This window comes from Solea senegalensis, unplaced genomic scaffold, assembly GCF_019176455.1.
Source record: "Solea senegalensis isolate Sse05_10M unplaced genomic scaffold, IFAPA_SoseM_1 scf7180000014733, whole genome shotgun sequence".
Lineage (NCBI taxonomy): Eukaryota > Metazoa > Chordata > Actinopteri > Pleuronectiformes > Soleidae > Solea > Solea senegalensis.
In genome coordinates, this window is record NW_025321112.1 from 32,020 (window position 1) to 96,420 (window position 64,401).

At 40.5% G+C, this 64,401-nt stretch overlaps 4 protein-coding genes across 10 annotated transcripts; 3 read left to right on the forward strand and 1 right to left on the reverse strand.

The window, feature by feature from the left end:
• Window positions 1–2,869: 2,869 nt before the first annotated feature.
• LOC122761476 (rhombotin-1-like) lies at window positions 2,870–12,003 on the forward strand. Its single transcript, XM_044016723.1, has 5 exons — window positions 2,870–3,297; window positions 3,975–4,188; window positions 7,160–7,285; window positions 7,607–7,715; window positions 11,336–12,003. Exons 1-4 carry the CDS (start codon window positions 3,276–3,278, stop codon window positions 7,710–7,712), a joined length of 468 nt encoding a protein of 155 aa, XP_043872658.1. The 5' UTR covers window positions 2,870–3,275; the 3' UTR covers window positions 7,713–7,715; window positions 11,336–12,003.
• A 1,071-nt stretch (window positions 12,004–13,074) lies between these two features.
• Window positions 13,075–17,328, forward strand: ric3b (RIC3 acetylcholine receptor chaperone b). Of its 2 annotated transcripts, XM_044016725.1 has the most exons (6): window positions 13,075–13,328; window positions 14,699–14,925; window positions 15,076–15,154; window positions 15,392–15,485; window positions 15,804–15,934; window positions 16,205–17,328. In XM_044016725.1, the coding sequence occupies exons 1-6, from the start codon at window positions 13,208–13,210 to the stop codon at window positions 16,693–16,695; spliced, it is 1,143 nt and encodes a 380-aa protein (XP_043872660.1). In that variant the 5' UTR covers window positions 13,075–13,207; the 3' UTR covers window positions 16,696–17,328. The 2 variants fall into 2 exon arrangements, with proteins under 2 accessions (XP_043872660.1, XP_043872659.1); XM_044016724.1 differs by lacking the exon at window positions 13,075–13,328 and having other exon boundaries at window positions 14,420–14,925.
• Window positions 17,329–17,858: 530 nt separating this feature from the next.
• On the reverse strand, window positions 17,859–21,943 carry psma1 (proteasome 20S subunit alpha 1). The gene is made up of 10 exons (XM_044016726.1): window positions 21,862–21,943; window positions 20,913–20,957; window positions 20,609–20,710; window positions 20,083–20,186; window positions 19,896–19,984; window positions 19,584–19,654; window positions 19,315–19,444; window positions 19,015–19,094; window positions 18,648–18,752; window positions 17,859–18,148 (listed from the first exon to the last, which is right to left on the reverse strand). The coding sequence occupies exons 1-10, from the start codon at window positions 21,862–21,864 to the stop codon at window positions 18,089–18,091; spliced, it is 789 nt and encodes a 262-aa protein (XP_043872661.1). The 5' UTR covers window positions 21,865–21,943; the 3' UTR covers window positions 17,859–18,088.
• A 9,581-nt stretch (window positions 21,944–31,524) lies between these two features.
• LOC122761471 (calcitonin-1-like) lies at window positions 31,525–39,973 on the forward strand. Of its 6 annotated transcripts, none has more exons than XM_044016713.1 (5): window positions 31,539–31,638; window positions 36,740–36,831; window positions 37,624–37,758; window positions 39,484–39,671; window positions 39,941–39,973. In XM_044016713.1, the coding sequence occupies exons 1-4, from the start codon at window positions 31,624–31,626 to the stop codon at window positions 39,644–39,646; spliced, it is 405 nt and encodes a 134-aa protein (XP_043872648.1). In that variant the 5' UTR covers window positions 31,539–31,623; the 3' UTR covers window positions 39,647–39,671; window positions 39,941–39,973. The 6 variants fall into 6 exon arrangements, with proteins under 6 accessions (XP_043872647.1, XP_043872648.1, XP_043872649.1 ...); XM_044016714.1 differs by having other exon boundaries at window positions 31,546–31,638; window positions 39,487–39,671; XM_044016717.1 differs by lacking the exon at window positions 31,539–31,638 and adding an exon at window positions 35,603–35,722 and having other exon boundaries at window positions 39,487–39,671.
• Window positions 39,974–64,401: the final 24,428 nt, after the last annotated feature.

The window sequence follows — 64,401 nt, forward strand, 5'->3', positions numbered from 1 at the left end:
CACCATTTTTATTGTAGATGCACCGGAATTGTGTAAATGAAACTTGACTCATTCACACCTGAAAGCTGCCCAGCACGCGCATCGTTTCACACGTCAGTGTGCTCATTTATAACATCTCTTATGGATGTCCACACTCAACCCATGTGACATAAAGAGGAGAAAGAGGCAATTCAATATTTGAGTGTTTAATCCTTGAAAGTGTCAGTTTTAATATCGTGGCTGCACAGTGTATATAATAGGGCTACTATCAATGGCCATAAGTGAAATACATGATAAGACTTTGTTACTATATAGGAGCTATAATGGACTTATCCTACATGTATAGGAAAACTGCCATACTGTTTCTGTTTTTCCACAAATCTGTACAGATGATAACCTGGAATCAAAGTCTGGTGCTTGAATTATTATTTAATGAAGTTCTGTTGACATTTAGGGAGTGATGTCATATCATTTAAGGTCCTGTACGTAACAAACAGGAGAGTTTATTGGCGGAAATGAAATCTACGAGCCATAATCATGTATGATTGTAGCGTTTTACGTTAGGAGAGGCAACTGTTTCCAATACACCGGCCAGACAGACCACACACTACACAGTCTTATTAAAACTTTATAAGAATACCACAGATACAATAGATGAAATCTAAATACACTTGGAAATCATTTAAGAATTTCAGACTCAGACACCGTGCCGACCATTCGAGAATAGAAACACCACAGAGTTTGCTGAGGGCATTGTTTAAACGTAATACTGTGAACCACAGACATATTATTAGTCCTAACAGATAGATTATTGTAGTGAGATATTGATTTTCATTGCGGTTTTCAAGGCCAGCACTGACCACGGTCCATAAACAACACTGCAGCCTGCTTCCAAATAGATCACCCGGCCCCTAAATCCTCCTCATTAGAAGTTGTGGCATAAACAGCTGTTCTAACATAGCCTCTGGATCAGGTCACACTAATTAACCAGCACCATCGACCAACTATTCCCTCATTATCCGCCCTCTCAGCTCAACGCATGTAGGACGTCAAGACAGCAAGCGATCAACAGACTAATTAATCAGCTGATGAGGTACAAGTGAAGCTCCAGGTTCCCTCTTCATTTGTGAGACACATGGGAGCTAATTAGTTAAATTATTAATGTGTCTAATTAAATAGTATCTCTGGGTAATCATGGTTACAGTCTTGTGATGATAGATGGCTCTGTGGCGCTTTAGAGCGCTCCTGTCCTTTACTTTGACACTCATCAACTCCAATGCAGCGACTGAGCCGGACTCAACATTACACGCTATTCACAGAGCAGACCCCATTAGGCTAATTGTACTAAAAGCAGTCTGTGGCTGACATTAAAGGTGAACTGTTGTTAGGGCTCTAATTAGCAGCCTGTGAAAACAGGAGGCCTTTTTGGCCATCTGCTGCGGCTTGCCTTGCCATCATGTCCTCGGTGTGAAAAGGGCAGGGACAAATTTAGAAGATGTTTTGTGGAAGGGCTGTTTGTCAGACATAATGCCGTGGGAGGTCGGTTCACAGGGAGCACCTTTCATACAGTAACAGCCGAGTTTAGAGGAGGGAACACTCAACCGCGGCAGTTTGTGGCTGTTTTACAGCAACACAAAACCAGCGTTATTGTGGCAGAGAACCAATTTCTCACCATTTGAATACACTTAAAGGTCCAGGGTGTAACATAAAGGAGGGTTTCTTATCAGAATATGAAGATGTGAATATACTTTCCATACGTATGTTTGTGTACGTGTCATTTTAAAAATTGTTTTATGGTTAGGTTCATGTACAGCCTTGAAATCAAGGGTGCCTTGCCCTGCCTTGTTTCTGCAGCAGCCTCAGCCAGATTATATGTCTACACTGAAGTAGAATATTACTTCACAAACAAAGAAGAATGATATGGCATATGGAAGACACAGTAGTTACTTGACAGACTATAGGGAAAGGAAGGGGTGAACAGAACCGACCTCTGTTTGCTACAATCTACAGTCTCACCATTAGATGTCACTAATTCCTGCACTGGACCTTTTCTACATTAATGTTACTTTCTTATAGCAGAAGTAATGCTCTGGTAATGATGTGATGCACTTAGTTTAGATTTATTTGTATTTTTAGATTTTCCACCAGATTTTCTATTATTTTGTCTTTTACATAAAAAGTTGATAAATTGGAGATTAGATGTGGGTCAAATATCATACATTCATAAATTCATAAATCTTCTTTGAAGTTTTCACTTCAAAATGTGAAAATTGTCCAACCGTGCTGCTGTAGAAACATGGTGGCACAAGATGGCCGCCCCTATAAAGCATGACCCTGCAGGTTCACATAAAAGTCTTATTCTACAGTTCCAAAAAAACTAACAATTTTAATTTCAAAGCAGTTATACACTTATACAAACCATCCTAAGGGTAGTATATTCAATGTCTGTCAATAAACCCTCCTCCATGTTACACTGCATCTTTAATTATTAAGAGGCTACTTTTTGAAACTTAAGTCAACATATATAAGGGACAACATACCTGTGTGGTCACGCGCTCTGGATAGAGACACATGTTTGCTGACACACGCGCACGTGCGCGCATGAAAATAAAAAAAAAGAGACCTGCACATGCTGGGGCGCTGGAAAGCCACAGCTTTGACTACAAGGCGCCCTGGAGATAATTGGTGTCCTTGGAGTTGAATAAGCTCATTCTAAAACACCTCAGGCCCGAACTGTCCTGGTGTGTGGCTGTCTATTGAATAATTGATTCAGAGTGGGAGGGGGCGGTTACTATCAGATCTGAGCATAATGACTTTATATAATTAGCACGCAGTGTTGAAAGAACCATTTGACTGTGAGAGTTTTTTTTTTTTTTTTTTTGCGGAGAGGGGGGAGGGAGAGGGAGGCTCAGTCAGTCTGTGCAGAGGAGCTCATTTGAGGGGAACAGCCGCAGCCTGCGCAGATACAGAAATGCTTATGCACTGACATCAGCTCAGATAAAGCACAGCCGCTCTTGATTTGAGGACACACCGCTTCTGTCTGCAAGGTGACACCCGGGGACGCAGACCTCATCCATCCACGGGCTGCTTTTACGCGCAGAAAGCGACTCTTACGACCGTTACTTTTGGTTTTACTCGGGGACCATACGAAGAGTGGAGCTTTTAGTTTGAGCGCCTCCGGCTTGTAATTCACACACGGAGTCAAGGAACCTCTGTTTATTATCGCTCTGAAGAATTACAAGAGGAGGGGGGAGGCTGTTTCTGCTGTTGTTGGACTGTGCTCGTTTCAAACCAGGATGGTACTGGACAAGGAGGAGAGTGAGTACAGAGGCACATTTCAGTTTGCTGTGTGAACTGACACAGATAATGTAAACGCTTTGCAACGTAGCCTCCTGCCCGAGATTTGACTGACATAGTCAGTGGTATATTAATTGTCCTTAATGAATTGAGTTAGTGTGTCTGTCCTGCCCATTGTTGCTATAGGAATAGGGAGGGAGACACAACTATACTCACTTACTCAACACGAGCAAATCCAGTACAACACCACATGGAATGACATAATAAACAACAAACAACAATAACAGAGTCTAGTGAAATGCAATAAACTGTTGTCAGGTGTACCTAATAAAGTGACCAATGATAGTGATAAGATAACATCAAACTTAGTCTGTGAAATCTGTCTGTGTCATTAAGAAGGGACATGTTTAACTTTCAACCATGAGTGTGAATAATATTGAAGTTAGGGTTTGAGTTATTCATAATGTAATGTAATAATTGTAAGTCTCTTTGGATAAAAGTGTCTGCTAAATGACATGTAATGTAATGTAATAATGGATTTGTTTTTTGGAATTTTCATGATCACAGTAAGTACAATTAAATACCTCCTGTATCTTTGATATTTACATATCCTTATGAATGTATTCATTTATCATGATGGAATGAAGATATGTTCCTTAGCTTAACCTGTTCCTCTGTTGCTCTTTTTGTCATGTCAGGTGTGTCTCTTGTGTCCCTCCAGTCCAGGGAAAAGACAAGGGGCTGTGCAGGCTGCAACGGGAAGATCAGAGACCGCTTCATGCTGCAGGCGCTGGACAGGTACTGGCACGAAGATTGTCTAAAGTGCGCCTGCTGCGACTGCCACCTGGGCCGGATGGGCTCCACCCTCTACACTCGGGCAAACCTCATCCTCTGCCGCCGGGACTACCTGAGGTACTCCTAACCTTTCAAAACAAATCATCACAGAGGTCAAGTTGTGGCTGTATAGATCCACTGAGGATCCAAGTGAAAGAGAATGATCTGATAATGTAGGTTATTCAAGAAGCTGTTGGAGCAGAGTGAGTAAAAGGACGACTGAAACTAATGCTCAAATATAACTCTTCATGTAACAACACAAAACAACACGTTCTCTAGATAAGGCAACATAACGACTCTTTAATTAAGAAAAGCTGTAAGAGAGTAGACAGCCAACATGTACAAAAATGCAAACATTATCAACTGCTCACAGATGTTTTTACCCCAAAAGTGGCTTTGTATAGAGGAAGTATAATGTTTCTTAGAAATATGTACTAAACACTTCAATAATAAATCCAATATGAATCCAAGAGGGTTAACACATCTTTACTGGACTCTGTTTTAGTCATCATATTGTGACGCTGCACCGTTCATCACACAAATCTTTCTGTTGGACTTAGTTGATATGGAACATATGGTTCCCCACAGTGGCCCGTGTATTAACAATTACAGATACTACAATACACTTCAGATTGTGAGGTCATGGTTTGCAGCGTGGAAAGTTATGCTTAATGTTCTGATGGTTACGCTGTGAAGACACCGTTGCTATAGGCAATGGCAACATGAATGCTAATATTAACAATATTTTTGGCATCGAAATGCCACAAACCCTAACAATTAAGCAACAAACAGCAAACACTGAGTGTTTAATGGTCTTTCACTCCCAGGGCTCTGCAAGTAAAGGCCCATTTATACGTTTATGAAGACGGAAGAAACGGAGCAATACCACCAGAAATCATGGGGGCAGTATAGAGTCAATACTGAAACAACTGTAAGGGAGGCTATATGGCTAAGCAAGTTGTGAAAAGTCGCAGTGAACATACAGAAATATTGAAAATGCTGCTCGCAATCGATCTCTTTCATCGGCAAAACCAAAAAGTGATGTTCCCCATTAATGGGACGTCTTGCATTTAGTGGTCTTACATTCCACCGCCAAGAAATCCGCTTGTGTTTCAGTCTATTTCGTACCAATATCCCCCTTTTAATGGTCGCTATGTTCGTTGATGCCTGCAACTTGGTTGTCGGCACTGCCCTCTAGAGGAAATATTGTGTAAATGTCCAAGCTTAGTGATGGCGTTAGTAAAATGAAGAAAGATGGGTTACTCAAGTGTTTTCCAATCAGGAGCCAGAACTCCACAAAGAGGTACAAATAAATAAATAGTTGGCGGAAATAACATGGAGGAGTGGTACATTTGTTGTATCTCTTCTAAAATAAGCTAAACTAAGCTATAAGCTATGCTAAATTAAGCTAAGCTAACCACCTGCTGCTTTGCTTCTCAAATCGGCTAATCTCAAACACATGTCAAACTTGCTTTTAAAGTACACAATTAGAAGTTAACATGTATGCACCATGCAAACAGGCAGGAAGTTAATCACATTAAAGGGTTGGGGTTAGCCCTTAAACACATTTTTAGAGCAATCAAGATTAAAAATAAACATTTATAGATTGTCTCAACAGCACATTTAAGGTCATTCAGCCCCTGACCTTGCATGACTGTGATTCAATACACAATTAATATGTTATAAATATAATTATAGCTATTTAAACAGGTTTCTGCCTCAACAGACTTACAAGTGTAAATCTCAATGACACTGTCTGTATCCAAACCAAACTCTGGCTCAAACAGCTCCTCTGAGGCTTTTCTACCCTTCATTTTCTTGCCTGAAATAACGATGTCTGGTGTCAGGTCAGCAGGAGAACTCCTGATATCTCAGCCACATTGCTGAACTCATGTGTTAGTCTCATGTACAATCCAGCTGGATTTGGTTGGAACTAAGTCTCTCATTAGCTGCACTGCACTTAAGAGACCAAAACCTCTTTTGACAGTTAAATTGGCTAGATTGCCTCCTGTTTTCCTAATCATTTGCGAGGGTGCAGACCAAAAAGCCTTTGAAGAGCGGGATTAGAACCATGTGATTTCTTTTAATTGGACCATTAGTAGAGAATTAGCATTGAGCTTCGCAGCCTCGTTAAGGAGAAGGAAAAACCCACCAGGTGCCTGTTCAGGACTCAGGCTCGTTAGATCAGAACATTCTGCTAATTAGAAGTCGTTTTTGTTCCTGTGTTGTTTGTCACTCATTCGATGACATTTTCACGTCTGTGGGACACACATGCTTGAGGCTTTTCCTCATTTTTGTCTTTTTTTTCCCATCATGGTTCCACCCAAGCCTCCTTTTCTATTTGGCCTCAAATAGATTATGGAAATCGGCCGTGGTCACTTAGCTTCATGTGTGTCAGGCTCTGGGGGAGCCGTTTGTTCATTCTTTTAGAGGTGAATGAGAGGTGAAGCAATTTGCAGCTGGTCAGCACTGAGTCACTGAGTATTAAAAACAACATGGGGTTCGTTCCCAGGTAGTCTGAGGACAAAGTTCAAATGCTGTCACATAAATTGTTAGTTTCAGAAAAGCACCATAAATTGACTCACAGGTTTGAACCTCAAAAAGTCTTATAGGGCACAAAAAAGTCACAGGTTTAAAAGTGTCCTTATATCAGTGGATCTCCATATAGTTTGTCAGCAGATGAATAGTGAATAGTTATTTTGATTAACATGTAAAACCAACAGTAAAAGTGAAACTATGAAGACTCTACAACGTATATAACCAGCTATTTTTTTTTAACTTATCACTGGTTCTAGTTTACATGGTGACACTCTGAATTACAACTATGAGGCTCATGTGGGTTTTTTTTTGGTACTTGACTTCTTGTATTTATGGTCTGCACAATAACTGCATTAGTGTTAGAGCATCATAATCTGCAGGGAATTAAGTTGTGCTTGAGCAGACGCAGGGCTCCCTTTCATTTCACAGTTTCTTACCCTGTAGATATCTTGACTGGAACATATGTGTGTCCAGACTACAGGTCTGTTTGTTGCCCTCTGTGCCTCTGCAGGCTCTTTGGGGTGACAGGGAACTGTGCAGCCTGCAGTAAGATGATCCCTGCTTTTGAAATGGTGATGAGAGCCAGAGACAACGTCTACCACTTAGACTGCTTCGCCTGTCAGCTCTGCCGCCAGAGGTAAGATTAGGGCAGCAATTAGCCAGGGTGATCAAATTCACTTGACTTATTATGCAGTGGTCATCATGAGCATATTACCAATGCATTGTAATCAGGACCTAATTAAATTTACAGCAGAGTCTAAAACCCCAAAGGCTTAAAGACTTTGTATATAACTTGGATAGTTAATCAGACAGCAATCATGCAAGATTAATTTTCTGATTATCATAGCGGTGGATGTGTGCTGAAACTATGCCTGAAATGCTCCTCTGGGAACTCATGATTCACTTCAGCTCCAGTAAGAACCGAGACCCACTTCTATATCTTTGTTCCTCTCTGCAGATTTTGCGTGGGAGACAAGTTTTTCCTCAAGAACAACATGATCCTGTGCCAGCTGGACTATGAAGGAGGCCATCTTAATGGCAGCACTGAGAGGCAGCCTCACTGAGAGGTAATATTCTGATGATGATAAATTACAGCCCCAGACAGCTGCTCTGACAGTTTGAACTAAACCATGCAATGAGGTATCTGGACGGCAGACAAATGAACTCGCAAGCTCATCCCATATATGACCATATGCATGTTCAAGACTTAAGACCAGAGGCTGTTGAAATCCATGCCAAGACCTTTTGTTGCTTTGAAAACCTCTGCATTACATCACATTTAATATGTATGCATAAACGTATGTTTTTGTGCACTTTAAAAAAAAGATTGATGCCTGATAATTTCATCCATATTGTGTGACTGCCAACTCAAACTAATGTATCAGGTTTTATTGAAAAACTTTCAAGTGGTAAAAAAAAGTGTTTTTTTTAGCCTGTTTTAGCTCAGCAGCAGCAGCAGAAATACGAGCTAATGGCTCGCTTTTCCACTACCCAGTTCCAGCATGACTTGACTCAGCATTTTCCATTAGCGATAGTACCTGGTACCTGGCACTGTTTTTAATACCTGCTCTAATGAGGTTCCAAGCAAGCTGAGACGATGCTATGTGTGATGTCAAACTCAAACCAAACAATGCTGAACTGAAGATCAGTTAAAAAGACTTAATGCATTAATCTCCAACATTTACCAAGGAAATGTCTAAAATCTCAAGATTTAACAGAGGAGTCTGTTGTATTTAGTGACAGCACTGCCGCTATTGTGAGTGGCGAGCCGCATCACAACCCCTGCCACTGTCTTTCAGTTCAGTCAGGAGGAGTGTGTGCTCTGGTCATGCAGGAAGTGTTGAACGACTGTGTGAACAAGTCTTTTTAATGAACTGATTCTAATGATTCAGTACACCGAAAAACAACTGCTTTACTAGTCAATCGTCACTAGTTTGTGTGTGTCGCGTATAAAACAAAGTCAGTTTCATGCAGCCATGCTATGAAGACTCCGCCCATGTTGAGGAGGTACTTTAGTAATGGAAAATGAACCAAACTGTGTAGAGTAGAGCCGTGCTGTGCCGTTCCATGCCAGGACTGTATAGTGGAAGTTGATGGAAAACCTAACAGAGGTGAAAAAAGAGTGGATGTTTAGAAGGGACCTCTTATGAATGATAATGGTCTGTGTTGTTAAAAAAAAAGGACAACTGCATGTCTAACTTCATATGAAAAATGATGTGTGTCATTTTTTTTAATCCCCCTATTCCGTTATAAAATAAAATACCCATGTGTCTGATGATGGGTCCTATTGAGACTACTTATGAAATCTTAGAAGTCAATCACAATACATCCATCCATCCATTTTCTACTGCTGGGGGGGGGCTGCTGTGCCAATCTCAGCTGACATAGGGTGATAGGCGGGTCACACCCTGGACAGATTGCCAGTCCATCACAGAAATCTTTCAATATTTCACCACAGAAAAGCCATGACATGGTGAAGAGTCTGAAACACACCATTATTCAAAATGACAGGGTCAGAGAATGTCTCTGTTTATCATAATTGCTTGAGGGAAATTGTGAAATGGGAAATGATGAACCAGAGTTGAAGCTGAACTTTTAACAACATACAGTATTATTATTATTATTCATGCAGTGTGGTGACATAACGTTCTATTTTCTGGTACATAGAAAATGTCTGGATTTAGAGAGAGAGGCTTCATTACACCATTACACAGGCAATTAAACTAAACAGTCCAAAAGCAGTTACCCTTTTCTGTTGTCTGACTCAGCTGCATAATGTCATCACTTCAAAAAGAAAACACATATGTTCTTGTTACCTGGTTGTTAGATGACGTACATAATCCACTGAAGGCCAACTAGACTGCAGCACAGTGGACAACGTGGATTATTTGAACTGTGTGCAGAGAAAGATGAGCTGTGTCATGTCTACAGCAGAGTCATTTCACTGAGGTTAAATGTTTTAGACTCTAACAACGCGGGAAGCTGCCTGCAGGTTTACATGTGTATAAAAGGGCAGGTTTAAAGGGCAGACAAGTGAATCCAATTGGCGCACAGCATTTCCTCTTGAGGGAGGATTTTAAAGGTTGAAAGCAAGTGCAGCAAATACCACACAATCCACAGGTATGAAGTTTTCAGGGTTTGCTGCGGCTCAGAATAGCGCTAACCTGTCATTAACTGTACGACTACATTTACTTTTGATTGATGTCAGAGTTCATGTTGAAACATAATTTCTTTCTTTTTTTTTTTCACAATAAAAGTCTTGCTATAGGACATGAGGTACAGAGATATCCATCAAATGTTTGCATAAAGTACATTGTGTTTGGAGTTTCAATAAGAAATGTACCCAAATAATTCTGTTGATTTAGGAATCCATGGTAACAGATTGGTTTCAACTTGATTTAAACAAATTGTAAGAGCCGTTTTTGTTTTCGGAACCACTTAGCAGGAGGACGTGCTCTCCATTAGGCAAAGGTGATATACCTCAGTTTGATGGCTGTTGCTCTATCACGAGGAGAAGCATACAGTTTTTTGACCATGTATAATAGTTTATTATATTATATTTTGACTGAATGGAATTGTTTAAGTTTATGGAAAGGAAGGAATAAATACTTTTATTTTGGAACCTTGGCGAATATTTTTTACACTGTCAGCAACTGGTGTGGTCTTTTTTTTTGGTAAAAAATAATAATATTGTAGACAGCAGTTTAATATAAACAAAAGTGAAATACATGTACATGTCATCTGGGCTGTCTATGACTTTTACAGACACAAGTTCTCATAATCAATGATGATGAAGGTAATGCCATTTCCCTGAAATACCCTATCTCCAGACTTTTGCTGTTCATTGTGTGAACAGCATTAGAAACTAAATGAGCACAGAGCAAATATTTGCACCTCAAACATACTATGGTACAATGTATGCAGTGTGTGAAAGCCCAGGGATTTAAGGCTTTTTGAGGCAAATCAAGAGTTTAATTCCTCAAAGAGATTATCAAGGTTTGGAAAAAGAGATTAATTTTTGCACAAATGTCAGTCTTAGGTGATACGGCTGGTGTTATTCTGTATATTTTTTTATTCTTCAAAAATGTGCCTCAATTAAGGTTTTATTTTGTTTATTTATATTCAACGACAGCACAAGTTAATCAACACTTCTGTGTCACTGTTAGCTGGATGCTTTCCTTTGGTGGGATGTTGCGATACTAATGAACCCCCTATTTTATTTATTTCTATTCTATTAGATGACTAGAAATTATTATTAAATATAAAACTAATTCAATATTGTTGCATGCAAATCTCGTACTTTACGTATTCTGCTGCCCTGGTCGATGACATATATAATGAAATTTGTATTCAGTATATCAGAATGTCTTTTTTTTTTTCCAAAGGAGATAACATTATTATCTATTGAAGGTGTTCTTGTAGCAAATCACACAACAATTTATTCATAGAGTTCTCTGAGGGTGGCAGAGGGATGGAGCCAATTCTATCTGACACTGAGCGACCACAAGTTACCGGTCTATGACAAAGCCTATCCAAAATGTATTTGATGACAAATAAAATGATTATACTACAATTTGCAGATGTGCAAATCTGATAATAGGTTTTTGTTGAACCTCTGAAACCACTTGGAGTGACCTGGAGCTGATTTATGCAGTTCATATTCTTCTTTCTGTCTCTCTCTCTGCAGATCAGCGCAGAACGACTGTGCCAGCTGGACTGTACAATCTCACAGCAGCTTCCTGTTTCAGACTTCCCCAAGTGTGCAAATGACATTGATGGGACACTTTGCCAGCAGTCCATGTTTGAACTCTCTATGAAAGAGCTGCATGGTAACTATACTGAAAACTGCTGTTTCTGATAAGATGGACCAGAGATCAACTGAGATGGAATAATAAAACAATGAGGAGGATTTTCCAGAGCACTTAACGTGGACTGTGGTGGTTCTGCCCCCATTTCTTACATTCAACAAAAATATAGAGTGAACTTGTGTTTGCAGATCATTTGTAGAGTTAGTTTCAGCAAACTTGAAACACTAGACATATGTTTTAAGCCAGTCAGGCCACACATAGCATCAAACAAGTCATCCATCAGAGTAAAAAAATCCAAGTTCCCTGTCAAATCATTCTGGCAGTCACTGAGATGTCTTGTGTTTTGTGGTGAACTCCACCCATCTGGCATGATGGAAGCCCCAAATCAAACTGAAATACTGTATATTTACATATAGTGTTTGGTTCAGCTGAGGAGAATCAACTGAAAGTTGGAGTGGGACTTCTAACCCAGTGCAGCCGTATTTCCACTTTCATCTCAAGCTGTTATTTCTTTTTCTTGACTAATTAAAATTAACTTTCATTTCAATTTGTGTGGTCATTATTTACACCAAGATGACCATTTACTATTACATATGATCACATTTACTAACAACAAAAATAAAAAATATGTCAACTATTAATGCTTGAATTACATGAACACCCTTTCATAATTGTTGTTATATGTATTTCTAACATGATGGGAAACAAATGTGTTTTGGATTAGAATGAGTTCTTTTTGCACACACACCCACTCGTGATAGGGAATTTGACCTCTGCATTTAACTTATTACACACCAGTAGTTAACACACAAGTAGGAACAGTAGGCAACACTTATCTGTGTCTGGGGGGAGTGCTTTGCTCTGAGGCACCATCATCCCTTCCTGGGATAGAACTGCAAACCTTCCGGTTACAAGCCCAATTCCTCTTGGCCATGTGTTGCCCTGATTCTGGTTCAGTGTTACAAAACACAATACAATTGTTATAACCACAGGTGAAAAGACTACTGAAATATTCTACTAAAGTAGGACTATTTTGATACAATTTAAATAAATAAAATACACTCAAGTTAAAGTAAAAAAGTAGCTTGTTTAAAATGTACACAGATTAAAAGTTACTTAGTTACTTTTTTGTCAAGGTTGGGGTTCTTTCTTGTGTCGTGCAAAAAGGACATAAATATCACATTATTGTTAAATAATAAAAGGCGGACCTTTACAAATTAAAGTGCTGACAAAATGAAAAATGTAAACTCACAATGTTTCCAGTGCGTGAATTTAGTTATCAAATTTTTTGTGAATTCAGTGCAATTTTTTTTTTTTACTCAGTAACAGATGTGTTTTAAAACTTAAACTTAAAACTTAATAAAAATTACAGTACAAGTACAGAAAAAAACAACTCAGTTACAGTAATGTGAGTAAATGTAATTCATTACTTTCTACCTCTGGTTATTGCTGTCTATTGTTGGGTGTACTGTGTAAAATAATTAGATTAATTATGAACACCTGTGAATTTCTGACTGTGACTTGTCAAAAGAAAAAGTCTGTTGTCAAAACAAAAACAGTCGTTTGACGCCACCCAGCGGTGAAACACGATAATTACACAACCCCCAATCTACTTCCGTCCTCTCAGTCAACACAAGGGAGGAGGACGACATCATTGACCGGCCTGCGTCTCCACTTGCGCCTGCAAAAAACAAACAAACAAACCCGGGGCGCGTTGTCTTCGCAGACACGTGACCGTTTACCTGTTCGTGATGGGAATGTCCACATTCCAGAAGGTGACCCTCGCGACGTGTCTCGTGCTGTGCGTGGCGTTGCTGCTTCCCAAACTGCTGCTGTCTCGGGGGAGGAAGGATGCCGCTGAACGGCCGGAGGGTGCGTCACCTTAGCGCTTTCTTTTGGGCGTTTCTGTTAAGAAAGGGACGATGGCCTTTAATGTACTGGCTCTTTTTTAAATGGCGATAACGATGCTTATTATTTTCGAGTAGAATAGGTGGTGTCTCGTTCTCCTGCAGTTACTCTCTCCTCCCTGACAGGGGCGCCAAAACAGCACTGTCATCCAGCCACTGGGTACACATGACACCTGAAAAAATGTCTTCTGCCGTTGTAGTCAAGGTTGGACGTCACGTTTCCACAGATGGTTACCTGCATGAGTTACAGCAGTTGTCTTTCTGTCATCTTAAACCAGTCTGGTCATTCTTCTCTGACCGCTGTCATCAGCAAGGCATTGCTGCAAGTCACAGGATATTTTCCTCTCTTTTTTTCCTTGTACCATTCTCCGTAAACCTCTCGAGATGGTTGTGCATGAAAATCCGGGTGGATTAGCAGTTTCTGAATCAGCCAGATCAGCCCGTCTGGCACCAACAAAGCATGTTCAAAGCAACTGCATGATGCTATAATTTCAGTATGACACAAAATCTCTGAGGAATGTTTCCAGCACCAAGGCAAAAGAGGTCAAACCTGGTGCTAGCAAGGTGTACCTAATAATGTGGGCAGTAAGTGTTTGTGTAAAATCAAGTTATAACCTGTGCTATTTATAATTTTATATATGCATCAGTTTGATACACCAGTAATGAACTCCACACCCCCCAAACAATAATGTGTACCTGTAGTTAGTGGACATTTAGTGAATTTTCATTGTCTGTCCGCTGTTATTTACACTCACTTTTTATTAGGTACACCTTCATAGTGCTAATCTTAGGCAGTTATAGATTCAACAAAGTGCTCGAAACATTCATCAGAGCAGGGGTGTCAAACATACCGGCCCACCAGAGGGGGTTTTGTGCCTTTGTAGATTCCCTGTGATCTGTAAGTTGCATAATATTGTTGAATTTGCACTTATTTTTCAGTAAATTTCAGGTACGTTTTTGTAGAAACATACTTCATAAAATGTAAAACAAAGGGAAACATTGAAGGTTCTTGTTGTTTATAGGTTATTATGCTGTTATTATACTGGTCCGGCCCACCCCAGACAAACTGCACTTTATGTGGCCCCTGAACTAAAATGAGTTTGACCCCTCTGCCTCTGAGATTTTGTCAAGCTGAAATGCATCACCTGGTTGCTGCAGGTTGTTTTTATTATTATTTTTGCTTACATGTGTTGGGAGAGAGCCAGCAAAGCCACATAGTCACCTTTCTTCTCCACCAGGATGTCTTGACCTTGTCTACATGCCTGATGTTCTCAAAAGTGGTCAATAAGAGTATGTTGTTTGATATTCACGTGTCCAGTGGTCCTTTCTGTCCAGGTTCAGGTCGGTTCCCTCCGATGATGCACCGACAGTCGGCCTCTGAGGTCCGAGGCCAGAGGGCCGGGAATGCTGGCTACTCCAGAGCCAACAACCCAGATAGTGTAGCCAAGGCAAAGGGAGCGGGACTAGGGGTAGGAACTGGAGGTAAATCCAACCTGGCAGGACAGATCATCCCTGTGTACGGCTTCGGGATCTTACTCTACATCCTGTACATACTGTTCAAGGTGAAATATTATACACACAATACACAGTGCCTCATTTGTTGTGCTAGAGAAAACAGCGACACAAATAGTACAAATTTAAATGGTGGTCAGATTATAATCTAAACAGCCCATTCACATGCTTTTGAAACCCTGTTCGTATCTCCCTGTTAGATCACGTCTAAGGGGAACAACAAGCCAACAGAGGGCAGGTTTTCTTCAGTGCGGTCAGAGAATAAGAAGAGGAAGATCAGTGAGTAGCTTCAACACGTTTTGTTTGTTAGGTTACACTTTTAACTTTTGATTACTTTTGATTTTTGATATAATTTCAACATCTTTGTATGATGTGCAATCCTGTTTGATTGAAAACATCATAGAGTAGGATAAATTGTAGAGCACTCACACTGTGACCAAATAATTGCCCTGGTCAGTTTTTGTCTCTGCTGTACCTTGTTTAAAGATCCTGTTTCTTTTCTTCTTCTCCCTCCAGCCGACTTCGAACTGGCTCAGCTGCAGGAGAAACTGAGAGAGACAGAGTTGGTGATGGAGAATATTGTTTCCAATGCTCACCACAGTCCTGACAGGTGTGTGTGTGTCTGTTACTGATGAATCAAGCCATCAGCCTCAATCCTTAATGGAACAACATACTTGATTGAGTTTATTTGTTTGCTAGTTCAATTCCATGCATGCAGTAATCTCCTCCATAAAGTGTGAATCCAGGGTTTATTTCCTTTTTATATTTAGAACTATTAATTATACTGGCATAGAACAAAGTGAAAAATAGAAGTAATAAGTTGCTAATTGTGTCGTTTCAAACGTTAATAGACAGTTACATGCGTAACAAACAAAGAGAACAGTTGCACATGGTTCTGCTGCACAGATCAGGTGTGTCTGTGTTGCAGGGTGAAGGGAGTGATGGCAGACCAGGAGCAAAGCCTCCTGCAGCAGCTGACCGAGATAACCCGGGTGATGCAGGAGGGCCAGCTGGTGGAGGGCATGACTCCAGGAGTCAAAGCCCAGGACGCCTGGGAAGGTATGTCAACAGTGCACACTATCAGCAAATAATTAATAATGGAGCATGAAAAAACTGCATTACCACAGTGATTTAACCTTCTACTCAAAGAAAGAATGTTTTCAGACTCTGCTTTACATAGGTTTCCCAGCTCTTTCTAAAATCTCTGTAGGTCATATGTTTGTTTCTAATTTATTATTGTGTGACCTCAACTCCTGGTTAAATTAAGGTTAAATAATTAAGAAATAAAATACCTACAGAGGCTGTAATCTTCCTCCGTTGTACTTGCAGATTATCCTGAGCAGCCTCATCAGTACTGGGAACATTCCAGCTGCTGTTGTCAGCACAGTCCACAGACGCAGACGGAGGCGGAGGTTTCCGAAGCTGCCGAAGCAAAAAGTGATCGGCTGGAAAAGATTCCTGCCGAGGACGTTACAGGCGGAAGTGACACTAAGGAAGCAGAGGATCTGAGCACAGACGCTGTGAGACAATCTGATTTTACACCAAGAAGTGATGAAGATGTGGGGCTACAGAGTGAGTTAGGTATAAAGGAGAGGGTGGACCTGCATGAACACAAGGAGAGCAGTGGTGAAATAGATCTGGGCATCCCAGAGGAGGAGCTGGCCGGTGTCCTAAAGGAGCTGGAGCTCACACTGAATGTGACGTCCATGATAGAGCAGGAGAAGATGGAGGACCTCACCAGACCCGTAGAGATGGAAACTGCTCACAGCCAGGTCAGGCGGAGGAGTAAGAGAAGGAGAGCAAAGAAAGCCACACACTGACTCTACTATTCTAACGACTATCTGTTCTTATAATTGTTGGTGACAGCATGAAAATGAGTTGCCAGCTGTAAGAAAAACATGCCCACAGTTTATCTCACTTATATCAGCCTTATTGACTGAAACGCGATGGGGTGGTTTATGGACCTGAAACTTCCATATATTCTCAGTGTTCCCTTGGATAAAATAATGGCTTAATATTTAAATATCGAATATGACAATACTGAACTACACAAGATAGAAACATATTATTTCTTTTTGTTTAAACCCAACATATAGAGTATATAGAGTAGTTGCATCAAAGGTATTTATATAAAGAAATTAAAGCAGATGAGGACAGTTGCATATGTTATTTTGATAACAGTAATCCAGTCTGCAGTGGACATTTTGCTGACTCTGTATTCTGTAATAATTACACTACAGTAAACATGAGAAAACAGGACAGTGCATGTGGAACATTTAAATGTTCCTTATCTTCTAGATACTGACGTTATTACCAGAATAAAGTTTTCTTCTTGAAACATTTATCCTTTACTGCTTTAAATTAAGTTTTTACACTTTTATATACCTATGCACTGTTCAGAAGAGCACTTGTGCAGCTGCTGTGCATCAGTGATTAAACTATTGTGAATAAGATTTTCAGAGTTGTCCGTTACTTCACTTTCCTCAAGAGAAAATTGTATCTATTTCACTCCAGCCTCACAAGCCCCATCTTAGGATGCAAATAATGTATTGGTTTATTTAGAATGGACAATGCATATGAATAAATATTTCTGTACATGTGCCAGAGGTAACTAAAATAGTACTTTTCACCTGTAGTCAACAGCCTGATGTTGCAACAAGAATATTTTGACCGTTTTCTCAATCAATAAATTGATTGTTCCTGTCACAGTGAATAATGTTTAGTCCACAAACGAGGTATTCACTTTTTAGTCATATGACCAAAGAAAAACAAAGTAATCTTTGCTTCATATATAAAACATTGTTAGATTATCTTAAAGATGTTAATGATTACTTTGATAGATTACTGATCAGTTTATCAAATAATTATTGCAGCACTATTCTTGACCCCCCCCACTGATTGTTTACTGTTTCCTTGATGTTCAATGTTAAAATTGGGAAAATGTGCATTAGGGAGGCAACTAATGAAAGGGATGTGCAGAAGCTGAATTCAAAAAAAGGTTTATTACTTTGATAATGGTACACATTACTCATACAAAAGCAACATCACTGTTGATGTCAGCAGAGAATATTTTGGATTAACAGTTTAGCAAGTGGCACATCTCAACAACAACAATGACGCCCCTCCTCCTCTAACAATTACTCTGGTGTGTTGCATTAAGTGTCATGTTGGTTTGAGGTCTACAGGAGGTAGATCACCGGTCAGCTCGCTACCTCAGTGCTCCATTGGCTCATCGGGTACCTCTGCAGCAGGTTCATCTGCGGGCTGGGCAACCTGAGACAAAACACAGAAATATCCTTCAGCACACACACTTCACTGATATCCATATTTTTTAAAACAATTTGTGTAGCATATAGTTCAATACAAAAGTCTGAACCCACCATCTGATTTACTGTTTTAGCAGTGATATGATGAACATACAGTTTAATTATTTCTCAATCATTTTATCAGAACACATCCAGAAAAAAATGGGAAACATGCAGTTTTATAATTATTCTACAGGTTAAAGTAGCATGTATTTAGTGTGACCTATCCTTACACTTGAGCAATAGCATGACCCTAGCTCTCTTAAGCCTAATTAATGTTACTGGTCAAACCTGCATTTGACCCATTTCATTTTGAAAAATATCTGCTGTGAAGAGGGTTGTGAAAACAGCCCGATGAACGAATACACCCTCCTTCTACAGTAATCCCATCTTTGGAGCTCTCAACATGATTATTTTAAGAAACCAAGCAGGAGCTCAAAGTAGACTTGATAAATATATTGCAGTACCTTTCTCTGTGGCCTCTCCTCAAGTCCCTCCAGGAACGAGGCAACATTATCGTCATCATAAATGATGAACTCCATGTCCTTCCCCACAATGCCAATGGAAACATTCTGAAAAACACAGGGTTAAAATTACTGCTAAAATATGTTTAGTATAAAAGAAGGCAGTCTTTAAAAAGCATTTTATCAAGTCAGTATCATTTTACTTAGTTGGACTATTTCTGAATTCCTTAATATAAAAAAAATAGATCTTCTTATTAGTATCATTCAACACAATTATGTCACTTGCAATTTAGCTAAACAGCTGATAATGTGTGTATTATATTCCAATTGGAAAAAGGAAAAAGAAATTAAAAAATCAAAGCAGCTGTACCTTGGTAGTGAGGTCCTGCTCAGCTGGGAGAGTTTCTCTGAGAGCACGGAGGCCATGCTGGACGAGCTCATTCAGATTACCTGAAAACAAGACAAAACCAGGGACAAATTTAAAGAGTGACCCAATGATCGCTGGTTAATAATCAACACATTTACAAAGGCCTGATGCAATTAACTGTCCTTGGCTGAATAATGTGTGTGTGCAACAACAGCATTTAGTCACATTTTGCAACTGTGCAGCTTTTATTATAAACAGGTAAAATGCAAGTGATAGAAGCTTGAAAATGAAATCCAATCTCACAGTCGGAAAATTTATCCATGCATCTCTCCAGGTAGGTACGTGCAGACTGAGAGCGTGCTCCGATCGACATGGCTTTGCAATCAAAGTAGTTCGCCGATGGGCAGGTCTGGAAGATGTGAGGTCCCATATCCTGGGTGACACATAACAAATTATGAAGAGCTTATATGTTAATGTTGGTAAATTTTCACATTAAATTTGTACGACCCTTTAAACATATGCGAGAAGAACTTAAGAGATAATACTAAAACAGTGTGAGTGGGCAAACTTACATCAAATCCAGCAATAAGGAGTCCCACACCATAGGGCCTCCTTCCATACCTCTGCGTTGGAATTTGGGTTTCTGTGATATTGGTCAAGGATCGCTGATGCCATTAATATGTTGAAACAGTTTGTTCAGTTTCCATCATTCACACACTGACACCCAAATACAACCAATCATGTCCACACAGAGGGGAGATAGTGCCAAGTAATTTTCTGACACTGGGAAGATGATCTCTTACATTTCCGATACTTTTCAATGGTTTCACCCTTACAAATGTTTCTTCATGAAATGTCTTTTTTTTCAAACGTTGAGAGGATACTGCTGCCAACAAGAGAGACAAGACGTGATGTGGGGAGAGGTCTGTCAAAGACAAATCTGGAGTCCAGGCACTCTTGACGCATGAAGTTACTGTGGGAGAGACCATGTTGGCATCATGTATAACTTAATACATTAACATATATCTTTGTCAAAAAGCTCCATCTAGACCATTAAAATATTTGGTTTACCAGAGAAGTCTGGCATCAGCAGTCAGTCCAGCAATGGAGATACCAATGTGGTTGTCAACATGGAGGATCTTTTTCTGGTGAGCAGCCAGTTCAGACTGGGCTCTCTGCAAACACAAAAAAAACATGTGCTCATCATTTTATTAATCAGTGCACTGTTTTCCTGGGTTTCACTGTGCAATAATCAACAAAGTTACACAGATATCATATATTCTGTCCATTGCTTGATGATGCCAGCCAGGGTGGCACATGGATTCACTATTAATAATGAAAGTTGAGACTACAATGGCACTTGACAAGACTTCTAATCCAGGCTTTACAACCAACAAGAAAGGGATTATTTCATGAGTGTCAATTGTCAACTGAGCATATACTCTATGCATTTTTAGCTAACTGGAATATTTACAAAAGATAAACACAAATAGAGATGTCTTGTTAAATCACGTTTTAGTGACAGTGCTGTCACAGCATTCCCAACTACTAATCTCCAGAGCAACTTTAGAACTGCACTGCACTGAATGGTTTTTACCTTTAGTGCAACCAGGACAGCATGGGTTTTGGATTTGAGTCCAACGGTTGCAGAGCCTTGCTTCACCGCCTCCATGGCATACTCGATCTGATGAATACGGCCCTGTGCCCAAATAAACACAAACACTGTTATTAATACAACGAGCTGAGACAATAACACAAGGACTATTTTCTACCCATGTCTGCAACGATTCTTTTTTAATTAACTACTAAATTTCTGAACAACTATTTTGATAGATGACAGTCAGATTAAGCATTTATGTTACAGATGATAATCTATAATAGACAGTTAAAGGCGAACTTACCTGTGGGCTCCATACTGTCACGTCGTTGTCGTACTGATTGCGAAACTACAAATAAACAACAAAATTGTAGATTTTTAAAACGCCATGAAAACAAACACCACAGTTTACGGAATAAAATGCACAACACACGAGAACAGGTCTGACATAATTATCCTGCATTGTCAGTGGCTTCCTCAAAGTAGTTCTAGACTGGAACTACAGAAGGCTCCGCACCTGTTTGAGGCTCGGACTTTTCTAGACACTGGTTTTAATTTACAACCATGACTAAATAATTAATAACCACTACCAAGAGTACAGCCACTCACAAAAGAGAGCCTAAAACGGGTTGCAATTACGCACAACCTCTTTCATTACTAGCTCTCATTAGCTGGATAGCATAATTAAAGTTTGACTTTATTTAAGCTTTTTGTCATTTAAGCAGACCGTTGTGAGCTGCAGTACCATTAAAATGTTCCCCGAGACTACACAATCAATCTAAACTAATATATACTTAGTCTAAGGCAAAAACGAAAGTGAAAAGAGTCCCCTCCATTACTTGATGGAGAGAAGCTAACTGAAACTCGGCTAATTTCTGCTAGGTTTTAGCCTGCTAACAAATTAGCAACAAGACTGCGAGGCTCTATAATTTAGTGCCAAATTAACGACCGTGAGTGATTATGAACATGATTTAAAATGTATCTTTCACGAAAGATTCGCTGTGAACCGCGTCTTCGCAGTGAGAACACAGTTATTTCCGTTAGCAGCACAACTGCTAATGTTAGCATTTCCTTAAGGTGTTTTGCTTACTCACAGCGCAGTAGTTAGCTAGCTGTCCCTTCCTTTGTGACCATAAAGGACCCCCGGTCTTTTAAAATTCTCGATATGAGCTTGACGTGAGGTTAATTTGCTGTGCGGAAATATTTAATGATGTCAAATAAGGCGAAAGATAGTAACTTTCATTCAATCTTACCATCTTTGCTTATAAATGTCTCGCCTCCTTCTGCCCGGCGCTGCAATCCTAGTTTGACTTATTTTCCTGAATCCAGCTCCAGGGAAAATAGTTGAGCCTCGATTCGAAATGAGCGATCGATTGAGTAAAGTTAAGCCCGTGGTTTTCATGCTGACGTTTTATGTAATCGTGAGATTTTAATAATATATCTTCTACAATTTAAAAGCTACATGTGGTATTTATTACTATTATTTTTAGATGTATTTTTGTCTTATTTTGCTGAATGTCATACGTTTTCCTTTCCCCTCTGCTGCACAGGCGCAGTGTTTTCACACGAACACTAGGCGGCAGCAGTAAACCAGAAGAAGACCATGTTTTGGACGTTGACTAAGACCACAAACTACTTATTGCTGGTCATTTTTTCCTCATCACATAAAAAGTTCGAGGAGAAAGAACAAACTGTTCTGTGGACAACTGTGGTGGTGTTTACTGTGTTTGCCGGTTATGCACAAGTCTGCTATTAAAGAATAAAAACCCTGTCATGGCAGATTTGCAGTGAAATTAAATATCATATTATATCATATCATAACTTGTTATCAAAATTCAGGTTGCTAGTTCAGATTACACAATAAAGGCAGGCAACAAGGTCAATCAAATCAATGTAAATTGTTATAGTTGATATGGTGATAGTGTTTTCCAAAAACAACCATAATAATGTTTATTATAAACTTCAATAGCAGCTGTGATTCTTTTCACAGTGGGCGTTCGTGTTCAGTTTGCTTCTTTAAAATGCCACACATTTTAATAATTCACACATGTTATTTCTGTGCCACAGAGCTTCAGTCAATACTTCACATTTCATACTTCAAGAAGTATCACTCGACCTTAAAATGGATTGAATAATCTGCTCTGCTGCATAGACACTGAACTGTACTGTGTGTTTTTTTTCATGAACAAAAATTAGATTTAAAAACTTGGTTTATATCCAGTAAACTAATTTGGGAGCTTACTGCTACTGGTGCTATTAAGTCCATAGAAATAAATGTAAAGTAAATCCAATGAAAAATTGATCCTTATAGTTTATTCATTGGCTTTACCCATGTAACATAATGTATACCTTTTATATAAGTGTAAAAGAGATGATGATAAAAATATCCTGTTTGATTTTTGTGGAGTTAACATGCAATGAGGCTACCACACTGTGTACTTACCTCTCCGAGTGCCACCGAAATTAAACGGCCCTCATGGAAAATTACAGTAATTGTTCCATTAGATGGGTAAAAGCCATAAATTGTGGGTCAATAAAAGAGACTTGTGGAAAAATTCCTCATGGATTCAGTGTTTATATTGGATTTTTGTTTCTGGTGATATATTAACGCTGGTATTGGTTTTCTGTAAAGCAGTGGTTTTCAACCCTTTCCCCATGTGAGCCTTTAAGAAGCAATGTTGTCACTCACACCCACAGATGGATCCACAGATTTTTCTTCCGAGGAAAATATAAGCAGAAATGACCCGTTTTTTGTACAGGATAGTTGTGAGAGTCTTTAATAATATGTAGACACTATATTTTATTTGTTTTATTTATCTCTGATGTAGAACACTGTTTGCTGCTGTAGTTTTAAGTGCTTTATAAATAAAGTTAGATGTAGTCGATATGACATTTATACTTCTGAGTAACAATTCTTTTGGTATGTGACCTCAACTTTTTTAGTTTAAAATGCCTTTGGACCATTTAAGGTAGTTGGGCCATTCTGAAACTGTTGACTGACAGTTTGTTTTCCTCTAACATAGACAAAGGCAATATTTCATTTAAAAGAAATTCCTAAGGGATTCTGTCACTTTCCACTGTACTGAGAGAATTGCCTGCTGATGGCCTAATTTTCTTCTATGTCCAGGTCTGTGTCTGGGTTCTAGCTTGGCTGTTGCTCGCGTTTTTCCTCTGTTAATGATATCTGATGTACCCTTGATCCAGGAGGAGGAGGGGGATAAATTAGTAGGGGTGTGCTGACGAGCTCTCTGCCTCTGCCAAGCCAGTGGCAGCACGGCGGCGGCGGCCATTACATCAGCACGCCAACCTCTTTCTTTGTGATTGAGATTGTAGAAGCTGTGCTGAGCTCGGCATGTTTTTTTTTTTCCTGGGGGCCTCATTTAACTCTGCCAAATGGCCCCCCCGTTTAATTTTTCAAATGGAGAGTGGCCTGAGTCACTGCGTGATGGGTCCAAGCCACACTGTGCTCTCTGTGCTTGCAAATAGTGACGATGGTGGGGCAGAGGAAGATGTTTTAAGGCGTAAGAGGGAGTGTGAGTACACTTATACCCATTCATTGTTTTCAGTAAGGTTTAATCACATGGTCTGAGAGTGACAGCCTATTTTTTCCAACTATAAAATAACCAAGTAAATTACTTTCTTGTGATTTTAACCTATTATGCGTGTCACCCCATCTTCATAACCATCACACATATGTTAAGTTATTGATATGTACTTCATTTTGCATCATGAACGGCTTGAAATTCTATAAACACCATTCCCTTGTTGCTAAAAATATGTCATTGACGCATTTTAGCTTGGAAACTGACTAGGCTTAGAGGCAGGAAAAGTGACAGTTTGCCAAGGTTGCATTAAGCTGGCAGCTGTCCTATAACAAGACAGGTCAGGGGTCAGCAGCCATACAGCAAATCCCCTCCCTTCCATAAGTTTTATGAGTCTGAATACTGTATGCCGTCACTGACTTACAGCGTGGAGCTGGAGCATGCGTGTGAGTGAGCGTATGGTGGAGCGATCATTTTCCTGTTCACTGCTGTTGGTTTCCTGGTTTTGACAAAAGTGCTTATGCAGCATTTTATTGGCAAAAGGCTGAACAGGCTTTTTGCAGAGTAAAAAAAAATAGTACTTTGTGAAGCACTTAATGATATCAGCAACTGGATAGGTCGTCTCTTTACTTCGTCTATAGACCTAAGAATAGACAGTTAATTAGTATCGAGCCACACATTTGGTGTGCCTAGAATAATCTATAGACAGAGACGGGTTCAGTTGAAACCACCTGATGCCAGCAAGCATTACATAAATAGTAGTGTCTGAGTTCAGCACATTGCAGACACAAAATTTGGCCTGCCATGTTATTATTTTAATTGTATACGAGGTAAGAGGCTGATCTCAATGATGTTAACGGTAATTAGAATTTCCCCATTCATCATCTTCAGTGTTTCAATGCCAGGAAAATGCACCCACATCAGTACCAGGATTTAGGAACTTTAAACACTTTAAAGTCAAAAGAAGGATCTAACTACCACTGTACAAAGAGCAAATGATTCAGTCCATGGTCTAGTTTAAGTCTGACATTCATACATTTCACATTGTACTTCCTAGATAATGATTGCGTCTTCAAATGATCACAGGTTTCATTATTTTATTTTTATTTATTTATTTGAGGAAAAGCTCCCACTACCAAATACAAAATTAGATTTACAGTCTGTCTAAAGAGGCCATTGTTTTGTTTACTGGCTTGATTTAACTGACAACATTAATACAGCCTTGTCAAAATGTCAGACTTTTGCTGTGCCTGAAATATATAGAAAAGAATGCATTTGAACATTTTTTTAAAACTTATCGTCCATTGTCAGTGTCAGTGGAGAATCATCTCATAAAGCCAAGCCTACAAAGCAAAGTCATCAACTGCATTTACTCATTAGATTCTACAGTTTTTGAATAAAACAAATGTGAGTGGTCACTGGTAAAGGCCAGAGCGTTATCGTCTGTCAAATAGCATTCCATCAGTCTGTTTAATATCTACAAATTATTATTGAACTTCAGAAAAAGACAAATTGATACCACACATCACCTCCATCTTCATATGATCGCTGTAAGTGACGCAGAGTGTAATTAATGATGAAAGAGCAAGAAGACTTGGATTTTCATTGAATAAAAAGCCTGTCTGCTGTTTCAGCCTGATTGGGCCGTTTCATGAGCTTCACACTAATGTCACTCTAAGAAGGCAGAAGTATAATTTCATTTTACACTGAACACTGAAAAATGAACAGCAATTATTTGTTCCTTTATACTGATTGGAGTACATTAAGTGTGCAGATATATATGATTATGATGTTGACCCTGTATATATCAAATTAAAAGGTATTAATATCTCTCTCAGGATCTTGACTTTGTCTCCCTCTCTTGTGGTGTGCATGTGTGTGAGAGGCAGGAAAACCATGGGGGTGTGGCTGACCCACTTCTGCTGCTGGCCTTGCTGCACACCTGAAATTGATTGACAATCAACCCCCTGCTGCAGATCTATCTGGTCTAAGGCAGTCTTGCCAATGTGCGCGTTTAACACAGTGATGTAGTTGCAGCTGCAGCCAGACCAATTTATTTTTTGTTGCTATTTTTGTAGTTCAATGTTTTTCTTGTCTTACATCCTGTCAGCCTCACCTTTGTCTGCCTGCCTGTAAGTCGTCTTCTATTCCTCTTTCAATTCAAGAAACAATCATTCTCTTCTGGAGAAATAAAATCAGTTAAAATCAGTCATTTGTGCTCTGCTTCTGGGTCCAATTCCAGCAACGTGATGGAATTATATTTAATATATGTTTTGGCCACTTGGAGGCAGCAGAAAAACGATATGAACTTGTTGACATTACATCTTCTGAAATGATAAATTGCAAACAATCGTGTGTTTCCATATAAAGCAATAGTGTTATAATAGTGCATCTGATTTTGGTTTGGAACCGGCTCATAAGGGAATATCTGTCTCTTCTCGCTGAGGGCAAGACAGTGAATCAGTACATCCAAAGCTCCCTAATGACTGCTTTTCTACTTCTGCTCAACCCGGTTCTATTTTGTGGACGGAAAGAAAGAGTCTTTGTGCATGCACTGACTTACAATTCCTCAGTGACTCACACAGCACTAGCTTTGAACAGCTGCCACCATCTTAAGCTGGGGCAACACTAGAAGATGTTTCGCCCCATTTTACTCACGATTCAAAGTTGGGCAGAGTCAGCATGGCTAGTTGGCACAGAAATCTGTGTTTGACTTTTTTGAGCCCACTCTGGATGCAGTAGTGTGTACTGATTACAGACCCAGCTGCAAACACATGTTGCCAACAGGTAATGAACAAGAGTAGGTGGGACACAGGAAATAGTGTCAGAAGACAAAGATGACAGAAAGTAGTGGGAATATTTGTTTGTTTGCAATTTAAACTGTTGCTTGTGTACTCTCACAACTGTTGGATGCATTCAGTTTGTTTGACAAATAATGTAGAACCAGCAAAAAGTAGAATTTTTGTATTCATCTATAGTTGATCCTGCCACCTGTGAATCTCTCTTTTGAAGCCTGCTCACATTATGTGTGGCTTAGTAAAGGCATGTGTGACGGACTTAAATGATTACCGACTGCTATAAAAAGAAATTGAGTCATTTCTTAGAGCAATTACTGTGTGATTGTGTTGAGGGTTTGGGTTTATCTGCACATTGTATGTATCACTGGTTCCTGCAGAGCAAGCATGACACCAGCTGAGGACAGCAGTCAGTCAATCAATAAGTGCCGTAAAAGTCCAACATCTGTGCAGAAACGATTTCTGCTTCATAGCAAAAGGTTATCTCACTTTGATATTTATGTTATCTGACTCTGGGACGTTTTTTGGGGGTAAAGTCAGTGAAATACTAAAGTCCAGCTTTTTGGGTGGCCTTTTTCAAAATCCATTTTCTTTGAAGGAAACTATGTTTTATACTTTTTATAAAGCCAGATTTTCATTGTCTGCAAAAATGTACTTTACATTCCTGTCAGTGGGTAGAGTGAATTTGACATTAGAGCTAGTAAAGAGACACCTAATAGGCGGGAAACATTTTTGTTGCAAAGCTTAGGTGTGGGTGTATGATCAAGTGCTGTGATGGTGACACCTGGATGCTTCAGCAGAAGTAGTCATCAAACCCCCTCATTGGCTTCTTGCGCTTCATGATCCATCATGTCTCAGTAATAGCTTTTATGAGTGCAGGGCATTGCATTGACTAACTGGAAAAACCATCCCATTTGTGATGAGCAAAAATGAATGCAATGGCTGAACACACCGTATTAATAACATTGTTATGCTGGCTGAACCGTTAACTGGTTGACTCAATTACATCAACCAGGGTGACATAAGAAGGGAAGATGAGGTTCATGGGTCACAAAATTTGATGGTGCATAACTTAGGAGAAATTAGGAAAAAAAAAAACAGAATGGATGATGAATACCATTTGGTGAGACATGATGGGGCAGCAGGAGTTTCAGGATCCATAATTAATTCACATTTAATGAAAGTGCCTGATGCACACAACTGACTTTGCATTCAATTATTCTTCTACTTTTTATTCAATCTACTTTGTTGAAAACAATACACCAAAAATACATTTCAGTACCGTTAATGAAGATTTTCCTCCTCAATTTCTTTGTAGCTTACGTTGAGCATTTTTGAGCCAGAAATGTCCAACTCAGCTTTGCTGCAGGAGCAGAAAAGCTGGCAGATTCTTGGGCCCGTGCCAGGCTTTATAACCGCATAATGTTTAACTTTCTATAAATACCACAGGAAGTGGTCCAAGTTGATCAAGTGTGATTGAATCTGAAATGACTCCAAAGACAGGAGCCAAGTTTCCTTAAGATGCTTTGGAGGAACTGCTTGCCTCTGCCCAGCTCCTGACAGGGCACCAGTCTGAGTCACTCCATGGTTTCTTCAGAGCGCACAGAGTCATTCCAGCAAAAATAATGTCATCAACAAACAAAATCTCAACCCGCGCCGATAACGTAAATGGGAAATCAAGTCAGGTGGGAGTGTTTCAATCAAGATTCTGTTCTCTGAACCCCCACTTACTTTATTATCTGTTGCTATTCTGAGCTTTCTTGTTCTTACACAGTTTACAATAACTGTTCCTTTACAACACGGCAGTTACTTTTGCTGTTATCGAATAACAATGGACTCAATTGTGGACCACACTACACATGTAGATATGAGGTACCACAATGATTCCACTTCATATGCCTGCTCCTGTGGCTCCAAGAATAAAAACCCTCCACTTTATTAAATTTCACAGTATTACTCTGACCTAAGTCTGCATGAGTAAAGTATTCGGCTGTAGCCGTATGCAGTGTTCTACACTACTGTGCAAAAGTCACCACCATCTCATATAACATGTGTATTTAAATAAACCTGCCCTAACCAAGCCTTTTTCACAGCAGATATTTGTGGAGATAAAATAGTAGAACAGACACTGGTTTTACTATTAACATTAACATAAGTGGAGGTCACACCTTCAGAAGCAGTTTTGTTTCCTTTTCTTTTTTTTATTTAAAACTGCATACATGTTACCGATGTATTCCAATATAGTGAGATTATTTGGTCATTATAGCATTGCTAAAATATCTAATGGTAGCCTTAGACCTTTGTGCAGTATATACAGTAGGTTCCATAGTGCCTCACAGGGTTTGACAGTTAAGCAGTGGGGACTCAGGTTCAGAACATGATCATTGTGTGTACATATAGGGTGCCCAGGTATAAAATGCATTTTATGAACACTGCTGACCTGCAGTTATTGTATTTCACCACCTAGTATGTAATGGTGTTATACCTGCCTTAGTGTCTGTAAGGTTCTAAAAATCACATCACAGCTGAGATGTGTGTGGGAATCCATAAGCACCTTTGTCCTTTTATAAGAAAATGTGAGTGGATGATTGAATAATTCTTTATAATACTTTATAGAGTCAAGCTGGCAAGCGTATTTGCTGCACAACTCAAATGCTATTACATCATATTTGTACTAGTCAGTCACTTCATTCATTCTTGTGTAATCACGATTAATAGGACTCCCGACAGGGAGCTTTCAGAAACACAAGCTCTCCTTAGTGATGCTCTGTATGTCTACAGCATTTGTAAGTGTATAGCTATCGATTGCTCGGAGGACTATTTTTCTTGTTTGCTACTTTTGTCTTGAATGAATGTGAAATAAATACGAGCAAGCCATTCAGTCAGAGCCATGAGGGCCAGCATCTTTCCCGCACTGCTGAAGGCCACTGATTAATGCTTTGAGGTTTAAACGATTGAATGTAATCTCCCTAATGTCTGGGGATAAACAACTGCAAATGCCTGAAAACCTAATACGTCCTGCTTGCTCCTTGACATTTTACATGCTTTCATAACAGACGACACCCTGAAATGTTAGCATGACCTTCTGTGTGGCCGCTTGTCCACTTTGTTCAACGGACAGAGCATGTTCAAGTGTGTACCTCCCGCTTTAAAGCACATTTCCTCTGTTCCAGCCTACTAATCCCAGCGAACACATCATTCCAGGTGTTTGAACACAGTCCCCCACCGGCGTAAAACGACAAAGTGACACCAGTTCCACCACTTGAACTTGTATTTAATCAGGTGGTGAGCCTCCTTTGTGGTGGCAAGCCACTGATTAGATTTGAAGATTGAGAGCCATTACAGGAGGCTGCAGTTGGATAATGGCTTAAGTGCTGTTTTGCCTTCCTTTCTCTCCAGGAAGTGATTTATCAGGATGGGCCTGGCCTTTACTGACTGGGAGGTGCCCATTGGTGAGCAGTACCATTCATAGATCATATCACCTGACTGTGACCCTATCAACATGGTCTGTCCTCCCAATGGTGATGTATGCTTTCTGTACATGGAAAAGTATTACATTACAATACTAGCCACATTTACAGCTTATTAGATGTCCCCGTAATTCACTTAGTGTGTCTGTAATGGGTCAGTGGTGTTGTGACATGTTGAAAAGGCTACAGCCGAACCAATAAATAGCAGCAAATGAATTTGCACCTTTTAAGAAGTTGTGAAAATGTTTGATATCATCAACTTCAAACTCATTCCAGCAGTTTAAACATATACCGTGTGTTGTTATCGCAACCTAAAAGATGCTTTTAAAATGATGGAAACCTCAGGATGTTAGTTATAAGAAAAAGACTGTGAAAAAGACACTACCTTTTAAGATCCAATGATAAATATGCTGGTATATGGTTTTGAAATGATAATGGAAAAAGAAAAGATGAGGTATTTCATAATTTATTAAACCTTTTCAACCATTGGTAGTGTTTCTCACACTCTCTCTATGCAAGTCTTTTTCTACTATGCATTAACATGGTTACAGAAGAAAATAAGTGAAATCAACATACATACAGCATACATGTACAATGATTAATCACTGTTTAACACGAGGTGAGTGAGAGCAATAGCAAAAGAAACTGCAACAATAGTGAATAATTAACATGAAAGGTACGAAAAGAGATTATTATATATGTTAAATTTAAAAACTCTGTGTTTTTTAAGAGGCTTGTTAGAGGGATAATATTAGAAGATATTGAATCACAAGCAATTAAGTGTCATGGAGAGTAATCGGTGTGACAACAGAATGCGTCCTTAACAGTATTTTAGTCAATCATTCGTGTCTATATTGGCTCCTTGGTGATTTCCTACAATTCCCACAATGTCCTTCATTAAGCCCAAGAGAATTGGTGTGAGCAGCTGCCATTTATCTCTGTTTGTATCACACATATTAGTCTTGTTTTAATCGTTCCCTTTAAAGGTTATTGAAAGAGAAACAACAGATATCCATGGAATAACCACTATCTAATATCAATCTTATTTCATGAATTGTTTTCCGTAGGTGGAGTGAGCAACAACAGCAGCTGTGAGCAGAAAAATACTGAGAGTCATGTCCCTTCAACAAACAACACGTGGCAGCTCATACTACGGTCGGTTGACTTTCCATCGCTTAACTGTGGTGTCACCCATTGTTTGGCCGGTTATGCTGAAGCCACAGGTTTGTATTTATTATCTCTGTGTTGCTATGTTTACGAGCTGTAGTACAGTCTCTAGTCAGTTGTTCCTAAAGCCAGGTCCAGGTTGGAAACTAGTTTTTTTAGTTACCTGTTAAGGGAAATCAGTGAGCACAAGCTGCTGTTTTTATAGTAAAATGACTAAAACTATAGTAGTCAAAGTTATAGATGATTACGTGTCTTTTAACAAACTGAATAATTATAGTTAGTAATAATATTGTGTACCACACAAGGTAATTTTGGGCAAAAATTGCAGTTGGATTTCTAACTGACACGCTGCATTGTATGAATGAGAAGTTTCAATGAGAAAACTAGAGCTAAATGAGCTCAATTCCAATGACTCTACATGAAGTAAGGACCATAGTTTGCATTGCTGGGGCCAAGTCGAAGATCCTAGGTTTTTGAAGAGGTAAATGTAAACAAAATGGAATGTCCAAGATCATGAGAGCTCTGTTTATATTGCACTATAAATTGCAGTAAGTCATGTTGTATGAAACTATTAAACTGAACTGAAGTTACAGTTGAGGTTACATTTGTTAAATAGTTGAAAATCCTCTCTTCACTGTTTTCCACTCTAAAAGTGAAACTCCCATGCAATAATCACCAATGTAAAATTCGGGATTAGAGGGAAAATCCCATGAAACTTAAGAGCTTTGAGGGATGGAAATCCTCCTTCTTTGGACATTTTGAAGTTTGAATTAAGTTTGTACAGTTAAGTTTGATGTGGAACCCATAAGTAGAAGTTGAATATTTTGGAAAGTAACATTAATATTACAATAATTCTATCTAATCTAATTCAGCTGAATATTTTGAAGTTTGAATGTTGAAGTATGTGGAACTATTAAAGAGCAGGACATCTGTGTTTTTGAAGAAGTTTCCAATTAAGTTTAATAGGAACAAATGTGCAAAACAAAAAGTTGAATACATTGGAACCCTAGTGTTTTGAAGTTTGAATGAAGTTTCTATGGTGAAGTATGTGGAACAAGTTAACAGGCAAATGAAGAATAACAAGTACAGTTCAGTGCATGTGCTTCCATATCCCTGACTCCAGAGTTTCAACATCACAGTTCAAATACTACAACTATAGTGTAACTATTACTATATATCATACAGCTACTCATTACTGCTAAATATGAAGTTATTTTTTAAATGCTTCTGGTCTATAGCTCTCCTCCTTCTTCTCTCCTTTACATTCTTCTTTTCACCCATCTCTCCTTCGCTTACCTCCTTCCCTTCCTCTCCTTTCTCTCCTCTCTCCTACCCCAACCGGTCGAGGCAGATGTTCATACACTTTGGGTCTGGCTGTGTCAAAGATTGTGGTTGAGCTTGCTCATTGTGTTCCTGTCGAGTTTCTCGATAATAATTGTAAAGTCTTGACCTCACCATGTAAAGTATCTTGAGATAAAGTATGTTTTCGATCTGCACGATACAAATAAAATTGAATTGAACCGAATAGAAAAACTGTCCGCTGGAGAACAAGTGTTTGCAGCAAGTAATTCTTAGAGTGGTGTTTTTCCTCTTTCCAATGTTGTGATTTTAATACTAATCATGAAAGACTGTGTTTTTAGCCTGCAACAACTTATTTGTTGTTTCCTTCACACACTTTAGACGCTTGATTGGCCCGGTGGAGCTGAGCCATTAGGATGACATACAGCACAGTGTTTGTCCAATAATGCCGTACCAGCAGCAACAGACACAGTCATCTTTGTGTCCCCAGTAATAACTTACACCACAGTGGTTATGTTGATCTCGGCTGGGGGAGGTCTGGCTTCAAAGGTTACTGTATTGACTCCGAGCTCCAAGTTTTTTCAGGGACAGAGTAAAAAACTTTGGCGGAGTCTAACTGGCCTGTGCAGCTCCCTGGGGTGAAGTGTGATGCAGATGACCTCAAAGGATCATCCACACAGACAAATATGAGCACATATTATATATACTATACGCGTGCATGTGCAATAGAGATGGGCTCACCCACACACACACACACACATAACGGCAACATTAAGAGACACAGATGATGTACATACGTCACACACACACACACACACACACACAGCAACATAAAGAGACACAGATGATGTATTACATCACACACACACACACACACACACACACACAGGTAAAAACTAAAAAGGAATACACACATTTTTTTTATTTTTAGTTTAACAATGAGACGTCTACTCCTCAGTTTGTGTCCAATTGATTTTTAAAGACCAGCGCGAATGATCATATAGATCCTCAACTGTAATTAAAAACAACTTTCATACAAAAGAATGTCTTTTTGTTTATCTCATTTTTATGAAGAGAATTGATATATATGTCACTCGACGGGTAAATTATATGGTAAGTGTCAGTGTCATGTCGGGAAAGGACACATTTAAAAATAGTTGTTTCTTGCAGCTGCGGTTTAAAACTTTAGATACCAAGGTGGCAGTGGACTGTATTAGATACACGTTACTCATGCAGTCAAATACAACTGCAATAAATCTGTTGCAATAAATGAAGGTGTTTTAAATGAGATTCTCTATTATATATTATTTTATTAGGTTTTGTATTTTCTGTGCAGATGATATTTGTAACTATGCTGCTCCTACGTCTGTGTTTCCATCCTCTCCGGACTTCAAAGTTTGTCAGGACATGTGCATGTGGAAAGGTGATGTAGGTATGTAAATGTGGCTGGAGACCTGGCAACTGTCTGTTCAGCGGTGATTTAATGTCTGACATGGATGAGCGTTGTGGCTCAATAGCACTAAAAGGCTCATCCTCTCTAATGGGGTTCCTCTATGACGCAGACAAGGACAGGCAAACCCTCCACTCCCCCTTCTTTTACTCTGACATATAATCTTACACATACACACCTACTGTGTGGTTGGTATGTACACACACACACACACACACACATGCTGTCCCGCACACTAATGAAAAGGAAGGGAATTGAGATGATTGTGCACAACAAACAGTAGTGTAATTGCTTTTGAGAAACGGCTCTTGTCGAAAGCTGTCATCGATTGATCTTTGCTGAGGACAACTTGTTTACTCAGTGTGTGGGAGGAGGCCCATGCAGGCAGCAGTGATCATTACTGGACTGACCGTGGTATCACTTTGTTAACTTAATATGGTTTGATGTTTCACTCTAGTGGGTCTGGAGGCTGTTGGCTTTTTATTGCCTTTTATTGCAAACTACGATAAACAATACAAAATATTGTATTGGAAATGATAAAAAATGGCCCAGTTTAAAAGTCATTTTAATTTACACCTTGAGCAGGGTTGACTCATGTGGAAACCTGGAATGTAAAGAAGTTTGTTGTCTGTGGTGAATCATCTCTCATATTGTTGCACATCAGATCAAAACGGGCAGATTACATAAGCTCAATGTGGATGGTTTATACTGAGCTTAAGCGCAGTGGGTGTAGTGCTGGAGTTGGTGCCATCCAAACAGCGTTATGAATGAAGAGCCCAGACGTGCGTCACTGTGCAGTGCACCTCCTTCCCCAGCAGATGGCCCCGCCTGCAAGTGCTTGACTGGGAGGGTCGCGGTGGTGTGGGGGAGGTGGGAGGGGGATTGTGCTTATCAATTTGGCATTTGAGGTACTGCATGCAATGTAACATTTCTGGAAGGTTTTTAAAATATTTATTGCTGGTGATGCTTCTCCAGAGCCACTATAGCGTTGCTTTGCTTCCGACTTAATTAATGACATCAATGCAAATTGGGGATAGCAAATGGTCAAAATGACCAGTGGATTTTGTGAATGGAGCACTTAGTGACTGGGCAATGACGTCAGCACAAATCCCATATCCCTTATAGTGAGCCAGGACTGAGGAGAGGCATCCCATTGGCTCGCTGTAGTATCAGAGCGATGTGATTGGCTGCCAGTGGATAATTAAACACCTACACAGTCAATGCACAAATCCAAGTGGTGGGATATATAGGCTGGTGCGTTGGCACTGCATGCAACAGAATCAAGAGTTGTTCTGCAAGTTGGGAGAAAGTCAACTTATTGTGTTTTGCATAGAGATTCATAGATATATTTATTTATTTTATTTACTTTCGCTGGGCAATTATCACTGAAGGTAAGTGTTGACTTTTAATACTGTGTCGGACAAAGTGTTGGTTTGGCAGTTTTGGTTTTTCTTTTATGTATGTGTGGATCTGAGGGGATGTGGACAAAGAGTCCCTGCATTGCACTGCGGTGATGTGATTGTGTGCAGGTAATAAGATTGTGGTCTGTGGCCACTAGGGTCATCAGAATCACCATCACCCATGGTTGTGAGGGTCAAGTCTGGTACTGGTACGGCAGAAGAGCAAGACCGACAAAGTCAAATGGCCGCAAAAAGTAAAAAGAAAGACGGCCAAAGAATGAAAGAAACAAAAATAGAAGATACGAAGAACAGCAAGTGACACAGGGACTAGATGCGAGAGTTGACAGGACCAGGTTTACTGTGTGTGTGTGTGTGTGTGAGAGAGACAGAGCTAGAGAATGTGATAGAGAGAGAGGGAGAGGTGGCTGCTCATTACACTAATGCACTGGTCCCTCAGGGAGTTGCCAAGCTTTGAGTACCCCCTCCTTCCCTTTCTCTTTTTACCCCTCCTCTTCTAGCTCTGGCAAGTGCTCCATGCATCACACAGTGTACTGTAGGACCCCACCTACACACACACACACACACACACACACAGACACGCACACCCGCAGACAAGTCACACTCTGAGACTAGGTGTACAACAAGAGAGAACTACCTGTCCTGTACTCTTGGCTGGATGTTTAGGACGGAGAGTACGTTTTGCAGAGGATAATTGGGGGGCTGTTAGATGGCTCAGGTTTGAAGGCGAGTTTGTGGCGGTAAAAGCGAGGACGTTCAGCAGGAAACCAGAGATAAATAGAGGCAAACCAAGATGTGGGTAGAGCTGATCTCCCCTCTCAGGAAAGTGACAGAAAGATCTTTTCAACTTTACAACAAAGAGGATCCCACACTTTGATGTATGTGTTGATGAATTTATGGCTGACTTGCAAATGTGTTTTAGCATTCTGTGGGTGTAAATGGCAGCAGTCTTTTACATAAGCAGCTGATAGAATTGTCTTTCTCATGTAGGGGACCATGGTTATGTTGAAGATCTCCGCTTTCCTTGTTGCCTACGCCCTGGTCATTTGCCAGATGTACTGCTCACAAGCCGCCCCTGCCAGGTGAGAGACACTTCATATATCACACGTCACTCTTGTGGAAAAGTAAAATGGATTTTTGTCTTTTAAAATGACAAACTTCGAGATGTAGAGGAGAGGTGGATGCACAGAGAGACCTCAAAAAAATGTGGTAAACAGTTTTTGGTAAATATTTGTCACTAGCATGTCAATTAGTTTCCTTTCTTGTTGGAAACATGTGACTAAAATGTTTTTTGAATTTGGGAAAATATATGACTTGTATGCTCAGGTACAATTTCTTAGTTTAAAAACACGACAGGTTTTTGTTATTCATATTTTAATTTTGTAATCTCATTGGAAAAGGATAAAACCAAAGAAGAAAAATGATGAGGAATAATTCACCAGCTAGAGACAGTGCAACCTATATATTTATTGAATGGGGGATTCAAGCCACTCCCCACACTGTTCCTATGAAGCTATTGATTTAGTAATAAATCTAAAGTCAGTTGCACATCAGCCCGTCTCTCAGATGGGGCACTTTCTGCAGATTGTTTCCCCGCGTTGGCCGAGGGCCCTCCAACTCAGACGTCATCCCTCTCAGAGTTGGTGACGTCCAAGCAAACTCCCCTCCCCTCCCGTCCCATCTTATCTATCCACCCGCTCCACCAGCAGCAGCCTACCCACCCCAACACCCACATGTTCATCACCCCCACCCTTTCTTTTAACTGCAGGTGGTAATTCTGTTGAAGGATTTCATACTGATCTCAATGCCTGTCCTCCCTCAACCCGCCTGACCCCTAAACCTCCCCCAAACACCCTTCTTTCACACACACACAGACCAGGTTTAGAATCCATGTCGGGCCGAGTCACGCTCACGGACTACGAGGCGCGAAGGTTACTCAACGCCATTGTGAAGGAGTTTGTGCAGATGACAGCAGAGGAACTGGAGCAGCAGGCAACTGAGGGAAACAGGTACGGACGACACGTGGCCATTTTAACCGCATATTCTAAAATGAAGTTTTCTGTGCACAGAAACAACCAGTGAAAGGAGAGAGGGGGTAACATGTTACGTTAAACTTAAATGAAAAGATCAAATTCACAGAATGTGGGAACTGAACTATTTTCTGGTTTCACTTTGACACCACTGAGGATGCGCCTTTTTTAATGCCCCACTTCAATCAGGTGTAGAGGTATGTACGTTTCAGCATACCGAAAGAGAAAAAAAAACAGGTCTATAATATCATGTCGAAGAAAAGATCGTAAACAGACCAATAAAAAGAAATCCTTATTCTCTGTCATGACCCTGCTCCTGCATGGATAAGTTTGATTTTGACTTTGTTTGAAGGGACTATTTCCAGCCTGCCTGCCGGGCATGTGAACAGTGTATGCCTAACGGAACGAATAAGTGTGCATGATGTCAATTAAGTAGAGTTGCATGACAGTGAGAAACAACTGGTCTCTGTTTGTCCTGTGGGTGAAAACGATGAGTAGGAGATTGACTGAGGGTGGGAGTTTTGGCACATGAGTAAAAGGATGACAAGTTCTGGGAATGATGGGAATGGGGTTAGCGCATGATACTAGCGTGGGGTAATGTTTTTAGTTTTTCCTTCTGATTGCACGAGAAGAAATGCATGTGAGAGAAACGGTGTGTGAGCGAAAGAAAAAGGGAAGATGGTGACAATGAAAGTGTTAACTGCATGTTTTCCCACATCTATGAGCCTGTTCTCTGCATGTGTTTTGTGTGTCCCCTCCCTAACAGCATGGACAGGCCCCTAACCAAGCGCTGCTCCAACCTCAGCACCTGTGTGTTGGGCAAACTGTCTCAGGAGCTGCACAAGTTGCAGACGTTCCCTCGCACAAACGTCGGAGCAGGAACGCCTGGCAAGAAGCGCAGTGCGCCTGAGAGTGACAGCTATGCAAGTTACGGAGACACATTTGACAGCATCTAAATCCTCCTCATATTCCCTCAGACCATATTCCTCCTTTCCTTTGCTTTCTTTTTTCTCTTGTGTCCTGTCTTCTCCCCTGTCCTCCGTCTCTTTTTATCCCACATTCTTCCTTATCATTTTGGACTGGCAAGTGCATGATTTTATCTGCTCGACTGACATGAGCAGTATACGTCCTCTACCTGCAACCAACATTTCAGTCCTGTCCCCTCCCTTATTTTGACAGAGAATGATTTGTCCCTACATCATTTCGGACAATCAGATGTTTTCATAGATAATTCAGGAGCTGGTTCAGACATAGATCCTTGTGTGTTGTATGTGGAGTCAATTGATGGCCATTCAAAGCCCCTGAGTTGAGAGAGATCACTGAATCAAACCATAAATAAATTATCCACTCATGCGACACCATGTTTGTTGTTCAATAAACGTATTTTTCTACCAGAAAGCCTTAGCTCATTGTCATTCTTAGAGATATTTAAAATAGTCTGTGAGTAGTCAATGGATGATTGAACATAAAATAGGGTTTAAGGGCAACTGTCAGGGCCCTTGACATAATCCCTGAAGCGCTCATCAAATCCAAAGGTAAGAAAAATGATAAACACGCAAAACAAATGCAAGATCAAATTTAACGTTAGTAGATTATCATGATGTATCATGTGTTCTGCAAAGATAATATTGATTAAAATGTGTTTGTGTGTGCGTGAATGGTACAGTAGATCGCAGCATTAACCCCTTGTTTGCTCTCCTGAAGCAGCGTTACAGCACAGAAGCGAGCCTGCAACACGGCAACCTGTGTGACTCATCGCCTGGCGGACTTCCTCAGCAGGTCGGGAGGAATGGGCAACAGCAACTTTGTCCCCACCAACGTTGGTGCCAAGGCCTTTGGCAGGCGAAGGAGAAGCATCCAGATGTAAGCACTGCAGAACCTTCATGGAAATGGTAAATAATCACAGCATTCTCCCTTTATGTTTACTCACTGTCTGTTTCTACCTGTGTGAAAAACCAAAAAAAAATGAAATAATATTTCTTCATCTGTAAATTTAAAAGGTGAAAAGTTGTATTTTAAACTGAAGAAGAATTGTTAAAATGTGGTCATTCATATCTAACTTTAAGATTTGTAAATGGAATATTGATGAAGATGAGTTTGTGAAGCTTCACGTTAAGATTTAATATATTTCCTTTTGTTTTTCTTTCTTCTTTTCTTTCAGGGGTTGAAACTGAAACTTAGAAAAGAAACCAACAAAAACAAAAATAAGCAGAAAATAAACACTGAACTGGCCCTTTAACCACTCTCTCACATTCTTATGGAAAGAAATAACGACACCACAGAACTTCTCGTCCCCAGTTCCATCCTAGTATTGAAATCTTTTGCTTTTGTCAAAAAGAATAAAAAAGAGGGAAAAAAAGCACTTTAATTTATGTACATGAACAAATGAACTCCTGGAAAAAAAACAACATAATAATGGATCTTCTTTTTTATTACATGTCTATCATTGGAAAATAAAATGAAAGCAGCAGTAGTTGCCACCTAATTTTCATTCCTCTTCTTACCTGGTTAGAGCACATGTGTTTCTTTGTGATGTCTCCCATTTGCGATCCATGCTTCTACATCTCCCAAACCCCCTCCTCTCAAGGGTACCCTGTTTTTTTGTGTGCCAGAGAGACACCATTAAAGATCAGCCTACCCAAGGCCCCCCCCACAACGGCTGTTGTCTTGTGCCTTGACGTAGAACAATTTACATGAACATGATTGTATAGTTCTGTTTCGAGATGGTTAAGAAGACCCGAGCGAGGATGAAGAGAATGAAGACAGATTAATATTGTAAACAATATTGTGAAAACAAATTTCAGCAAGATTAAAATGTATTTTAGATACACTCGGGTTTGGGGTACTTGTGTTGTTTTTCAAAGATTTTTCAAATCACAGAGGTGTAGAATGAGACATAAATGTGATACTAGTGTCCAGTGACACACACACATTGTACACACGTCTATTATTTCACAATAACACAGTTTCTTTGGATACAGTAACAGTTTGCAGATCAAATCAGATGAACTGAGTATTTTCTGACTGATGGAGAGCAGACATCCTGTAAATAATACAAGGGGGACACACTGCATCAGTAAATGCTTAATAAAAGCAGGTAACTGCAATCTGAATAACAGTACATTACCATTTATTCATTTATATTCCACGTACAAGTGCAAACTTATAAAGGATTGTCTTTTTGGCACCGATGTAGAGACAATAACTATTCCAGTTTCGGATAACAGCACAATATATTGCTCCAGGCTTCCTCAACTTACTGCACTTCAGCCGATTGAGAGACATTTAATCATAAAATGTGCAGTCGCGTGTCTTGTTTTTACAGCAGCACTCCAATAGGTGGCAACGCAATTCGACGAAAGTTACAGGAGGACCGCTGCAGAGTCTCACGCATGATTGTCTCAAAACACACAACAGCATAAAAGTCCCTACAGGTGAAATGACAAGTGGACAAGGGATGAAACGGTCACATTCTGGTCTTACACATATGGACTGCACTGACATTGTAAAAGAATGACCTCTTCAACAAGTGTATCGAGTGCTAATGCTTTATGAATAAAGTACGTTGCTTTTTGATGAGAAGACACCTTGCTCGTTAGACAGTACATCTGTGTCTCATAAGTCGAGTCAGTGACTCACAGAGAAAGACCTGCTGCTGACACACAGAACATCAAACAGCTTCCTATGAACAAACAGAAGGAATCTCTAGGAAATCCACACACAGGAAAACACGTCCTACGCATCATTTCTTGTAAGTCACAGCTGTTCTGCCGGGCACAGAATCCTCATCTGCTTTATCCAGGTACAAGATGTTTAATCTACAAAGGCTAGCAGACAGCATAAATATATATTCCCACATTTCTGTATTGTGCAATAACACACCATGTATGCACAGCCAGTAGTTTCAAATTACACGAGGTGCTGTTACTGTTACTTTGTCACTGTTGGATGCATTTGGAAGTGAAAAACAGGACACACTTGATTCTATTTGATTGCACGGATGAATGCCGAGTGTGCGCTGGAGCAAAGATAGGATATTTGTCACTGTGTGCATCACACCCAAGCACACAAGCACTGTGAGTTCCAAGAAAGAGCGTGCATTTTTATTTACTTCAAAACACCAGACGTGGCGTGTCCACACTATATACACTTAAAGCAAGAGATGATTGGTTATGAAAACAGCGGTTAAACTGGATAACGTGTTCATTATCAGATTAATATGACTAATATGTGAACGTATGCTCTTTGAGTATAAACAGAAAAGGAGATTTGTGCTCTACTACTCCTCAGTGCTTAACACGCTCAGTTCATTTATGATCTTTCCAGTCATGCTCTCTGTCTTTCTCTCACTGCCTGTCTGTCTCTATGCTCCTGGAGAAAATCAGCACTGAGGTTGCAGCCATGCTCGAATCCACATGGAAACTTTGCCTGCATGACTTAAGAGGAAAAAATATCTCCCCCTTCCGTATTCTGGTAATTGAGGGGGACGAGAAGTTGAGGGCTGATTCGTGGGTTGGTTTGATTTTAAGAGCGACTTTCTCAGCAGTAATCAAACAATTGCACCGTGCCAATGAGAGAATGCAGTCCTAATGATGCACAGCTGCATTGAACAGGGGCCTTCACGCTCCAAATTAGATGTTTTGTTTTAAAGAAAACCAAAACGCAAGCCCCCGTCCCCAGAGAGAAGATGTGCCACTAGTCCACTTCCCAGGAATGTACACCACAAATGCATTTCAAGACCTGAGGCTTTGGAAGAGGCTCCTTTTTGATGTTTTAGAGGAAAAGTTTACAATTTTGGGAAAAAGAAAGCCAAAATTACAATCTAAAACTCAGAGGCTTGTCTTTACTGCAACTAAATTCTCTAAAGCCTCTCATTCAGCATTAGTGGCCTCTGAAAACATCAACTATGTTCACTTAGTTATCTTTAGCGGTTGACATCTGAAACTTTCCTCAGTTTTTCCTTAGTTTTAGGAAATTGTGTTTTGAACAAGATTTTCTTATTCTCTTACAGTGCACTGTGAGTTCATTTTGGCCCTGTGTGTGCCTGTTTGCTTTTCCCCAGAGTTTATTAACTTGGCATAAATATTCAACTAGAGGCCAGCTTCTCTGGGAGGGGAAGCTAGCTTAACTCTGACCAAACGAGAAGGCTAACAACTTAGCCACTTCACTTCCCTTCTTCTGCAAGCAAAACTGAAACCTGAAATTCTGGGTTAAATGCCAAACATATGAAAACTTCATCTAACCATAACTACATTAGTTTAGAAAAGGAAGTCAGTGGAAGATTCATGATGTCAATTTAGGACTCAAACATACACTATTTACCATAATTCCATTATGGATTCACAACTCTGCAGTAGATTGAACACAGAAACAATAGGACACTATTGTCCATTACTATAAGTATAAATAGTCTTTCTCTCTGAAAGACTGATGAATGAAATGTGCTGACAAGTGTATTTCAAAATAGTCTGTTCCATTTCCTCAGTAATAAGATGGATACCAATCACGTGTAGTTCAGCATTACCTTCACATTTAGCAATGCGGTGCCTCTTTGATCACTCTGCTCATGCTTTCGTAAAGGTAATGAGTTTCACATTTGTGAGGAAATTAGTTGTTGTCATTTAGATTTAAGCCAAAGCTAATATTTATTGACTCCATACAGTGTAAGGGGCTCTTATGTGCACATGGGGGAGTGAGTGTGGAGCTGCCCCTTCACACAATCATACAACAATTATTCACTCTGGAATACAAAGCAATGGTAACTGCAGCAACAGACCAGCTGAGTCTTGTGCATAATGAGAAACAGCCGACTGCCGTTTATACTTTTTTTTTTATTTTCCTTCCTCATTTTTAAAGCTCCCAATTTTTCCATAAGGTAGTCATTTCCAAGGCTGACGTGAAACCAGACACCCAGGAGCTCTCATGGTGACGGGCCAGAAACAACACTAGGCCGTCCCGACATCCTTTCACCTTCCCCAGTCCCCCTTTCCGTCTTGTGTGACTGTTCCTGGGAAGGTAAACACCTTTTCACAGTGTCAGAAGTAGGATTTCATTCAGCTACCACAGCAGTTCCTTCATCGGTCCCTCCCTCTCTTCCTTCTCCTCTCCTCCCTCTCCTCGCTGCCACATCTGGAACCCAGCCCCTCATTTATTTATGTGGTCTGTCTGTCTTTCTTTCTTTTCTTATTTTGCCATGCATTTACCTTGTCTTGCTGGCAGTTTCTCTCCAACTGATGAGGTCTGCAATTACATCTCACCATAACTGGTCACTCTGCAATTACATGCTCCACCACAGAAAGCCCCCCTCCTTTCTGAGCAGCACCGCTGCTCATATGGCAGACTGAAATAGAATAGTTTCATGTCTGTTTGGATGGCGGCCCAGCTGAAACTATGCTCCACTGCTTGACTGACAGTGGGATGTGAGCTTTTCTCCCTGAGAAAAAAAAAAAATCTTTAAGGCTGGTCACGTTTAGACGTTTAGCACAGTCCTACTCCAGCAGGCTTCAGTGCTGGTTGGCCCAGCTGGGCTCCAAGATAGGGAACAGAGCAATTGAGAGACAAACTTAGAGTGAGTAAAAGCGAGGACAAAGACAGACAGTATGCTAAGGGAAGAGGACAAGAACCATGAGCTGAAACGATGAACCCTCCTGGGAACACTTAATCAGTAGCTGACCGAGGGAATGGGTAAGTTTGGAAACCAGTTGGGTCTTATCACAACTTCTGGACAAGGGGAAATGATGCTGGGAAGAATTCAGATAGCACACTTAAGCATGACTTTGTAGTGTTTATAAAGCATGTAGCACCTGATTTAAATATTATGATGGTAATACCTTCAACGGCAATGCAACTGTTCTTTGGTTCAGGGGCTGACAGACATTACAACAGAGCAATTTACCAATTGGTGTTTCAGTTATTATATTGTGCTAAGTGCTCGCAGTGCTTTCAAACTGCTGCATTTAAATGGACGGGGAATAAGCTGATGTCAGAGCCCTTTTTCTCATGAAAGTGTTTTTGATCAGTGTCCAACTGTGCTATTTATCACATAAACCTTGGAGATTTCCTGAAGATGTCAGTGGGATTCTAACATAAAAGCTTCTGATTTAAAAGGGCAGCCATACTGATCATCTTGACACACAGGCTTTAAAGGTCATACGAGGCCATTTGGAAATAACCAATTTTGGGCTTTTGAGCTTTTGGGTTTTATTAATCCTTGCCTAACACCTTTAGAAGAAGCACAATTAAAGAAATGAATAAGTAAAAAATATAAACCTATAACCCTGATACAGTCATGGTGAGATAAATACTGATACATATTTCTATTAAAAATCTTGAGAGTAACAGGCTGTGCACTTCAGTACAAATTGAACTGAAACCATTCCATGCCAGTGATGATCATTTGGCATTAATTTCAATAAGCACAAGGTAACTTTATTATTAATTCCTGTGGAGAAATGTGTCCTCTCCATTTTACCCATCCTACTTGGATGGTATCCTTCCTGTAACTGGGAGCATTGGGCAGGGACCAGGGGTCCAGACTGAATGTCATTGTACTTTGGTCATTGGCACGGACAGAAGTATTACATGAGCATCCATGTTAGCAAACACTAGACACAGTGGTGTCTCTGCTTACCTATCCCAACATCTGCTGAGGTCAACATGTATGTTTTTAGCTGCTAAATACAGAGGAATGCATAAACCTGCCATCTGCTGGAAATGAAGAGTGAGAGTCAAAATAGCAAAACCAAAACAATGAGGTGAAGCTTGGGAACTGCTGAGGTAGGTGATGTGGCATAAGTGGTGTGGTGCACTCACTAACAAAGTTTGGAAGTTTAGGTTTAGATTAATGGCATAGACTAGGCTGGTTGCATTTCTGGTGTCCTCAATAGAACATGATGTCAATTTTGTAAATAATCTTTCCATTTAGAAGAAAATAGACAATAAACCATGATACATGCACATAGGAGTGGACACCAGGCTAGTTAATGTCATCAGATTGGAGCCTGTTAGCAGGTGAGGTCACTGATTTTCTTTTTGTAGAACCACAACATGGTGCCGGTAAATTGCACATTTTTAGGTTTCAAAACAGGACTTCATATTCTTGTGACGTCATGACCGGTTGCCACTTGTGTAAGGCCCTTCAGATTATCTTTACACCCAGTGACAGCAGGGTTACAACAAAATCATGATGAGTTTGGATAGTTCAGTGACATATGCTAACACACACGACTGACCTTTACACCCCAGAACGTCAGCTGAATGCACCCATGTTAATCACTGCTTCAGTTCATGGTTGCGAGAACTTGAACTTGATTTTATCAAGATGAATATGAATGAGCCTTTCAAGATGCTGCTTGTGTTCTCAACTGGAAAATATGTAATGTGTATTTGTTCTGTCACGCTTGAGCTGAGCACCATAGTGGCTCTAATTGTTTGGAGTATAGGCTGATCTGGTTCGTGTGGGAGTGACGTTAGCAGAGACTGGAAAACAACAAAAATTACAGTGAGGCTGATGGTAATGATGAGCACATAGCTACGTCTTTACTACAGACTTCTGTGTGCGTGTGTGATGTGGTGGTGGAGAAAATGTTGTGTGTTTGAACCAGAGAGAGAATTAGAGATTACAACAGTGCTGCTGGCTCATTATGTTTTTCCATATGTGCCCAGTGTGCATGCATTGGACAGATTAGATTAAATGTATGATTGGAAACGGGATAACTGAAGTATTTCAGCACACACTGGGTGCCATGTGATTTTGGTACAGATTTATAAACTCTAAATTTGATTCTAATCCCATCATGAGGTTGACTTGCTTCAAAGACTGTCATGACATTTGGTTCAGATAATCATGACCCTCTGAGTCATAGGTCAAAATCTTTACTTGTCCAGTACTTTACTGTAGTAGTAGTAGTAGAAGTACAGCTTTATTGTCATTATTAAAAGAAAATGGCAAAAAATTCATCCATCCGCTGCAGCACTTTTTCCAAAGAAGCAACATCATTTTTTAACTTCCTTTAGTAAAAAATGTGTGGAGGTAATAAATATGTATGTGTTAATTAAAACATGCACATATGAGCAGTAAATAATGACCAGTAAGTACAAAACATTGCAGAATGTGTGTTAATATTGCCCTTCCAAATTGAAAGGGCATGTTTGGTATGTACCGATAAGGACCATATATTTTGTTTGGACAAAGACACACATTTGGTCATTTTGCCTCACGACACGACACGACAATGAATTTGAAATGAAACAATCAGGATGTGATTAAAGTGTGGACTCTCATCTTTAATTTGACGTATTGGATTGCATTAATCAATGAGGAATTATAAGCATTCTTCTACATTGGTGTCCATGTTCAGTGGCTCAAAAATCATAGGAATGATTGCCTGAAGTCTGGAAACCATGGACATCACCAAATGCTGAGTTTCCTCCCTGAATATGCTTTGCCAGGCCGCCTTCAGTTGCTGCTTGTTTGAAGGTGAATAGTAACTGAAAAGCATGCTCTATTGGGTGGAGATGACTGACTGATGAACTGACTTGGTCACTGAAGACATTTCATTACCTTCTAAAGCTCTTGTGTTGCATTTGTGTCATTCTCCATCTGTAATGTGACATGCCGTCCTATCAGTTTTGCAGCATTTGTCTGAATCTGAGATGATTATACTCATCAGCAGTCACAAAATTCACCAAACACCACTTGATAGTGTGATAGTGGATAGTGTGAAGATGGTGCTAGTGTGTGGCGGGCCGTATGTCTCTGCAACTTTGATTGTGTATAAAGTGTTCTTGTCCATAGTCAGTGTAAATACAAACTCTTGACTGGTGTGTATTCGCCAAACTCACCGAAATCTTCGACCCTCCTTTGAAAATGTGTTTCAGTTTCAACAGCGTGGACAGAAAACTTTCTGCCCCCGCCTCTCTCTCTCTGGTGTACCCACATATCTCTACCGTGTTCCGGCTTTACCTGCACGCTGAGTGCGCAGACGCCGGAGGGAAACGCAGCGGGAACCTAGTCAAACTGAAAGCCTGTTTGGCGCGCTCTCATGTCGCTTTCTTTTGAGATAATGGGTCGCTTCATTTTGTGGCGCTCTTTGGACCAGATCGGCTCCTGTCTGGCTCCCGTGGTCGGCTCGGGCGAGGGGCTACGGACCCGCTGCTTCTCCTTTCCCTACTTGAGCGGGCGCGGGGTGAATCTTCACAACCTGCTGCGGCTTGGTCGGTGCGCAACAGAAATCTGGATCTCTGCCGGTAAGTCCAGAGCCTTTTGTGAACGTTACCCACCAGATTGTGTCTGATCCCGCAGGAGCGTGGACACACACTTTGTCTTGTTTAAATGTATTTACGGTTTGTAATCTGGTGGCAATTAAGTTTGTTATATTTGGGATTCATCTCCTTTTTCATATGGTTAAACCTCGCGCTCCTGCGCAACGCTGTCGTTGTTAACTCCTTCACTGCCGCCCAGTTCTCCGCAGGTTTCTACTCATTGATTTGCGCGACTGAATCTCTGTGTTTTAATTCAGATGTTGACGCATTACCTTCTAGCTTAGCTGAAAACAAGAGCCCTGGTTATATGACGTTAGTGCAGCATAGCCGATGGAAAGTTACAGGTGTCTTTCCAGATATTTCACTCAACTGGAGTGTGTGAGAACTTCTCCAACTTTTTTGTTTTTTATTAATAAGAGTGTGAACACTAGGGCCATGGTTTCTTATGACCCCTCCATCTCTCTGCTCAGTTGGCCCTCCTTAGTATAAATAATTGGTGATTTGAAGCATGCTGGGTTTTCCAGTGATCCAATCCCACTTTGGAATCATAAGTGCTCAAAATTATTAATGACTCCTTCTCAAATGGGATTGTACATGTTTGTCTTAAGCATGTACGGTGACGCCACTGATTAAGACGTCTGACTTAGACTCTTTTGTATTTTCAAATTTTAGACATTCAATCTCTAAGCGCCCTTTCCTTCTTAAGGTTTTGGAGACAATTGTTTACTTCCAGTTAAAATTGTTCCAAGATGAGTGCAACATTCTTGAAATGTTCCAGTCTGGGTTTAAAACCCATCACAGTATGGCAACACTGTTGATGGTTTTTAGTGCTGTTCTTTTAGCCACAGACTCTGAACACCGTGTTTTGGTTCTGTTTGACCCAGCAGTGGACCATCAGATTCTCCTGTCTCACTTGAAGAACTGGGTGGGCATTCAGGGTGGTGCTTTAGAGTGGCTTAGGTACTACTTAAAGGAGAGAGGTTGTGTGTCAGTGTTGGAGCCACTGAGTCTTCTCCAGTGTCTCTCTTCCGGAGTGCCTCAAGGTTCTATTCTTGGGACTCTTCTCTTCTCTCTGTACTTATTTCCTCGTGATCAATTCTCTAAAAACATGGCATCACATTCCATCTTTATGCCAATGACAGTCAAATTTATGTGCAACTAAAATAGGAAAATGCATATTCTACTTGAGTGCATTGTAGAAATTAAGGCATGGAAGTAAATTAACTTTTTCTACTTTAATGATAACAAGTGTATTCTTGGCTTGTTGTAAATGTTTTTTTCTTCACCATCTGAAGAATTCTGCGATCATGCAGACATGCTTTACTTTTCTTCCGTGGTCTTCCAGGTCTTTGGTGTTTCTGAGTTCACCAGTGGATTCCTTCTTTTTAAGAATGCACCAAATTGTTCATTTGGCCACTTTATTTTTTTCTTTATTTTTTTTCTCAGCAGAATGATGGCATTCTTTACTTGCATTGACAACTCTTTGGACCTCATATTGAAAATTTCAGTGAAAAGCCACCAAACACAAATTCAACACTTGCAACCAGCTGCAGACCATTATCTGCTTGGTCTGACTGGAAATAGCAAGGTAACGGGCCATATCTAGCCATGAAACTGCTTTTTAGTCAATTGTCCAATTGTTTCTGAGGCCCTGAAAATGGACGATGCTCATAATTTCTCAAAGGTTTAAGAGGCAAAAAGACTAAATGTGTGTCTTCATCCAAATATACAGTCTGTGGCCCGAACTATGGTGAGTGAGGCATGTCATGTGTATGTGGAACAGCTTGTGGTTTACAAAAACCTGTAAACCTGAAGGTCTGTCCTTCAAAACCATTTTAACAGCTCATTCTACATCAGTTGATGACAAACTACGTCAACCGCTCCCCTGAAACATCTGTCTACCACTCCCGTCTTATAATACATGACTGGTTGGGGTAAAGTCTGGATACACGGCTCTGCCACGCATTCTCCTCCTGGCTCCCTGGTGAACAGCTGAGGAGGGCGTGACGTGGCTAACATGAACCGCACATGCAGGTGTGGCCCTCGCTCTGCTGTCACGCTGTTTAATTTGGTTTTCTCTCCACGGGCGTGGAGTCTCATAGTTTCGGCTCCACTAATCTCTTGTCCTGAGACATTCAGAGAGTACCTTGTCAACAAGGACTGAGGAACAGTGACTGTGGGTGTAACTGAACTTTGTTACCCCAGCTAAACCTGGAAACACAAAGCTGCACTTGGCCCCACACTTGTCAGTGTTTTTTTTTTTTTTAGGAACACGGCACAAAGCATTGTGTACTCGCATATTCTGGGTTATGCTAAACTGAATTTATGCTCAACTTCATATTTTATTTCATTCACCAAGGACTGTTAAACTCATCCAGTAAATTTTCTCGATCTTGTAAAGAGAGTGGACAAGTGTCAGTCACTCTCCATTTGAAACCTCTTTCTTCCAGATGAGGTCATTTCTTTCTTTCTCTATTGCAAAACTTTTCCACTTTTCTTTATTGTGCATGTGTGGCCTTGGAGTCAAGACTGGGTTATTTTAGTTCTCCCTCTTCAAGTCTGGTATTCCCCAGAAGCCATTTCTCATACAGATTAGAGTTCAGACTATTTAAGGTCCAGAATGGAATTATTGCAATTTCTTCTGGGAAAACAACAGTACTAAGGTTTCTTTTCTGAATATTTTCACTTTATAATCCTCCTTCCATCATGAGGAAAGATGTACTGTAATACAATGCATTGTTAACCACACACCTTGTGCCATTAAGTGCACAGTTTAGAGCTTAAAAGTTTCTTTCAAGTTTAAATATTTCACCTCTAGTGGGTAAAGCAAATGTAATTTTCTTGTGATTTAAGTTGCATGGTCCAAGCACACCAGCATTCCTGAACTACCCTTCGGTATGAAGGCTAGCCAGGATTTCTAAGCAGTAATATAAAGCTCTTTGACGTCCTTTCAAGACACTAATGTTCATATTTCTGCAGTACAATCAGCATTTCAGGCCTTCAAAGAGGAGACACAGGCCAGGACATTCTGAGGCAAACATAATGACATGTCTGCAGTTGCACAGCTACAGTAGCATCAGTAGCTCTGCTGCTACCTTTGAGTTGCTGACCTTTGACCAGAACAACATCTTCCTCAACATGGGGCCAGCTGCCTGTCGTCAACATTAATCACAGAGGCAGATTTTGTGGCTATCAGGTGACCATGATCAAATAAAGTTGTGTACAATTGTTTAAGAAACTTGTTTTATCTCTAAAAAAACAGTGAGTGAGATGCTATAATAAATGGTAACATAGCGTTCAAATGTATAGGGGCACAATGAAGCAGGAGTCATGAATCTCACAAGAAAGCTCCACTTTAATCTTCTTTACATCACAAGATGTAGATGCTGCACGTGTGTCACGTGTACGCCTTTGACGCTGCTTTACTGTGGGTAATGGTGACTGTTGACACAAATCACTGCAGTGCCGTTCATAGCTCAGTGGAGGTTCTCCCTTTGGAGTGGGGACTCAATTAGGAGAGTGCACATATAAATTTTTGCGTAGGTGGACCCAATATGGCAACCACTCTGGGGCCCAAGGCTGGGGGATAAATCAATATCAGACTATTTGAATTAGAGCTTCAGCTTGAGCTTCTCTGTCATTGGCCTCTTTTTCTGTGCTCTTTTCTTTTCTTCCCATCTCCATCTGTTAATTGGAGGAAGGTCATGGCGTTGAGGGCCACAGTCACTTTTTCTGTCTATTCTGTGACGGTTAGCTACTGCATTTCCTCTATGGCCCTTCATTGGTGAGATCATGAGAGGAAATGGAGGCTTCAGTAGTTCTACGCATCTGTTTGCAATGTGATTCACAGTAGAAAGGACATCACTTCCTCCTCCTTGAGTGTATGTCTTGATGCTGTTGAGAGCACTCCTTTTCTCTGGTGGTGTAATTTTCTGTTTGGGTAAGCTCTGCACCCTCAATACTACTGTCGACTTGTAGCTGACACAGCTTCATACAACATCAGATGTAATTCGCGTACATTATAGGGTCTTAAAGTTAGATAATTCAGATAGTATTGGTGATTTCCATTGTTCTGGTGGCAATTATTTCCTCATTAAATTGATTAAATATTCTTTGCATCTCAAATAAGACTTTGTAGACTGTTTACTTTTTTGTGTCTGGAATGGGAAAAAATAGTATTGAAATGGCTTTTTTTTTCTCTGCAGGAGACATTAACTTATCACACAAACTCCATGTGTATCCCATTTACCCTGTGCCTTAGTTCAGCAGATGAATAACAGTCAAAGGACAACGCCTTGAAAAATTCCACTCTGCCCTGAAGTGCTGCCTGTGTTCTTCAGCTTAGATCTGGGCAGTGGACCTATCCTCCACCCCTGATTCTTTTTCTCTTACACACTCCCAAACCCACACACACACGGACCCAGCCCACCTCATTTACGCCCACCTCCTAATGTCAAACAGCTGTAGAATTAACTTGCAAGGAATTGCTGCTATTACACCCCCCCACACACACACACTTCCCTCCCTGCTTTCCATTTTGAGGGTGGCCCCTAATATCAGGTCAGTCACAGGGCCAAACATGGCACCCAAATCAAGAATCCATTCAAGCCTTATTTATGATCGAGGCGATGGATGTGATGTCTTGAATTTACATCGCAGGTGTCCGCGGGTGGAGATGGATAGAGGCTGGCTATAAATTATCTCTATGGATTGTGCTTAACTCTTAAGGTCTTGCAGGCATGTAGAGATGGGCTGTAACTGGTAACATGCCTTTGCCAGGGCACTCCTTCTAACTAAAGGAGCAGCATCATAGATAAATGCCAATGAGGTCATTCTCCACATGACTGACAGAAGATCAGGCAATGATGCTGAGGTTGAGGGCTCCTGCTGCTGTCGGCATTCTGCTTCAAAGGATTTGGCCCGAAGCTCAACCTGGAGGCTGACAATAGCAATTTCAGGAGAATTCGCCTTTAACTTTTAAAGTTTGAACACAGTGTTCTAAACAGTGCTGACTAAGCAGCAAATGCGCAGGCATCTGACATCTGAATATAGTATCTTGTAAAAAGTGCGATGCATCATGTCATTTAAGAGGAAAAAAAATGGTACATGAGAAACAGTGAAATAATTCATTTCTGTTTAGTTTTTGAATCATATGTGTGTGGCTGCATGTTGCATTCATTCCTACACAATCAGACAATGCAAACAATCTTGGAGGTTTTTACTGGTTTCAAGTGTTCTACTTAATATATCCAGGTTCCTCAAAATCAGCACATGGTGTCTTAGATCAGGAGACTTGTGCACACTCATTCAGTGGATGAACACCACTTTGTCTGTGTCGTGTAAGATGACTGAAAGCGGAAACATTGCACAGATCCTTCCACAGAGACTTTTACCATTATATTGTTGTTCTGTTTGGTGATGCATTCAGGCTGATTTTGGTTTGGCGTTCTGCATGATCTATATCTAGGTTTTGACAAAGAGCCAGTCTGTAAAACCATGGGTTTTCAAACAAAGTACGCTGTTATTTTCTTGGGTCCAAGGTGACTCAGTCGATGTTTCTTTGGGGAAAATGGTTTCTGCTTTTGTTAGTTGGAGCTGGCAGCTGCTCATCTCTGGTTCTCCTCTCACGAATCTTGCTTATTGTGCCCCACCAAATTCTGTTTGTGTGGTCAGTGTGGTTGGATTTACGTCATACATGACAACACCCACCAGACCTTTTATTTTCGACACCACAATGGGTTCTAACGTTTGAGTTTCCACTGTTGTTTGTCACCGCAATAAAAGTTAGTGACACAAAATACATCAGAGCTTTTTCTTATATAAACTAGAACTCAACACTTGTGAGTTACAGGGTGATGACAGAGTACGTTGTTGGCAACATGTGTCAAGGTGCTCCAACTGATTATAGTCATATATCCTACTTTTACCTGACCATGCTGTAAGCCTGTATGCAATTATGTCAGTCCGACTCCCTATTAGCCATGTGGTGTGTGTTTGTGCCTTTCTGCAGGCCTTACTCATTCATTATTAAGCAGCTCTTGATGTTTTGCTGGCTGCCACTGCTCCGGTGTCAGATACCCACACGATCCCCTTCACTGACTCAGACTGTGGAGGATCCACTTCCAGTCCCTATGAGCTGTTAAAGCTGCTGCTGAAACCTGTACGCCATTCCAAAACCTTTAGTCAACTTTGGACTCTTCCTCAGCTAATTTCCCAGTTATTTATTCAGCTAACTGTTGCAGAGCTGGGAAGCTTAAGATGCATTTGGATATTTCTCTTGGCGAGACACTGGGGGCTATTTGAGCTCTGAGGAGGTATGGTGCTGTTTTTTTTTTTTTTGAATGAGAATTGTGTGTGTGTTGACCACAATTTACCAAGGCAGCAGTGCATTTAGCAGGCTTGTGGTAAAGCAGAATAGTTATTTATGGAGCTAAATTAATCTCTGTTTTGAGGAAAATGTGTCCCAGGCTCCAATGGTGAAAAATGAGAATATAGCAGAAGCTGGTGTGATTACTCCTGCCTTGAAGTGTAATTGCTCTGTTTTGGAGTAAAATGTCCACTTTTATTAGTGTGACATTTAACAGGGTGGCTGATCTATGCTTGGGGTACAGGTCTCTGTGCATTTTGGAGTACAACTTGACTCCATCTGATCTCATATCCATAAGCTAGTTTGGTTGCCTAGAAAACCCGTGGGGGCTGGGCATTTAGTCTCCATATCATTATGCCAAAGGAAAGAATGCATCCAGACCTAAATAGATTAAACATTTCATCAAGTGCCTTGGGGAAGGACTTGAAGGTTTTACATCTTAAACTGTTGCACACAAACGCTCGAGGGTAATTAAGACAAGCAAGATAAAACCGAAATGGACTTTATTTGTAGAGAAGTGTGTGTTTTCTGTTTGTCCCTCTGTCCAACTGTGTTGAAGACTAGCTCAACTAATATAAAATTCACAATAAAGAAACACATCAGAGATCAAATTTGAAATTAAAGACGTGTCATATTAAGATACATTAGTGGATGCAATGGAAATTTTTTTTTCATAAAATACCCTCAAAAGAACATAAATGTGGAAGAGTGAAATCATTGAAATCAGCACTAGAGCTAACAACCAACTAATGACAGTGTTGACCAACAGCATGAATAAAGAGACACATGTATTTTCAGAACTCCCATTGCTCTGCAGGGATTTAAATATTTCAAATAATGGAACTGATTCATCCCACTCCATCCCGTCAACCCTCTTGTCAGAGCTACGCCAATAATGCTGTAACTTCTTTATGTAGTGAAACCAGGAATATTATCTGTACTTTCCATGTAGCCATATATATGGGATTATATCTGAAAAGTGTCCTTGAGCAGGACACTAAACTAGTCCCGATGTTTGAGCTAGTGCAGTTCATAGTAGGGCTGCTGCAAATAAGAGGTAAATTATAAAGCACTTAGGATAAAAGCTCCACACAACTGCAGTCTATAGAAGCCTCTAATTGTTGTAGTTGAAGTTAGCTGTCATGTGCAATCTTGTGATCTATATATTTTGATGCTGTTTGCAAACCAGATTTTCTGTGGGATAAGAAAGTTGAGGTAGCAGCCTGTCTTATTTCACTTTTGAGTAGAAGGCTAAAGCCTCTAAGGATGTCAGCATCTTAGATGCCAAAGCCACAAGGACAACACTCAGCATGGCATCATATGAAATATTCAAAAATAAAAAAGTGGGGCTTCTTGCATTGTTGCAAAGTGTAGTAGGTAGCTAACTGCACCATGAACTACTTGTGCCGAAGGATTTTTTTATTGTGAAAAACCATCTATTTTGAACATGGGTTAATGAAAAAGTGTGTTTGTACCATCATGTGTTGGTTTTTCAACTCTATCTATATTTTTCCAACATGGTCCAACCACTGTTGGTAGTAAAAACATGCAGAAAAAGCAACAGTGCTTCCTCTCCATTCGCCTACATATTTATTCTTGACATCGCAGTGTGTCATTCTCAAACTTGTGATGCTCTTTAAGCCCCTGTCACCATCACCCTGAGGCACGTCAACACACTGACACTGTTTCTCTATCATTAGCCACACAGCAGTATGAATAAAGTTGTGTGTGTCTTCAAAGGCACATCCATGTTCCAGTGTTTCAAACAGAATTACAACAGCCAGGTTTATGATGCAGACTGATCCCACCTTTACAGCTGGAGACGAAATATTCTGGTTTATCTTCTGAGTCTTCGTATGCACAGTTGATTGTGGAATGTGGAGTTAACTGCAGGAGGTGTCAGTGTTTTCACTGGTGGTTTTGTTTGACTTCATTGTCAGACATCAGTGAAGGGAAATGTATTATTTTGACAGACCGGAAGACCGGTGTGTAGGCAGAGGGAATGCTAAAAGGTGATGCATCTTCTCTTTAAATTTCAGATTTGTGTCTTAGTTTGATGGCTATGTGTGTATATGGGTAAAATATTGTAAATATAAAGTTTGTTCCTTCCTTGCAGATGTGTGACAGACTGAGCTTAACCTGCCAATGGCACTGTGATAACCATCTAAAAGGTTGGGTTATCCAAAAAATATAATTAGTTCTCTTTTTGGTAAGTGTTACAAAATTTAACTCCAACCATTTCCATATGTCCTTGAGACAGTCTAGCAGCTGTTAGACAGTAAGGGAATATATATCTGTAAATCATCTGTAGAGAGATGGAAGGAGATGGTTATGCAAAAACATTTAATCAGCAACTGGACTTGAAAGATGTTTCACCTCTCATCCATGAGCCTTCTTCAGTTCTGTATCTTTTGTAAAAAAATGACGTTACTGTTGGACGTCATCAACGTTACTGTCCAACAAATAAAAGAAACCAAAGAAACCAAGAAAAAGCAATTTGTTTCACTGTGTTTACAACAAACCTTACACAAATATTTTAGCACCGACTATCTGGCAAAACAAATTGCAAACTTAAAATAAATTGGCCATGCCAATGTTATCTTTGGAATGCTCTACATTTAGACACACTGAGATAATGGGCAAGAGGGGCTGTTGTGGTTGGTAAGAAAAGCATGTCCTTAAATATCTGGCCCAGTGCAGAAGAAACACATTGATGCACAATTCAGTAATTTATGAAGCATGTGAAAAAAGCCAAATATTTAAACATACACAGGGGATGTAAAATATCCCCTGTGTTAAGTTTAAGGATGTGTGTGTGTTTTTAATAACCATAGAATATATTTTTATTTATCAAATCACAGTCAATTTTATTTGTTTAAGGCCAAATCATAGCAATTTACATAGTAGGGCCAAAACCTTACAATATTAGAGAGAAACCCAACAATGCACACACAATGCACAAGTACTTGGCATCAGTGGAGGGAAAACCAGAACCAGACTCAGAGATGTGCAGCCATCTGCCTTAGCCAGCTGAGGTGAAAGGAGAAAAATTGGGGAGAAAAAAAGAGGTGGGGTGAAAGTTTGGGGAAAAATGGGAGGGAGAGTGGGGAAAAGAGGTGTGGTTAGAAGAGAGAGAGACCAGGAACAGTTGTAATGGAAACCTAACCTGACTCACCGAACAGTCAAGCGGTATCACTTCACAGAGGGCATGATCTACCGGCCTGTGTCGGCCTCTCTGTCCAAGTACAAGGGCCCACATTAATCCAACCCACTGTGTGTGGGATGGGAATGTTGGGTCCAGGGTTCAGGACAGCCTGCTTCCAACTTGTTCCCACCCAGCCACCCATGCAGTACCCATCCAGCTCTGCCTTTCCCTCCACATAACAGTTCTGTGGTGAGACTGGCTCCTCCTGTGAACCCAGTTTCCAGCTCATTGACAAAACATGAGGAGTACGGCACCATCGAGTTGTCGGAGCAGAGCGTGTGGACTGTATTTAAAGGCCAGAGAAAACGTTTTAGTCTGCGTGAGTTTGGACAGCAGCAGGAGGAAAAACATTTAGTCCTTAATCAGCAGTTTTGAAATGAAGCCAAACCATAAAGAATCACTCCTGAAACAACAAGGATATTAAACTTGGACTACATAGCTTGACTCAATCCTGAGCTCCATCACACTGATGCATCCTGGGTATGGCCTGTCAAAATGGTGAGTGGCTTGGCCCGTTTCTCCTCACAGTTAGATTTCTTTGTGTTTTTGACAAACAGAAATGTATTGCTTTTGGCACAAGAACAAAGCCAAGCCACAGTGGTGTGGTACTTTGTTTTCTGCAGACCAGTTTTTGTATTCATTTGGTGGTTTTTATCCAGAATGTGCAAAAAGCATTTTGCTTCACCGCAGAGTCTTATAAAAAGCTCTGGAACTGTGTTTTAACCAGTGACTGTGCAGTTAAAGAGTGAGTGGACAATGTGGTAGAACGTCACCCTGCTTGCACATGTGCTCATTGTATCTGTGAGTGTTAAGTTACATCAGTAAGAAGTATAGAGGAACTAAAAGTGGGGGGCATTTCTTTTTCAGTGTGTATGACTGAGAGGCACACAATATGACAATTATGTTTTGATTGATGTTTTGATAATCATCTCAAATTATGAATAACTAATTCATTTTCTAATTCACGTTTTCATTACCTCAGGGAGCTCTTCCATAGACATATTGTGCCATCATGTTTCTATAATAGCTCAGAAAACTGAACTTCTAACCAGGCTTCATCCAGGCAATGGGTGCACTTTCCCCGGCTGTTGTGAATGTGTCTGACCCAGACAATCTCCACAAACTCTGCATAATGTCCAAACTCAATTTCCTCCAGACATTTTCCAGAATTCATGTCTAAAAATGGTCTACAGCTAGTTGCAATCTGCAACACCCACGTATGTTTCACTAAATCGCACACAGTGGGACCAACCTCTCTAGGACCAACCTCACACAATTTACGGGCACAGTATTGGTGGACATTTATTTTAAAGATATGATGTAGTTGGTGTCGAGGAATCAAAATAATAAGATCTTCCCGTCTACAAATAACAACAAACCCGTGTTGTTTACAGATAATATTTTAAGATAAAGACAGTTCTTCTATCTGCAACTGGGCTTAGAAATGTTATTGATTATAACAAAACTTGAACAACATCTGTTAGACATAATCCCCCTTTTTACCCTTGGAAATGATGTATATAGCTACAGCTACAGCTATAGCTACATGTGAACCATGTTGAACCTAATATTCCACTGCTGCTATATCAATCGACCAGACATGAACACTATGTCACCCAAAGATCAAAGTTTGATGGGCATATTACAATCTCAGTGTGCATTATTTTTAATCCCCATTCTTCGAGCTCTGTAATTAAACAACCACACTGAGTCCTCAGACTTTTCCATCAATCACATTATGTGGCTGCTCTGCTGAGCTGGAAAGGTTTTGCCAGCTGCATTTCTTCCACCAAATGAATAAAGCAATGCTCTGAAAAGTAAAATGAAATGATGATATCACAGTCTCAACTACCATTTCCTGTCCAAAGAGTCATACTGTTGTTCCTGGATGTTGTATAACTTCTAATATCACAAATGAGCTTGTGTTTTTTCTATCTTATTGTATCTGTAGACACTGGTTTATTACATTGGACATTTTGTTATTTGCTCCAGTTTAGCTTTTGAGCGGTACAGCCTTTCTCAGATGAGAAAGAGTCCAGATAACGCTTGTGTCCAATGCAAAGTTTCTCGTGACTCTAACTAAGTACAGGCATAAAACAAACTGTAACTAGAAAACTGAAAGTGACAGAAACATGCTGACAAAGACACGCCAACATTTAAGTCTCCCACTGCACACATGTAAAGAATAAATACAAGTGCTGCAGTAAATCTGGAATGCACACCCCAGTGATTTCCCTTACACACACAAGTCACTGAGTGGTTGTTATTTTACCCGGCATGTGACATGAGGCTGAAACAGAGGTGTCCATTGTTTGGCTTACCTACAACCAACACACTTTCCACAGCGACCGGACTGGGAAACCCACCGGGCCACTCAGGTTTCAGCCCAGACATGAAAAGAAATGTCCAGCACAGCAAGAATATGGGTTAGGTTCTGATCAAAGCTGACCATCTGCTTAAGAAACTCCTATTTCTGCAGCATTTGCAACTTTAATACAGATGGAGATGTTTTAACTTCTGTGCCTGCAGCTTCATGAAAATATGGTCTTTAGAAGGCACAGCTTTAGCTCCTAATTGTTGCATCTCATGTGCTTTTACGCCACAACATCTGCACCACAAAGAGTTTACCCAGGATGCTCTGGAAGAAACAATAGCTCAGGATCGCAGGGCACCTTTCACTGTCTTCCCCCCTGCAGTTGGTGGCCACTCACACCAGACTGACAGAGATCACTTGCAGTGAAATGGTCCTTAACGCAGCACTTAGCAGTACATTTTAAGTGCTCAGGACCAAATTACTTGATTGGACAACTCATCTCTATTTGTATGGTAATCCACAGAAGAGCACTGTAGGCACATGTAAATGGGTTCTGCTGGGGCTGTGTCTCGGCTTTGCCTGTACTGTCAGACATCCAGAGCTCTGTTGTGCTGGCACAGTACTGATATCATTTCTGATGCACTGTGATGCTCTCTCTGGAAATGGCCATAGAGGAGCCATGCCAAGACTGCAGTTAAAAGACCTCCCATCTTCCTTTCTCTCCTTCTCTGCAGCTACATCTTCTTACTCTCTCCCTCTTCTTTTTCTTCGCCTCCATCTGGGTATCTCCTTGTCGAAGTCACTAACTCAGTCACCACCCTAACCCCCCTCCCCCGCCCCAAAGAAAAAAAAACCACATCCATCCATCAATAAATAGTTCCCCTGTTGCTCATAATTATGTAACCAATGGAGTTTCGGAGCAGTTGAAGCGAACAGTAAAACCAAATCTGTGATTCCTCTGATGTGCCGCTGTCTGATCCTTTCCATCTCCACTCTCCACAAAAATGGATCAGTTGTTTATCAGTCATTGTGGCATTTCAGCTTGCACGCAGCACGATAGAAAAAGCATGAGGCAGACGTGGGACTGTTACGAGAATCATCTCGTGTGCAGCCCACACACCTCTAGTCCCACTTGCTTTATTACAAGTCCTCCGGTTTATATCTATCGATCCTTTAACATGCTGGAAGCACTTCGTAAAAAAGCAGGACACCACATCGGAAACCTGCTCCATGACACTTACAGGGTGTGTGCATCTGTGTTGGTGTGAGAGAGATTATCTCACTTTGTAACTACCTGCTAATTATACTCCACAGTAAACATGAAATTTGTAACCGCAGCACTACAGGATATCATTAACTAAAAGGATTAGAGTGTGGCTCAGGCACGAGGGCATCCATGGCTTGTCCCAATTGAAAATGGACTAATCTAAATGGGATACATCAATAAAACAGTGGAATAAAGTTGTGGGCACTTAAGAGCGTCAGGCCCTGTTTCTCAGGCTCAAAGCAGGGAGGGGACTCTCTGGCTGGCAGCCATCCAATAAATTAGAAGATAAGAAATATTATTCCACTGGCACACCAGCGGCTTGCAGCTATTTAAAACAGGGAGCTTTATTGATAATTGAATTACTTGTAGGGAAAAAAAAGACAAGAATAGAAAGGTTGGAGGCAGAGGATCAATACAAATTTGTTGTAGTGCATAACACTGTGGCAGCAAGCAACACAGCCAGGAGCATGTGAAGGAGCATATAGTGAATGATGCTGCTGTGTAAGGATGCAGGTTATTTGGGTTAACATTTCCCCACATTTGATAATTTTTCCACATTTAACTAAAGCAAAAAAAAGAAAGAAAGGCGGTCGTATTCATGTGACATGGATTGATTCATGTGTATGTTATGTGTTTTATTTCAGGTGCTGTGCTGAAGTAAGATGGCCTCCGACAGAATGGCAACTCCTCTGAGCAGCTCCAGACAGAGCAGCTCACTCTCTTCATCTCCAATGAGGCAAGTGCTGGCAATAGTGTGACTACACAGAGAGAGAGGGAGAGAGAAAGAGGGCGGAGTCTGTTTTCAATACGTTTACAGGACATTACTTTGTCTTCCTGGAGACTTACTCTAACCTTAATCATAACTACAACTGGCCTAATCCTAATCCTAACCTTAACCTCACTCTAACCTCATCCTAACCGTCCTCATAATGTGACTGTGACTGTATGAACAGATTTAGATCCCCACAGCATTAGAAATACCTGGAGCACACACACACACACAGGTTTGCGCGGCTATTCTTCGTAGAACACTTCCATTTATTTTGACTGACGTACAGACTGACGCTCATGACGTACATTCACTTCAGTAAAATGAGGTATTATCCCTCTCATTCCTTGTGGTTTGCAGCCCTGCGTATATGACCGCGACGGAGAGAAATAGCCCTCCGTTTTTGATTCGGTAATGCAGTGTAATGATGGAGGTGGTGTGAGAGACACTGACTTCATGGCCGCTCTCACAGGAGCACAGATTGAGGTTTACGACGGTAACGGGCTCTAGTTGTGTCACCACTCATTGTCCACGGTTGGTGAAGAGGTGTGTGGTGATGAAGCACAAAGTTATTTGGCAACAGATTAGAAAGCTGTGTGGAAAAAGCAGGTGGTTATGAGTCAGAAGATACAGACAGACACGCAGTCACACACTCATATAAACACATTAACACGGGCAATGAACACTAATCAAGGAAATCCCGTGAGTGCAACAGCAGGACTGTCCTCAAATGTTTAGATATAATCTGGACAGATTACACACCTGTGTTGGGGAAGTACCTTGCTATTATAGCTGCTTAATACTCATGGACTATAGTGTCATAGTCTTTGTTTAAAGTTGAGATTTGATTCTCTGGTTTCATCATACACACATTGATTTCATGACTTTGGTTAATATAAAAAGAGGAGGGTGTGTTTGAGAACAGAGGGAGCAAAAACCTGCCAGCTGACCTAAACCAGACACTGGCTAATCCTGAACAGAACCACTGAATATGACATGCCAGAGGACAGGCCTTTATTGATTTCATCTCTTGTTTTTACCAAGAAAGAAAAGTCATCGTGAAGTGTCGTTGCATTTTCAGACCTTCATGGTCCTAAATATCAGACACACAAGTCAAAAACTGAAGATTTGTATACTTGTTTCCAACGTGCCAGGTGTGGGAAAGCCTCTTCATCAGCTGCAGTGGCTGTGATTGTCTATGTCTTCTGACAGTTTTGTGCTTACAGTACTTACACAGTGTTGCAGAGCATGCAGAGTGAATGCCCTCAGATATCAAATCAGTAGAGCTATCACGGCATAGATGGCCAAGCAAAGAAAGCAAACAGTGTGTGTTTGCTTTCTTTGTCTGTCTCTCATACACACACACGCATACATGCACATGTCCATTAATCAGCTGCTGAAAGGATTGTCTGGACGATCTAGGCTTTGGGTTAGTCAGAAAACAGCTGGGCAATCATAACCCTCACATGGTCCTCCAGCTTTGTGTGGCGTCATTCTTTGATTTAAGTTTATTTTTCATGTTGCAGCGATTTGCTGTTTAACCATTGTAGCATTGATGGAAAAGTTATACAAGCGTGAACACGCTGATGCAGGGCAAAGAAAGTGAGAGTCAGCTGGAAATGCAGTTTAAGATAAAGAGATTATGATGTCTTGCACATATTCCTGAGGTATCAGTATTTCAATGTCTGTTGTGCACGTAACCAGGCTTGTGCTATGACAGGAGTGCATATCAGACAAAAAGAGAACAAAAAGCATAGACAAGTTAGAGACAGAGAACTAGAGAGTGGTGTGTACTGTTTTAGGTGAATCTGGTCTTGGCTTCACATGAGAGGCTGCCTGAAACATCTGGAAATCAGATGTCTGCCCCTGCTGCCAGGATTAAACTGTGCCCGTCTGTTGCCGCAATATCCCCTTACATGCTACTGCAGGAAGAGTGCACACTCAATTTATGCCGGGAAAATACAGGCTTCAGCTCCCCAAATATGAAGGCTGACTTTTAAACATTTAAAAGTACCCTAAGCCATATTATTTTACTTATGAGACCTCTGAATTTAGATAACCAGTATTATATTAGTTTTTAGAGGATCTAAGACTCTGAGCTGAGTTCTGCGCAGCAATATTCTGGTTCTTGAGCAGGAGAAGAATGTACTAATATCCTATTTGGTCTTTTTGTATGTGTGACTGCATGTTTAATTCCTTTCGGGACAAGAGTGTCCTTGTTTCCTTCGTCAGTTAAAGCCAAAGCCACAATGGTCTGGTCTTCAAATCTCACAGCTCACTCTACCCACATTTCCATTGGCTCTGCCCAAGTGCACTGTGGTTTTGCTGTTGTATTTGAGAAATATTTCCATTTCTTCATTATGTTACATCAGTGTCTGACAGTAATAGTTGTGCAAATCATTTTATACGCGTAGTTTTACTATAGAGTCAAACCACA

Excerpts from the sequence above, each read along its gene's own strand:
- LOC122761476 (XM_044016723.1), top strand. The coding sequence starts at position 3,276 with ATGGTACTGGACAAGGAGGAGA. Across the intron at positions 4,189-7,159 it reads TGCCGCCGGGACTACCTGAG|GCTCTTTGGGGTGACAGGGA; the intron begins GTACTCCTAACC and ends GTGCCTCTGCAG. Across the intron at positions 7,286-7,606 it reads TGTCAGCTCTGCCGCCAGAG|ATTTTGCGTGGGAGACAAGT; the intron begins GTAAGATTAGGG and ends TCCTCTCTGCAG.
- ric3b (XM_044016724.1), top strand. The coding sequence starts at position 14,458 with ATGAGTTTGACCCCTCTGCCTCTGAGATTTTGTCAAGCTGAAATGCAT. Across the intron at positions 14,926-15,075 it reads TCCTGTACATACTGTTCAAG|ATCACGTCTAAGGGGAACAA; the intron begins GTGAAATATTAT and ends TCTCCCTGTTAG. Across the intron at positions 15,935-16,204 it reads AGCCCAGGACGCCTGGGAAG|ATTATCCTGAGCAGCCTCAT; the intron begins GTATGTCAACAG and ends TTGTACTTGCAG.
- psma1 (XM_044016726.1), bottom strand. Across the intron at positions 19,095-19,314 it reads CATGGATAAATTTTCCGACT|GTAATCTGAATGAGCTCGTC; the intron begins GTGAGATTGGAT and ends TCTTGTTTTCAG. Across the intron at positions 18,149-18,647 it reads AGGAGAGGCCACAGAGAAAG|GTTGCCCAGCCCGCAGATGA; the intron begins GTACTGCAATAT and ends GTTTTGTCTCAG.
- LOC122761471 (XM_044016712.1), top strand. The coding sequence starts at position 31,531 with ATGTCCCTTCAACAAACAACACGTGGCAGCTCATACTACGGTCGGTTG. Across the intron at positions 31,639-36,739 it reads CGGTTATGCTGAAGCCACAG|GGGACCATGGTTATGTTGAA; the intron begins GTTTGTATTTAT and ends TTTCTCATGTAG. Across the intron at positions 37,759-38,545 it reads CAGGCAACTGAGGGAAACAG|CATGGACAGGCCCCTAACCA; the intron begins GTACGGACGACA and ends CCTCCCTAACAG.